Source organism: Vombatus ursinus, unplaced genomic scaffold, assembly GCF_900497805.2.
Source record: "Vombatus ursinus unplaced genomic scaffold, bare-nosed wombat genome assembly UNPS02014832.1, whole genome shotgun sequence".
Lineage (NCBI taxonomy): Eukaryota > Metazoa > Chordata > Mammalia > Diprotodontia > Vombatidae > Vombatus > Vombatus ursinus.
Window position 1 is genome coordinate 54,994,909 of NW_020954610.1, and position 72,089 is coordinate 55,066,997.

At 39.3% G+C, this 72,089-nt stretch overlaps 1 pseudogene; it reads right to left on the bottom strand.

Annotated features, from left to right (window-relative positions):
- Window positions 1-25,153: 25,153 nt before the first annotated feature.
- Window positions 25,154-48,693, bottom strand: LOC114025858 (annotated as a pseudogene).
- Window positions 48,694-72,089: the final 23,396 nt, after the last annotated feature.

Here is a 72,089-nt window from a genome sequence, read left to right on the forward strand (position 1 = left end):
TGGAAGTTTCCTCCTCCTCACTTTGAATTGTGGAACAATAAAAAAGAACAACTAGAAAGAATTCTCTCATTGGACTCATCAGATGGAATTGGTTGAAAGTGATGTTAATCTCTTGGCTAGGAAGGAGTGACTACAATGCCAAGTGGCATATATTGGCATGAGTTTTCATTTCCTCCTCCTCATCTTCTGCTACCTCCTTCTTCCACAAAGAAGCCAAAGAATCTCTATTTCTTCCTTGTTATCCAAGGTATAAGTAGTACCAGAATGACTATCCTAGTTCAAATGCCACCTCTTCCTTAAAGTCTTTTCTGATTAACCAACTCAGTCATCTCTATCTTCAATGAGTTTCTGCATATGTTATCTGGTAGTATGTATATCTAACAGTGTCTGTATCTACCTGGTACTCATAGGATATTCCCACAGTAGCTGCTTCAAACACTCTACTCTCTTCTCAAGCTTTTTATGCTATCACCCAAGTCCCTCTCTCTTAGCCTGAGATGTTTCCTACCTGATAAAACCGTCATTTTGTCTACTTCACTTCTCAAAACATCCCCACATCACTTCCTCCCGTTCTTTTTTCTTTTGTGTCTCTTTGACAATACCAACTTCTCCTCAAATCCATCTCCTTTCTTTTCCAGGAGATTGCCCCATCCATCCCTCCTTCCCTCCATCCCTCCATTCATCCAACCCTCTTATCTTCAACTTCTCCATAACTACTAAATCATTTTCTGTCATCTACAAAAATAGGCATGTCTCTCCAAACCTTAAAAAAGCCTTCATTTCAACCTGGCATTCCCTCAAAACTATCTTATATCTCTTGTGAAGGTCATATCAATCACTTGATTTTCTTGGAACACTTCAACCCAAAGGTTTTACAGATATTTACATTTAAACAAATTACTTTCTACACAAATTGTCATAACTTTTAAGCTACTCCCCTAAAATTTCCGTTAGGGTTCTTTATTTGTCTATTCATTCCATTCACTTTTCCTTTTATATGGGAATAGCATGTATTTTGTTCTTTGACTCTACTTGCTTTATATTTTGTAGTAAAGGTCTTTTCTATTTCTATTCCTCATATTTGTCAATTTTAATTGCATTTTAGTATTCCATTACATTAAAGGAGTTTTGCAGTTTCCTGAAGGTTATCCAGCCAATTTTTCCTTCAGTTTGATTCTGGACTGCACTTATGGTCCATTATCAGCATTTCCTCAAAATATACACACACACACACACACACACACACACACACACACACACACACAGATAATATCTGTATTGTATTATGGAAAACAGTCATTCTTTATCCACTTGCTTTTTTCCTGTTTTGCTAGTTAGATTAAATGCTTCTTTTTTGCCTGTCTGGAGTAATTTTCTTAAAGAGCATGTCTGATCATGTCACTGCCCTACTCAATAAACTCCAGGGGCTTCTTATTGCCTCCAAGGTCAAATACAAAATGCTTTGCTTGGCGTTCAAAGCTCTTCATAGCCTGGTCCCCTCCTAGTTTCCAGTCTGTTCCTTGAACAAGACACTCTCTCGACTTCTGACATTTTCTCTAGCTGTTCTCCCATGCCTGAATTGCTCTCCTTCCTCATCTCCATCTATTGCCCTCCTTTGTTTCCTTCAAGTCCAACTAAAATCCTATCTTCTACAGAAAGCCTTTCCCAGCTCTTCTTAATTTTAGTGTTTGGTGGCTCAGTGGCTAGAGCACACTGGTCCTGGAGTCAGGAAGACCTGAGTTATGTGTTCCTGTATAAGTCACTTAATCTGTGTTTGTTTTAATCCACTAGAGAAAGAAATGGCAAACCACTCTAGTATCTTTTCCAGGAAAATTCCATGGATAGCATAACCTATGGGGTCATAAAGAGTTGGACTGACTGACTGAATGACTCAACAACAACAACAATTATTTCCTACTTACCCTGTATTTAGCTTATTTGTATACAATTGTGGTTTGCTGTCTTCCTCCATTAGATTGTGAGCTTCTTCAGGGAAGGGCCTATTTTTTGCTTCTTTTTGTACCCCTCGCACTTAGCACAGTGTCTGGCAAATAGTAGGCACTTAATAAATGTTTATTGATTGATTAGTAGTTATAAATCTTGTCCAGGCAACTCTACAATGTTCAGGGTCTTTATGTAACCAGTATGATATTATCCAAAAATAGGTGCATCTTTAGGACCTCAGCATTAATACTGAATACCTCTTCAAATTAGAGTCTTTATCTGAACTCCTCCATCACAATTTCGAACACTTGGTGATCCTATGCCTTTTTGTTTTATGTTTTACTTGATACTAATATTGAAAGGGCAGTCAAACAATGTTATCGGTGTTGTTATATCTTTCATATCATCTTGGATAATTGTGATGTATTCCTGGAGAAACCTTATTGTAAGAGTGCCTCTAAGGCAGTATTTTGCTCTAGTGAATCTAATTTTAAATGTAACCCCAGTCCCAAAGCCTGTTTGATATGGTATTCTATTTTTATTGGTAGAAATGAATGCCCTGCTCTGCAAGAGGTGGGGCAGAATCGGTGAGAGACCAGGAGACAGAGGAGAGAAGAGAGAGGGGAGCTCTTCAGTTCTTTTTGAGGTGGTCTTTCAGTCCTCTTTAAGCTCAGGCCCTGGGTGCTTCTGGCTTCCAGCTTCCAGAGAGAAAATGGAAGAGGCCCACACCATTTCAGGTTGCTGAAGGAAAAGATTCTGGGAAGACGTCAGAGGAGCTGACAGTCAATCATGTCCCTTTCCTTAGCTTGCTACGTTAGGAATTTCAGAGAAGTTCCCCTTGGGTGAGATCTGGCATTTTCCCTTGGTTGAGCTGAATTACCTCACTCCCAATGGGAGAGCTCCTTTACTGTAGATTGTTTGGTATATATTCTCCTATACATAATTTATCTAAGTTATGTTTTGTTACTAATTTGAATAAAAGTTTCTTTGATAAATGATAAATATTATCTATATGTGTTCATTGTGGAATTTGTATTTGGTGAGAAGAGAGTCAAGCCTTGGATACAAAGCTTTGGGTCCTGTTTTCCCCAATAATAAACAATGATCAGAAGTTATATTTAACCTGAAAAACTTGGGGAGCAAATAGATATAATTCTAGCCTGGGACCTCTTCTCTCTCCAAGAAAAGCAGGGTGATGGCCTCTGGCTGCAATTTCCTACTTCCTTTCCTGAAAGAAATTAAAGACTTCCTTGGAGAAGGGTAAGGAAGAAGAAGAGGCTAGAAATGTCTCTTCTTCCTCCCTTCAAGCCATACAGCAACATCTTTGTGGTATATGTAGGGGAAAGGCCTCAATACATGTGGCGCCTCATTACCTAATAATAATAAGCAGACTGGAATCTTGCATTCTCTGTATCTTCCAATGAATTGAGTGATGATAAAACTAGGGTCTACTCTGGAATACCATTTATAAAAATCTACGTGATTCCTACTAATAGCATCAATGAGAATGCCATGTCGGTGATTCTCATAAAGCATTCATACAGATGGAGTAGATATATAGGTCATCTCTTTTTTTGTTTCATGAGTTGTCATGGTTAAGTGATCACCAAATGGCCACGTTAGTAATGAACCTTTTTTTAATTTTGTCTTTTTTTTTAATTAATTAAGTATAAGATTTTCCTCCTACCCCTTTGATAAATTCCCCTCTTTCAGATTCTTTGTGTATTTATTTCTTAATGACCTCGCTATTGTGCCAACACTGGCATAGATTTTCTTTATATAATTTCAGCCTAATCCAGGTCCTTTTCCTGTGTTTGGTCACTGGCAAGAGTAAGGAATAACTGGTCAACACTCCATGTGCATCACTACTGTCTTCAAAATATCAGGAGAAAGTGAGGCAGACCCTTGGTATATTGGGTGAACCCCTTTGATGGGGTTGGAATCTGGGCCCCAGAAAGGAAAAAACCTGGACTTTCCCACATGGCCAAATCTCTGGAATTCCCCTGAGGCTATAATTCCATCAATTGACCTTTCTTTGTGGACCTCCCTATGGCCCCAGGCCATTTCTTCATTCTCCCTTGGCCATGTGGTCCAGGTCCCTGGAATTCTATTACCTCATAGACTACTTGGCCACTCCTAGATCCCTCCCATAATCTTTCTGTATATAAGGTCCATCTTGTCTCCATTAAGATGTTAGATTCTTATAATCTAGCAACTGCTCAGATTCCTAAAATCTAGCCATGGTTTAGATTCTTATAATCTAGCCAATAGCCCATAGATGCTCAGATTCCTTAAGAGTCTAGTTAATATGGTGAATCTTCAATAAACCTTGTTTTTGGCTGAAAGAAGGCTTGGGTTGAATTCTTTCAGACAGGACCCATGTGTTATAATATTGAGGTCCCAGTACCCCTGAACCCCAAAACCGCATCATTTTGGTGGCCCCTATGGGGAAACTGCCTAACCCCAAATTCTTCTCCAGCCAAGACTGGAAGGTATGTATGCCTCCCCCATTCTCTCCTTTCTTGCTCTGCATTTGGGGTCACTCTCCAGGCACCAAGGCTTGGAGGTGCTTTTTGGGCAGACAGTTATGAGGCTGTCTTGCACTTGGCTTGATGTTTTCAGGCTCTTGGTCCACTGGGTTGGTTCAAGGCCATGGACCTGGGTACACCTTCTGCAGCAGAGAGGACAAGGATGGATGCCATATCTGGAAGTGTATCTGTGAATTCCCTAGGTGCTAGGGAACTGGGGAAAACTGCAGTTGCTTTTTGGTTCCCTAACGTTTACTTACTCCTTCCCTCTGCACCTCTGAATCCTCTTTCATGGAGGTTACAGGGAAAGTTAGAATAGCTAAAAATATCTTGGCAGATTCTGGAGGTTTTGTGATTGATCAGTTTTGAAACACCCTCCCCCACCTGGGAAAGGAAGGAGTGGGGAGGGGCAGCAGCTACAGCATGGGCCCCACTGGCAATGGCCTTGAACTCTGGGGCATCCTTTGCCTGGAAGCATCACCCAGGTTCAGCACATCCTGCTCAAGGTAAAGAAGCTGGTCTCTGAACTTGGGTAAGCACACTCTTTTAACTTTGTAGTTTTAACCGTTAATGATGAGATGTTGATTCTCTGTGTAAAGTAATTTGGAAGTGCATTTAACAAAACTGAAGTCATCTGATTGGTAATGGGTTTGTTTCAAGTTTCAAATTGGCGAACTTTCTGTATCAGTTATGTCAAGCAACTTTTCATAATTTGGTTACTGCTAAAATAATTTAGGCATTGTTGGTTATTCTTTTAATGTGTAAACTAGCCAAAAAGCTTGTTTGGGTTATGTATGGCTTGCTGAGAATTTGCAAGTGTATAAGAATCTCTAATGATTGACTTTTTACATTAGGATAAATTTAAGTTTGAGATGTAAATCCTAGAAAAGTTTTTCCTAAGCCATGATTAGTAAAACTTGCTGTTTGAGGTAAAAGCTCATAGGATTTTATTTTGAGTTGTCTGATGGGTCATAATCCATTGATAATCAATAATCCACCATCTGAGAGAAATGCCACAAGCTACTCAGAGAAGGTGATACTGGTAGGAAGTCAGCATCAGGAAAAGCTGAGAGGACAATTTTAACCTCAGTCTAAGATGGGATCCTCCTGGCTCAATTTCCCTATTATGTTCCTTTGAAAGGGAATATTACCCACCTGGCTATTCCTGAGTCTGGCTATGAAGTAGATTTGATACTGCATGGTTGAAAAACTGAATTATCTGGATCAAAGTTGGGCCCTAAATCTAGTCCCTGCTTTACATATGGGCCCTGCAGTTTTTTCTGTCAGATTTGTGTCTTCCAGACTATGGGTCATTCACCTACAGTTGGTAACAAGTATCAGCCAATGTCTCTCCATCGTTCTTTGGATGCAGCCTGTGCTTGGTTCCAGTCAATCTCCTCTTTGGGACCCCCTTGAGGCAGGGACAGCTCTATGTCCTTTGCCAGTAGGAAGCAGTTTAAGAACCCGAGACCTTCACCCCTTACCAAAAGAATTTGGGTCCCATTTGTTTGAGGGGGGAATGATGGGGTTGTGGGCCCCAGAGAGGAAAAACCTTGGACTTTCCCACATGGCCAAATCTCTGGTGTCCCCCTGAGGCTATAATCCCATCAACTGGCCTTTCATTGTGGGCCTCCCTATGGCCCCAGGTCATTTCTACATTCTCCCTTGGCCATGTGGTCCAGGTCCCTGGAATTCTATTACTTCATAGACTACTTGGCCACTCCTAGAGCCCTCCCATAGTCTTTCTGTATATAAGGTCCATGTTGTCTCCATTAAGATATTTAGATTCTTATAATCTAGCCACTGCTCAGATTCCTGAAATCTAGTCACTGCTTAGATTCTTAAAATGTATGCACTGCTTACCCATGTTCAGACTCCTTAAGAGTCTGCCCAATATGATGGATGTTCTAATAAACTTTGTCTTTGACTGAAAAAAGGCTTGGGTTGAATTCTTTCGGGCAGGACCTCTGTATTGTGATTTTGGGGTCCCAGCACCCCATAACCTCTAAACCACATCAGTTTTTTCTAACTGACTTCCATTCTCAGTCTTTTTTGGGGTGTAGTGGTGTTTGGGTCACTTTCCATATTTGGATTACAAAGGAAACCATTGATTCAATTTTTAAAAATGTTCACAGATATATCCCCCTCTCCCTCTCACCCCCACCCCACACATTTAAGAACCCCTGCTTTATTCTAAATTTCCTGGAATAATGGACAATATGGCACAGAATGGCCAGGTATGGGTGGATTTTTATCTTATTGTAGGAAAGAACATTCACATCAATGAAATCACAGATCCATCTGAGTATTTGAGTATCTACTACATGAATATCCAAAAAATATTAATCCAATGTCTCATCTTCCCAGGAAGATAATCCTGTGTTTTTGAAGGCCACACCAGTTGAACATAAACTCTGGCATGTTCTATCATTCCAGAGAAGCTGGTCCAAGCACCAGACTGTGTCTGCCATCCAATGACCTGCCTATCCAAGTATGGAAAGGATCCTCACCAGTGGTCTGGCCACTTGGTGATGAATTTTTTGACCACAGAAACCCATGAATCAGAGAAACAACCCATAACCCTGTGTGACTCCTCTTCTGCTTCTGCAGTGATGACCAGAGAGTGGCAGAAAAAGGATATTAAGAATCATCTAGTTTTTAAACCTTCTACAAACATTAACCAGTGTAGGTATTTTAAATTTGTGTTATTTGCCCAGGGACTGGGTGTACATACCACTGAAGCAAATAAATCATAGTGATCTGGATATTTTAAAAAATAAATGAAACCTGAAGACAAAAGGAAACTACAGTTAAACCCAATGGCTCAGTTATGAATTGGAAAGGCAAAGAAGAGGCAGTGGGATGGAGTCAAAAGGACCTGAGTTCAAATCTGGCCTCAGACTAGATACTTGAAACTTACTAGTTATGTGACCCTAGGCAAGTCATTTAACCCCCATTGCCCCAGTCAAAAATAAAAAAGAAAAAGAAGGAAATAAAGAAAAGAGAAGACACAATGGGAAAGCAGCTGCATTTGCATTTGGAAGACCTAGGTTTGAATCCTAGACTCATGGTTTACTGTCTAGTATAGCCTTTGTTGAGTTAATTAGCCTCTTTGGTCTTCAGTTTCTTCATCTAGAAAATGCGGCAGTTGGACCCAGGAGGTCCTTTACAATTCTAAACCAATATAATGCTGTCATTTTCTCTTTCTCTACCAACCTCTTAGAAACCAGTGTTTCCTTTCATTGCCTCTCTCCACTTCCCTAACACCCACTCACTCTTCAGTCTTTTGCAATCAGACTTTGACTAGACCTTTCTCCTGAAACTGGACCATTCCCTTCACAGTCAATTATGAACTTTTAGTTGATAAATCTAATGGCCTTTTCTCAGTCTCCATGCTTCTTGAACATTCTACAGCTTTTGAAACTGTTGACCACTTTTTCCTCCTGGATTATTATTTTTTCCTAGATTTCCATAACAGTGATTTCCATTGGTTTTCCAACTGACCACTCCTTAGTCTCTTTTTTCTGGATCACTTTCAATGCTCTGTCCTTTTTGTCTGAGTTTCACTCTATGGTCCAGCCCAACAATATTACTTGATTCTGGATAATTTCCTGAATTTCATCTGTACATTTTTACAGGCCTTTCCCCATGACTAGAATGTATTCCATCCTCTTATCCACTTCTCAGAAAGAGTATCTTTCTTCAAAATTCAGATTGGAGTTAGTGGGAGGGGTAGGGAGAGAAGGGCACCTCATTTATGAAACCTTCCCTGATGCCCTCATTTTTAAAGGGTTTCTCCCTCTTTAAATAAGCTTATATTCATGTACATACACTCACATTTTATCCCACTAAGTATCTGAGGGCAGGGACTATTTATTTTTGTTTGTTTTTGTATTCCTTCCCTCTCCCAGAATAGTGTCTCATGCACATAGTAGATGCTTAATGAATATTTGCTGTAATAAAAAAAAATGCTGGTTTGCATTGTTAGTTATATTTTCATGTGTTTCTAATCTGTCTCTTCAATTAGACTATAAATCCCTTAGGAAGAAGAGCCATATTTTACACATCCTTGATGCAAGAGTCTAGCATAATACATTTCACATTATAGGTATTCTGTCAGTGTTTGTTGTTGGTGATAATAGATTCAAAGGCTGTATTATCTTAAAACCAAGCCTAAAATTGTACTATTTGAAATTTAGACTTTTAGATTACATGAATGAATGAATGAAGGAAGGAATGAATGAAAGCATTAAGTGCTTACTATATGCAAAGCACTCAGTTAAGTGCTGGGGATACAAATAGAATGACCATCTCTGCATTCAAGGAACTAACATTCTAATGGGGGTGGCAATCTGGGATAGACAACACATATGGTAGATTTCAGCTACAGATCAGATGGAAAGGTTCTACAATCCTCTGCGCACAGCAACAGAACAGATGATAATGCCTCCTTAATGTCATTTCCAATGGAAAAAAAAATCTATCAGTTTTTGATATTGAACCAGTGCTTAGAACAGTGCCTGGCACAGAGTAGGCACTTAATAAATGTTTATCGATTGATAGATTTGACAGTGAATGCCAAAGACTTTGCCGACAAGAACTTTCTTTTCTGGGTCTTCAACAGATTTGGTTCTTGTACCCCTACTCTTCTCCAGGGGAAACTTTCATTACTGCTATGTCATTTTCAGTCATGTCTGCTTCTTCCTGACCCCTTTTGGGGTTGTCTTTGGCAAAAAACAGGTGTGGTCTGCCATCTCCTTCTCCACCTCATTTTTATAGAATCTGCAGAAGATGCTAGGCTTCATCTCTATAGAAATTGCTTCCCAGTATCATGACTTTGGACATTGGAATGGAAGTATCGCTTTTGATACTCCATGGAGGAAAGATAGTGGTCAAGGAGGTGGAGATAGCCTGAATTTTCTGGCACATGCTGCTTCCTATCTTTGCTCCAGATGACTTCTTTGGTCCCCATTTAAACGAAAATCCTCTTGGGAGAAGGCATACTTGAAACTTTTATAAATCATTTACTTATAGAAGCTGCTAAGGGTAACAAGCAGAGAACTGGGATGAGTTGAGGTTCTACCTTCAGACACATACTTCTATGAAATTGAGCAAGTGACCACCTATTAGTGCTTCTGGCAACTCTCTGAGACTATAAATTTTGGAGCAGATGCTGATCTGCTTTTGGCAGAGGGAGTATGCCTTCTAGGAATTTCATATAGTAATAAAATCACAGGTCTGTTAAAAAAAATGTAATTTACATTTTTGGGTAAATGAAGCAATAATAATATAGATGACAGTGGAAATAATTATATTAACTCAATTACACAGTGTCCCAGAAGTCACAGTGTACTTTTTTTTGGGTGGGGGGGGGAAGGAAAGCAATCAGGGTTAAGTGACTTGCTCAGAGTCACACAGCTAGTAAGTGTCTGAGGCTGGATTTGAACTCAGGTCCTCTTGACTCCAATGCTCTATCTATTGAGTCACCTAGCTGCCCTCTCATTTTAAGGTTTAATAGCTTAAATAAAAATTAATAGCTTAAATAATTAATAGCTTAAAATTACTGATTTCAAACTTTAATAGGTTAAAACTGCACTAAGACTATCAGGACACTGAGTATACCACTTTGCAATTTATAGGCATAAGGAGAGAGGTTAGAGTATAGAGAGAGACTGACCTATGGCAAGAGCTATAGCTGTGTAGCTCAAAGGGAGGCAGAATAAACATTTCTAGACTCTTCTACCCCTACCCTTCTCCAGGGGAGGCTTTCATTACTTTCCTGTCATTTTCAGTCATGCCTGACTCTGTGATCCCTTTGGGGTTTTTCTTGGGCAAAGATACTAGAGTAGTTCGCCATTTCCTTCTCCAGATCATTTTTACAGATAAGGAAAATAAGGTCAGCAAAGTTATGTAACATGCTCAGGATCACACAGCTTCTAAGTGTGTGAGGCTGGATTTGAACTCAGGAAAAGAGATCTTCTTGATTTGAGGCCTGCCACTCTCACCAGTGCACCACCTAGATGCAACCTAAATATGAGTAAAACCAGCCTCTTCTACCCCTATCTTTCTCCAGGGGAGACTTTCATTACTGTCAGGAGAGGGAAACAGGAAGTTGGGGGCAGAGGACACTCTGATTTCTTCAGAGAGAATGGAGTATTGGGCTAGAATTATATGTATCTGCTCCCTTAAACTGACTAGCGTAGGGGATGTGATCAGGTTCAATCTAACTTCTGATTGCTTTTTCATTACTGGGGAGAAGTGGAGCCCCAAATCTAAGGTTTGACTCCTTTCCCACCTAATATAAGTTTCACAAAGAACACATATAGCAAATATCAAAGAAAACCTAATTACCCAAATTGGTAGCAAAACAGAAATCATAGAAGGTATACAATGATTATTATCCCAACTTTACAGCTAAGGAAACTGAGGTCCTTGAAGCAAGGTGAGTGGCAGATAGTGAAGGGGCAAAGACAGAATTAGAATCCAAGTTTTCTGATCTCCAACACCTTGTTCTTTTCACTAACCACACAGTTTTGGGCTGGAGAAAACTTTGCTTTCTTCACAATTTTTCAGTTAGACCCCACCCAGGCCCCACTCTGAATTACTTTCTCTATTTCTCCTCAACCCCAGCCTAGTAGATTGAAGTGTCGGTGTGTTGTGGGGATGAGACTGGGAGGTGTTCTTTAGAGTTCCCTTTGATTCCTAACTCAAATTGTATTTTCCAGTTATTAAATCTCTCTCTGTCTCTCTGTCTCTCTCTCTCACTCTCTCTCTCACTCTCTCTCTCTTCTATATTTTGCTCTCTCTCAAGCTGTTTCTCCTCTTTCTTGCTGTCTGTCTGTCTCTGTCTGTCTGTCTGTCTCTGTCTCTCTTTCAAAGATCAGAACAGCCTTGAAGACAAATAAAATGAACCAGCCCATGCAATGGGCCTACGATTTCCCCTGCAGTAGTAGCTGGCCTCCCCAGACACCCCTACCCTGAGAGTCACATGAAGAAGAATCAACAGCCCTGCCAGAAATGGTTGCTGTTCCCCAGCAAGCTCAGAGCCAGGTTAATAGCCGAGTTTTGCTGCATCTCTTGGGATCTTTTGCTAGCTGACTGCAAGAAACCTTGTGTGCGTTGTGCAGTAGTTATAGGGAGACATTCAGGTCTGCTCATTTGTTTGGTTTTAATGGGAACCGGAGCCTAAATATCACATTTACCCTATTTTACCCTTTGCAAATAAGCCCAAGAGGACTCAGAGGACCAGATACTGTAGTTAAGAGCTGCCTGTTGCCTGAAGTAATGCCATCTCACTGAGCTGTGCCATTTAGCAAAGGGCAGATTGAGGAATAGGCCAAAAAAAAAAATCATGCTCCAGACAAGCTTACTTTATTCTGAACACAATAGGCTATTTTCTACCTGCTTTCACTGAATTTTTAGGAGCCTTCCAGCCATCACGAGGCTTCCCACGGCTTAGTTGTTCAACTCAATTTTTAAATCTCATGAATAAAATACAAATCTTGTTCAAGGAATATTTTATGAAATCAAAAAATAGATGTTATTAAATTTTCCTGCTCTTGCTCTTCCTCATCTCTCCTTTCCAAACGTAATTGCAGCTCAGGGCAGGAGAACATAATTTCTCTATGTCCTGGCACACTCAGGAGCAAAGAAGCCTGTAGCCAGGACATGGGGCAATGCCGAGAATGGATAGAGATGGAGTTAGGACTCCAAGGTCCCTGAGGCTAGATTTCTCTCTCTTCTATGCTGTGGCTAAAGGAAAAGAATTATAGGAACTACTGAATCATAGAATATGAGAGCTAGGAGGGACCTTAGAGATCACTGAATCCAATTCTCAGTGCCCTGTCCCCTAAACCATTTCATGGACGAGGAAACTGAGACCCAGCAAAGTTAACCAAGTGGTCCAAGGTCATAGAGTTAGAACTCCAGCCTTTCCCTCTTTCCATTACATCATACTGCAATGAAGATCTTTCTATCATACTTATCAGAAATGGAAAAATAATCACTATGTGGAAGGTTTCTGTCAAGTCCTGAAATAAATCAAAGCCATAAGTTGGGAAATACAGCATCTTTAATTGAGATAACAGGTTAGCAGACCTGGCACCCTGGGGAATGCCCAGTGGACTTCCCAACCAAAGACACCCATGAAAAAGTTTTTTTTTTTTTTATAGTCTTAGGAGAAGAGGGGGAAGAGATAGGTGAGGTAGTAAGGCCTGATCATGAGACTCCAGTGGCCCTTGGCAATCAGGGTAAGGAAAACCACTTCATTCTGGCTGGTTTGCCCTTCATTCCATGAATCCCAATGGAAGAGGGTAAAGATCAGGCACTCAGATCCAGCACAAACTAGGTTCCTTTACAAGGTATAATCCCAGAGTGGGGAAACTTAGGGTATGGTTCAGCTCAACCTAATCTAGAGCAAATACCTTAAGACTAGGAATGAAAGGACGTTACTGAAATTCTGACATTACTAGGCTCATTAAGGAATGGCAAGTGATATTGCATTTCATATTAACAATTTCTGTCCTTATATTAACAATCATATTAATAATTTTCTATCACTTCAAACTCAACTTCTTTATTCCCTACCTCTCTAGTATTCATCTTTTTTTTAAGGTCAGAATTTTCCATTATTTCCAAAATCAATTGCTACACCCATGACTAAAACTAAATGCCATGGCTCTCTCAGCCAGATTTTTCAGGCCATCCCTCTACTTCTAGGCAGGTTTTACTTAAACCATAACAGCCTAATGACTGTCTCTTCTGTTCCAGAACCTCCCTTGGTCACTTGATCCAGCTTTGAGTCCTCACATCTTGAGTAGCTCTTAAATTGAGCTTCTAAGTCTATTTCCTATGGCCTAGCCTTTTTTGATGTTTAACAAAAATCCCATCAGTAGTATATAAGCCCTTGGTGAATACAGCAGAAAGATTGACTGAGTGATAAATGGGCTACCTTTCCAATGGGTCAGCCTACCAATGGAATACTTTGAAATTGTTACATAAAGGAAAAGTCCCTAAACTAATAAATGAGGAGAAATGAAGTACAGTGGAAAATATATTCAATTTAGAGTAGAGAACTAGGGTTTAATCTTGGCTCTGCTACTTTCATATATGACCTTGGACAGGTCATCTAAGTTCTCTGGGGTTCAGTTTCCTCATCTGCAAAATGAAGTTGGACTACATGAAGTTTTAAGGTCCCTTCCAGCTCTTATTCAATAGTAGCAACAATCAAAATGTATAATCTTTATATCAGAAGATCCCTTATACTACAAAGTACATCAGGAGTATTTTTCGAGACTGCTTATGAAGGTTACTTCCTGTCCCACAAAGACTGGCCTCTGGACTCAAGTGGACATGGAGGCTTGGACACTGCCAGTTCCTTCCTGCTTTTGACTGACTTCCTCAGCCCTCGGGTCACTCTAGCTGCCTCCTGGCTTGAGTGACTGGAGGGGAGGTGGCTGGACTCTCCATTGCCACTATCTTCTATTGATAATTCCCTTGACTTCCACCAACTCCAGCAGAAACTTTTCTCCAATATTCACCTCTTGCTTCCTGACACAGTTCTTTGGCTCCAGGATTTTCCAGGTCATACATCTTCCTCCTGTCCTGCCGTGAGCCTGGCTGCCTGGGCAACCTCTCAGGATGTAGCAACTGTTGAAATGCTTCCCTTAGAGAGCTTTCCTTCTCCCCCAATCCCGTCCCTCACCTACCACCCAGTTGCTGAAGACTTCCCCTCAAAGGTTACCTTCCACCTACTCTGTTTGTAACTTGTAGGGTACTTAATTATTATATTTACAGATTGTTTACCCCTCCACACTTGAATGAATGCTCCTTGAAGGCAGCTATTGTTTTTACCTTTCTTTGAATCCCCGGCACTTAGTTTTTGGCACGATCTTTGTTGATGGATTCTCATTTTTTGGCTCATTGTCTTCAACTAGATGATCTGGGAACTTCAGTATCTGACATCATACCAGAAGCAATCACCACATCCTTTTATAAGTTTAAAGATTCATATGGCTGAACAGATTTAGTTACCAGGTAATAGAAACAGACAGAATGCTTATTAGAACTCTTAGGAATTAATGGTATCTCCCAATGATCCCTCTCCCCAGGGAACTGCACATCTCAGGGACTTACAGTACCATTAGCTACTATAAATAGTAGATGTTTAACAACCAGCTTTCCAAAATAAAAAAAGAGAGAGAGAAAGAAAACACACAAAGGACACACTTTAAGCACAATCTGCATTAACATTTTTACCATCATTTCCTTAAGTTTAGACAATTGATAAAATAATAAATCAAGCCCTGATTTGTAGCCTTTGCTGATTTTGGAGGTGGAAAAGTTCATACTGAAAATGTAATAATTGTCTCTTGGCACAATTTTTGTCTGGTTTGAGCTGGCTCCAGCACATGCCTGACATCCAGGATAGGTTCCAGTAGGATGTAGTTGGGGTTATCTCCTCAGTGTAGTTGTTCCTCTTCACAGACCTCTGTAACCTTGCTTTCTGCAGCTCTCCTCAGTTCTCAAAGGTGGTAGTAACTCATTGAACCTACCATTCCCCTTCACCCCTTTTATAGCTTTGTGGTTCTTCTTCCTGCCATTCTCCTGAATCTCCAGCAGATGGTGCACACTCCTTTTTCTAAGGATTCCTTTTTCCTAGGGGAATGAGCCTGCTTTAAAAAAAAAAATGGCGGATAAGGAAGACAATTCATAGGATCTGTCATGGCCTAGTATGTTTACAGCTTGAAAACAATTAGAATATCTCCATGTTTCTGAAGTCTTCTTTTGTACACACAGTCCCACAGACTCAGCTTCCACAAATGAGATCTCCCATTGAATTAGAAAAAAAAAAAAACTCCTATTGCCCCATATAAGCATCTTCCATTCCAAAAATCAAAACATAACTAAACAAAACAACAAAATAACCTTAATTCATAGTGGCTCATTAGCATTTACATGCTTGTGCCCTTTTTTCTAGCACCTGATCAGTATGCCTTTCACTTGTGGCAGCACCTCCAAGTGGGTCTACGGATTTTGTAGAGGAAGCACCCTATTCTGACTCTGCTTGCCCCTCCATTGATCTGCAAAGCTTCTCTAGGTTACTTAAATTACGTCGATTGGTTTCCAAAACTTCTACAAGAGAGAAAAGGAAAGAGATGAACCTTCCTTCTAGTACTTCCAGAGCTCTGGGGAAAAACATATTTGTAATCCACATTATACATATATGGTACCTGGCTAATGCTTAAATATGTTTTGCCTAACTTTGTATGTATAATAGGTACCGTATTTCTTGCCTTCTTAATGGATAGAGGAGGGGCTGGAGGAAGGGAAAGAATTTAGAACTTAAAATAAAAATAAAACTTAAAAAACTCATATATATGTACATATGTTCCTTTAATATTACAAAATGCTTTTTAAAATGAAGTACTTTCATTATTCCATTGAAGGCTTATTTATATGGGTCAGTTTATCTTTCCACTTAGACAGAGGGTATTATAGCCAGTCTTATATCCTCTGGCAATAATAATTGACTTTCCTTCTCCCTAAATACCCCAGTAAATGCCATCTTTACATATGAGAATAGCTGCAATTACTTAAAATTCAGTTCAATTAGTATTCAATTGTTGCCCAGTTACTTCTACCAAGTAAGTCTAGAAGACAGGTTCTTAACCTGGTGTTTGTAAATTAAAACAAAAAAAATTGATAATTGCATTTCAATATAATTGGTTTCTTCACAGTCCCCCAGTACACATCATAGGCATTTAATAAATCCTTGCTGACTTTGTAATTCTATGTATTTTATTTTATATATTTAAAAAATTATTCTGGGAAGGGTTCATAGGCTTCACCAAATGGTCAAGGGGAACTATGATCCTTTAATCTTAAAGGTTAAGATCCTCTGATCTAGAACTAAGTCATCTATCAGCTTAAAAAACCTGGAGAAAGGCAAACATGGCATAGGGGAGAAAGCACCAGAGTTGAGTCTGAAATTCTGGTTTAAATCTGTCTCAAACACTTACTGGCTATGTGACTCTCTCAAGTCATTTAACCCCTTTGGGACTCAGCTTGGAGGAGAAAGGGATACCTCTTTCTCAGCTGGTTTTCTTTCCTCCACTTCTACTTTGAGACGAGGAGGACCTTATGAGCTCTGAAGCATCTGGAGAATTTTGGACCTCCCAACTTCTCCTATGGCCTAGTAGTGGCATTAAAAGCTAGGGAAAGACTGGACAGAGATCCACAGCACTTCAAAGAGCCCAGTGAAGAAACCATATCAAGTCAAAGAAGAACTTCTTGAATAACCTACAAAGGGAAGGAAAGGACTTCTAGGAGCTATGAATTACCTCTTTGTCAAATATGCTTTCTAAGCTTGAGCCCACTTTCCTCTAGACTCTATGTTCTTGCTGAAGAATGTGTCACAGACTTTTGGAGGATATTTTATATCAACTACTGTATTATGTACCAATGTAGTAAAAAAAAAAATCAAAAAGCTACTGAAGGTTAACTGACCAAATTGATCCCAATTATTATATTGGATTCAAGATGATGATCACATTAGGGAAAGTCACTTTACCACCCCTACAAGCTACTCCCAGAATCCTGGGGGATGCAGCATCTACCTTCTGGGGACATAACCCATCAGCAAGTGTGAGAATTGAGGTTGCCACCTCAGAGCACATGTAATAAGGGAGTTGGATCTGATGATTTCCAATGTCTCTTCTAGTTCTAAATCTGTAATTTCATGATATCTCAGTTTCCACTACTTTAAAATACAGGGGTTGAACTCAATGGCCTCTAAGGTCCTTTCCAATTCCAGTCTAAAATTTTATTTTAGATGGATGATATAAGGATAATTTGTGAAGGGGACTGGATAAGACCCATATAGAAAGAATAAATAGGTTGAAATCTTCCCATATGTCAATTATGATCATAAACCATTGAAGTCTATGTTATCTGCAAATCTTAAACTGTACTCTATATTGGGCATATAGCAATTGATAATAAAGCCTTTTTGACTGTGAGTGAGGTACTAGAAAACCTCTGGGCTGAGACACAGAGAGTTTTTCCATGGCCGGAAGGCAGAAGAGAGAAGGAAGGGAGTCTCTCCCCACTATTTAGGGGAAATTTGGTTTTTTTTGTATACATTGGGTCCACATTTAGGGTCTCCTGCATATTCTCTATCCCCTTTATTGCTTTACCACCGTAACAAACTGCTTCCTTTGCAGTGTGCGTCCCATCTCTTAGACTGTCATCTCTGCCAAGCCAAGTGCTCAGAAACTATCACAGAGCAGTATCTTCTTTCCTCCATCAGCCCCTGGTGCTGCAGTTTTGAGAATTACCTGGGGGGCCCAGAGAACTCCCTGCTAGAATTTACTGTAGTGATCTTAATTAAATTAATATTCCTGAGTACAGGGCTGCTGGGAACTGGGGCTGGTGTGAGGTTCATCGACTTTCACTTAGAGGGGAAAGTTTCCCGTGTTCACTCTCTTGAGACAGCATGAAAAATTTATGACAGAAGCAGGATTACTAGTGCTAGAGGCAATGGTATCCCCGTGCAATTAAATCACTTTAAAGTTTCTCTTCCCCCCCCCCCCCCCCACTTCATTTAGGAAACAATACCCAAAGTAACTCCTTTCTGCTTTGCAACGGTAAGCTTGAATGCCCTGTAAACAGCTGATTACCCTTAACTAGGCAATGGTTGGTGTACAAGTTTTCTGCAAGATGGAATTTTAAAAGACAAAATCTTTCAGAAACTCTAATTACTGAGATAGTTGATCAGTAACAGTCAGTGAAGAAATGTTTGAATGGGAAATATACGTCCAAGGACAGTAGGAGGCAGCAGGGTGTAAGGGGAAGAAACACAAGACTAAGAAGCAGGAGCCTTTCTTTCTAAATCCAAGCTCTGCCACTACAAGCTTGCTGGGTGACCTGGGGAAATCAGTTCAGCTGCTCTGGTCTGCAGGTAGTTTCTCACAACATCAGTAACATTGATTGATTGCCTATGGTGTGAGGTCCACAGTCCTAGGTGTCATAAAGTAGGGACTTGCATGGATGGAAGAGGTGAAAGATCAGCAGCCTGCATTGTGAGATTCAAATGAGATGAGGGCTAGGAAATAGAAAATGGAAGATGCGAAATCTTTTACAGAAATTGCAAATGGACAGTGAGCTAGACTCCACATTGTACAGGTGAAATAAAGTGAGTTGGATTATCTTTGGAAAATTTCGAAGGTCTTTTTTTTTTTTAATGACCCCAGAGGATCATTTTGAAATACCAATATTTTTTCAGTGATATAACTGAAAGACTTAGCCTATAGCTAAAAGTCATATTGTGCTATTGTCTCTGAAGAACTGAAGTTGAGAGTCACCCAAATGGCAATGCAGAGGCTCATGGCAAGTAGGCTACAGCATCTGACAAAAAAAAAGTAATTAGTAAAGAAAAAAAAGAATTAGTAAAGGAAAGTTGTATGAGGAATGTTATCAGAGAAATGTGTGAAGGGAAAAGTAGATGGGTTAGCCACATCGAAAGAGCAAGGGATAATCAACAGACAGCTTGTGTGTACCATTGGTAACCTCAAAATGTGAAGAGAACTCTTATGAACAAGATATGTAAGGACTTCCACCACATTGGGTATCTCTCCCTCCAATGACAAACTTAGGTTATATGGACAAGGATCACACAGGATGGGGAAGCTGAAGGACGAGCTTCTGAATCATTGATATCATTTGCTCTGACACTATGCACTCAGATCCCTAGGGATTGCCATTTGACCTATCAATGCATCCAAAGGATCCCTTGGTCTTTCTATCTACCCAGCTCCCTTACTGTAAGGACTATCATAAAGCCAGACCTCTTGACGTGTTGTTTCACCCAATTAGAATGTTAGAACCTTCGAAGCAGGGGCTATCTCAATTTTCCTTTTTTTCTTTTAAGAAAATGTTTAGCTCTATTTTTTTTTTAGCACAGTGCTAGGCACATAGCACTGAGTAAACATATTTCATTTTTCTTGATTACTAACAACCCTCCTTAGATAAATGATTTAACCTCTCTGTACCTCAACGTTCTTACTTGTAAAATGAGAGGATTGGACTACATGGTTTGTAAGGCCCCATACACCTCTAAAACTATGATCTGAGAGAAAGATAGAGACAGATAGACAAAGAGACAGAGAGAGACACACAGAGAGAAAGACAGAAGAAAGAGACAGAGAAGAAGACAAAGATTTAATATATAGATAGACAAATGGTAATATGCATTCAGCTTGTGGTTCAATGGTGAGTTCTGCTGTGGCCAGTGTCTGGCACAAAGTAGGTATTTAATAAATACATGTTGACTGATAGACTAAAGTGAATATCCATACATAATTCACTTCTGCTTTTGGGGTTTTATCTATTAATTTCATCTCAATTCACAAATGTTACTGTTTCCCAGTTTCCCTTTTACAGGAGGGATTCTTTTTTTTTTCACTCCTTTTTCTTTTTTCTTTCCTTTTTTTTTAAATGAGAGACTATTATCTGCTGGTAGTTCATCTTAAACCAGTAAAGGTAAAGCTGTTTGGTTTCATTGAGTTTTATTCCAGGAGAACAAGAGAATAAAAGATGAAGGGTGCACAAGTTCATGGGATTTAAGTAAGAAGTAACTAGACCCTAAAATTTAGACCTCAGAGAAGTGAACCAAAGAATCTCAACTTCATGGATGTCATAGCTGCACTAAGACTTTCAGTCATATCTTGTTAGGCATAATCTCTCTTGCCCTGATCACATTGGAGTCTACATGAACTGACTTGAAAATGTGAGTGCTGCAAACAGAAGATTAGGAATCGTGTTGAATGGCATATTCACCTTTCACAAGCTTTGCTGCTCTGAGAGCTTATAAAATAATATTCTCCTTTATCTAAAGGCAGAAGGGCTTCCCATTTCTCCCCCCCCTCCACAACCCCCAAAAGTGTTCTTTATTTTTTTCCTTCCTTTCCACCATAGGATGGCATGTGCTTGTGTAATCAGAGAGCCAGCTTCCCAGACTGCACTGCGGGCAGAGCGAAGGAAGGGATAAGGCTCTGGGAAGTAATGATACCTCAAACACTAGTTATCTCCCAACGGTTAGACCCTGGTTGAGCTACCCCCGTCCTCTGCAAAACCCCAGAAAAGAAGAGTGGCTTATTGACCATTTTTAAAAGTTAGACCTTTTCAAAGAGATGCCCCAGGCAAAACATTCTTCCTTTCCCATTTCTCTAAAACTAATGACTCTTCCTCATAAAGTTTGACAATGAGAGTTGTTTCAAGAGCCTGGGGAGTTTGCTGGCAGCCACACTGGCATGTAGCCTCTGGTTGTATGTGGGCTGTATGCTATGGGTGCAAATTGCTTGATTCTAAACTCCACTAGGCCTGACATCCATCCCAGCATCCTGTAATCAAAAGTGAAATACAGATCAGCCTTCCTGAGCTAAGTACCTCAGATGCCTTGCCCCATATTCAAGGGATAGGGAAAACCTCTGTGTTTCTGGTGTCACCTATTCTTTTTTGGTTGGATGGTAGGACAAACTGCGGATTTTCCTTAAAGAACCTTGCCCTCCCATACCCAAATGAAGTTAGAAAATTGTTTTTTATCTCTTGCCTAGACCAGGGAGGAGATGGAGGGTGCAGGTCTTAAGGTCACCTAACTCTTGGAGATGAAAAGGCCTTCACCATTTTGTCTACCAAGGATGAAGTACTGCAAGGTGTGTGTGTGTGTGTGTGTGTGTGTGTGTGAGAGAGAGAGAGAGACAGAGAGAGAGAGAGAGAGAGTGTGAGAGAGAGCTATCTTTTCTCCTCACTCTCCCTTCCCCAACCCTTTTTCCTCTCTCAGGAGAGCTAGTGAATGACAGGAGAGGGGAGTGAGGAATGGGGAAAAAGGAAGAAGCTGACAAGGTCGGCATTACTTTCCATCCCCAACAGGTGATTTTGCCCTTGAGGGAACCCACAGGCTTTTGAAGACCAGGCATTTACAGGAAGAATGAACGCCAGGGTTTGTACAATTGTCTCTTCATGCATTATAAAGAATTTCATCCCATTATGAGGTTTTAGACACAAAACCAGAGAAACCTGAACTGGTCTGGAGGATCAAAGTTGTGGTCTAGCAGTCCTTTTCAGGCAAGTAATGATTATTGAGCAATATATACTTATAAGGTTGGGAGTCTCTGTCTTCATGTTAAGGACAATGTGGCAGTTACATCTGTGTTTTCATTAATTCAATTCAACAGTTGAATTCAGTACCTATATATTATGCACAAATCCCTATACTATGCCCTGTGGGTCATACAAAGATGAATAAAGCATGACCATTATCCTCAGGGAGTTTATACTGGCAGGGAGACTGAGACACTTATATAGTACTCATGCTATAAGGGAGAACATGATAAGTAACATAAGAGAAATAAAAAAAAAGTACTATGGGAGCTCTGGGAAGGAAGATATGTAATCTATTAAGGGGTAGAGGAGGGGATCTGCAAGGTCTTTATGGAGGAGTTGGCATTTAAGTTAAGCCTTGAAGGATATTTAAAGGTGAAATGTGGGGCAATCCTTTTTTTTTAACCCTGTTCTTTGCATGCCAAAATCTTCATGTTGATAATCATTAAGTATGCAATAAAACAAAAAAAAATTTTAAAAAAAAGAACTGTGGGAAGGGTGGCAGTAGGGAGGGCAGAAAGAATAGCATAAACAAAGGCATGGAGGTAGAGAAGACAGAAGTTTAGGGAGCAATAAGCAATATAGTTTGACTGGAGTATAGTGTATGTGTAGGAGAGTAAGTAGTTAGATATAAGGCTGGACAAAGGAGTCCTCATGTGAAGGACCTTGAATACCAGACTAAGACACTTAACCTTTATTCTGAATTGATCTTTTTCTATCATTAGTCTTCCTTTTGACATCTCACAGTACATCCCCACATCTCTTATATTGTTTATCAGTCTCTGACAACAAAGTGTGTGGTGAGAATACATCTTCTTTGTTCCTAAAGCTATCATTGTACCTACTGCAAGGTAATATATCCTGCAGTATTATTCTGCTCGTTTGTGGGACATATTTTACTCATGAGAATCCTAATGAAAGCATTACAGTCTCCGTTTCAATGGCATTCCTATCTTGTGCATAAGAAGCCCATAATCCCTTGGATGAGTGCTCAGAGGGCCATGTCAGAAATTTTCAAAGCAAGGTACTCCCAGCAACACAGAGGGTACTGACCCAACTTCAAGGAGTTACATAAAATCATAAAGAATCTGAAATCTAAAAGGGACCATTCTATAGTTCCCCCCTCCCAACACATACACACACAAACACACACACACACACACACACACACACACACACACACACTGAAAAAAACAACAAACTAATCAAATCAGAGAAGAAAGTGATTTGAGTAAGTCATGCAAAGAGTTAGAGACAGAGAACACAAGATTCCTGACTCCCAATTTCACATTTACAGTACTAGCCAGTACAACAGTCACTCTTGGCACAGCATTTTATACCCATTGTAGGTGGCGTGGTGGGGATGGTGGTGTAAAATAGTAACTTCAGTGATGATGGTTATGCTAACCTGAAGGCAGGGCTAGCTCTACACACAGATGTACTTTGAGGCAAGCCAAAGTGTACCTCTGTTTCCAAACATCTCCCCTTCCAGTCTTCCACAGTGCCTGAAGTCCTCACTAGAGACACTACTTATATAAAGGAACCATCTTCAGAAGAACAATTTAAAAGCAAATAAATTATTTGGGAGGAGGCAATAGATCAACCCTTTCATACCCAGTAGTTCAGGACCTGTCTGATTGGAAATTCCTTGTGGGCAGGGATTTGATTTTATATTTCTGTGCTTTCAGCACCTAGCACAGTGATAGGAACATAGGGGGCCTTTAATACTTAATAATAATAATTATTTTATATAACATTCCATCTCCAATCTCTGTGCCTTTCTTAAGACTCTCACATACTTATGTACACCCTGCTCCCTTCCATCTCTTAGAATCTAAAGCTTCCTTTAAGATTCACTTCAAGTGCACCTCCTACCAGAGGCCTGCAGAATCTCTCTTCTTTGTAGTACCATAAATCTGAAGCAGGAAGAGGCCTTGTAGTTCACCTCCTTCCTTTGCATGTGAATAAACTAATGCCCAGTGAAACTCTGACTTGCCCAAGGTCACATGCTAGAAAGCATCAGTTACAGGATTTGAACCTAGGTTCTCTGACTCTTGAGTCAGCACTCTTGCCCTTTGCTGAGGGCATTTTGCATTTATTTTGTATATATATTTTATGAAGAGATAGAAAGGTGTGGTGGATAGAGTCTGGGAGTTGGGAAGACAAACACTGCCTCTAATTCATGGTGGCTGTGTAATTCTGGGCAAGACACAACTTCTTAATGCCCCAGGGAATTTAGAGACTACAAAAGCATGGAACAAGTATTGATATGCATAGGTAGAGGGAGTTACCTTATTAGGAATTCCCTATACCAATGAAAAGGCAACTAGGAGGTGCAATGGATAGAGTGCCAGACCGGAGGTAGGCCTGAGGTCTCAGACACTTACTAGCTGTGTGATCCTAGGCAAGTCACTTAACCCTGTCAGCCTCAGTTTTTCATCTATAAGCAGAAAAAAAAAAAAGAGCTGGAGAAGGAAATGGCAAACAACTCCAGTATCTTTACCAAGAAAGCCCCAAATGGGGTTACAAAGACTAAGACGTTACTGAAAACCACAGAATGAAATACTAGTGAAATCACAATGTGTATATATATATATATATGTAAATATATGTGTATATATATATGTAAATATATATGTATATGTGTGTATATATATATATATATATAATATTTACTTACATTTGTGCAAATTGTTTTACCAATAAGATTTTTCTCTTGACGGTTGGAACTGTTTCATTTTTGTATTCTCTTAGATCTCCAGTACATAACACAGTAATTGACACATAGTAGGTACTCAATAAATGCTTCTTGGACTAGATTGAATTGAATCAAATTGACTCCTGGGTCAGTATTTTTCATTATCTCAAAGATGTGTTGGATAAATAGATTTGGGGTCTATGCAACTCAGGGTGTCCCCACCACAACCAGCCATTTGATAATTCATATATCCCCTCCCTAGGGGACCACTTGGACAAATATAGCTTCTCTTTCAATCCCCACCCTCCCTTCTCTCTCTCTCCCTTCTCTGTCTTTTCCCACTACTGTTTCTCACCTTTCTTTCTTTCTTTCTTTCTTTCTGTATCTCTTCATGTCTCTCTTTTTCTGTCTTTTTTTGCCTGTATTTCTCTGTCTTTCTCTTTCTCCCCCCCACCTGACCTTCAAACATACACAAACCCACGCAGAACAATCACTGTACAAAGAAACCTGAATCTCCATCTTCTCCTCTTGAGATGAATAACATCACTGGGAATGAAGAATAGGTCTCCTATCCTACTAGAATCTGGTCTGAGTGCTTAATTTAAAGGAGTCCCAATATCTTAACGAATGATTTAGTTCTCTAAAAAGACTGCCTTAAAGAAGGTTTTCCCCTTATCTCTGGAACTGCCACGACTACATGTGCGACAATAAATTCTTCTCTCTGTTTGTAAATCGTGCATATTGTTCGGTAAAGCAGCCCCCTCAGGCCCACTGAAGCTAGCCTCTTAAAGCCTCCTGTTCTCCCCTCTCTGATGAGTATATCTTACCCAGGTAGTGAGCCATTCACACTGTATACTGTTGCAGCTTGTCGGCAGTGGAGGTGGTAGGTGGCTAAGGCTGGATCCTGCGTTTTTGCTTTTTTATTTTCACAGAGGAAATATGTACCTGCTGCCTGCTCTGTTTGCTAAAAACAGGGAACAGAAAAGAAAGACAACCTGTTTAGCAAGGACTGTAACAGTGAGATCGAGAGACGAATTCAGGGGCGCTGATGTGGCTTGCTCAAAGTCAGCAGCATATCTGGCCAAAGCCAGCCGACCTAATATTGGGGCTTGACTCAGAGAGTTATCTCCCAGCCCGAGCAAAGGGGGCTGCAGTAGTAGAGACTGTTCAGTAATTGGCATCAGGGAAGTAGGCGCCTATTAAGGCAGAAGGAAAAGACAGAACCGCCCGAACGATAGAGGTCAAAAAGAGTCAGCTTTACACCATCACTGACCTTGAAGCCCTTCTCTCTCTGTCTGATTAAGGCAAAAAATATTTAGTTAGATAGTCTCTTTGTCCTCCACATGGATAAGCATGTGAAACATGAAAAAATCGATACAAGCTGTCTCCGGTTTAACCAGAATGTTACAGTGGATAGGTTTATGAAATCTCTAGGAGGGGAGCACACCGGCTGGCTCGCTCCAGCAGATGCTGCGAAGTTTGACTGAAATGGATCGTATGATTATTGGAATGTTACTTTCTCCTGTACCGTGCAACCGAGAGAAAATGGGGAGGGGGATGTTTTGTTCTTCCCTCCATCATCACTTCTTCCGGGCCTTCTCTTTTCTTCCCTTTCTCATTTTGATCCTTTCCCCTAACCCCCTCCCTAAGCCGCCCCCCCCCAGCTTTTTTTTTTTTTCCCTTTTCTAACCTGCTGAAAGGGCTGCACGGTTTTCTTAAGCGAACAGACCCTTGGAATAGAATGGAATAAAATAGAATAGAGTAAAAATCGTCCACTGCGAATTGGGGGAGGGATGCGGGGGAGGGGAAGGGGACTGGTGAAGGAGGCAGATGGTCTCGCTTTACTATGCAGGTGCTGTTCAGCAATTTTTTCCCACCAGTGAAGCTGCTGCACTCCGCACAATGTTTTCCCAATTCACTAGACAATCAGGCAGAGCACAACACGGGCGCGGCGCGCAGCTACAGTGTGCTGAGACAGCAGGTTATCGCCGGTGACTCTGAAGCCAGCTGACATCTGACATGAACTCCTGGCATGCTGACTTTTTAAAAAATCGATGGGGACAGACCTCAGAGTAACCGAAAGCGCTGTGAAGTTTAACACTGGCGAGGCGAGTGCGGGCCTTGATTGGCTGGCTGGACCCAGAAGGTCAGGGGAGAGAGGCAGTCGCTCCTCATCAGTAGGAACAGAGGCAGATTATTATTTTTTAAAAAAGACCGCTCTGAAGTTTCATAGCCCACTGTTCAGGGAGGGAGTTGAGCTGCTGCGCTGTCTAATGGGCACTAGACCTCCTCTTTATTAATACAACCTTAAACAAAGGATGAAGGATGTATACGAGGCGCTGAGGAGGGCCCAGCGGAGAACCATAAAGCAGCCACTTGACCTCGATTCTGATAATTTTGTTGAACTTCCTTGAAACGTCCACACCGCCCCCCCCCAGCCCTCCGCTACAGCCAGCACGCAGCAGTGATGCTCTTTTGTACCAGCATTCTGGGAAGGTCAAAAAGGAAAGGAGAGGCTCTCAAGGTGTGGAATTTTGTCAATGAAGTCACTACTCACAACTTACATACTGAATCGTCAGCAAGGCCAGGGCTAACTATTGGGTCCAAATTATACTTCCCCTTTTATTGAATATCTCTGTGTCCTTTTCCTGCAAGTCATAACCATATTGAGCTTTTTTTGAAGTAAAGTTTGGTCAACAGAGAAATGTTAAAGCACTGCATCTGGTTATAGGTTTTCCTTGGCCTTAGGCACTGGCAGTGAACAAGAGGCAAGTGACTTCATCTCCCTGAGCCTTAGTTTCCTCACCTGTAAAATAAAGGATTAGACTAGGCAACTAGGTGGTTTTGGAGAAGAGGAAACCCAAATTCAAAATATGCCTCAAATACATGCTAGCTTGTGTGATCCTGGGCAAGTCATTTAACCTCTCTTAGCCTCAGTTCCTTCATCTGTAAAATGGGAATAATAATACCAATAATAGTACCTACCTCACAGGGTGGTTGTGAGGATGAAATGAGATAACATATGCAAAGCATTTTGCACACCTTGGAGCCACCTAGCTATTGTGTTCCAAGAGATGCCTTATACCTTTGAATGCTATAATCCCATGGTGTGGACCCCAAAGTTAGTTTTCCCCAGGTTATACAAACACAAATGATAATATTTAATTAAAGGATACTGTATTAGGAGCAGAATGAGAAAACATGCCTCCATTTGACCTTGTCTCTTTTAGAACAAAATGGTAGAACCATTGTTACCTTTCCATGAGTTTTTAAACCCGGGTTCTCATGCTCCCAAGAGTTCCATGGATAGATTTCAAGGGGTTTATGAACCTGAACCAGAAAAAATTTTCTTTCACTAACCTCCAACTGAAATTTAGCATTTGCTTCAATTATTAAAAACACTATACTGAGAAAGGATTCATAGGTTTTACTAGACTATGAAAGGGGGTCTGCGACACAAAAAAGGTTAAGAAACCCTAATGTAGCTCCAAACTCCCTTGTTTTAAAGATGAAGAATTGGAGACCTGAAGAGCCTCAGTTTGTGTAGATAATTATGCTATTTTAGCAAAACAAGCAAAAAAATTATAGGAACATATTATACACATTTTTTTAACATTCTACAATTCTAAAAAATATTTTTTAAAAGAAAGGAAGGGTACTTGCTTTGTGTAGATAATTGTACTCTTTAGCAAAAGAAACGAAACTATGCAGGAACAAATCATGTACTTTTTTTTTTTACATTCTATAATTCTAAGATTTTTTTGGGGGGGGAAGTGGTTGCTTCGTGTTTTTTAGTACAAATGATACTTTCTCTTTACTTTGGCATCTTAGTGCACAGGTCATAACCACACTGAGCCAGTTGGGGGCACTGAGCCATTTATGGATGCTAAGGCTCCAGCTGTGAGTTCCCTGCCCTACACCAACTCCCTCTCCTATTCAGTTACTCACAAGGGCACCAAGCAGCAGTCTAAGGATAGGATTGTGTCCAGGCATCTTTTGATTCCTCACATTGTTGCTACAAACTTTCTTTTTACATTGGGTCAGTGGAAAAAAGGCAGAAAAGGGGGACAGATGCAGCCTTTTTCCAGTATTCCTATATCCCCTGACACTGACTGGGTAAGCTGTCAATCAGCTCAAAGCTAGCGATTATATATCAGCCATCTTGCAAATTACAGGACATTTCAAATCAGCATTTTTATGTACTTGATGACTATGCCAGGGACCCCAATAGTGCAAAAATTCCTTCATTCAGCCCTGCCTGCATATATTTAAATTTGCCTAGTGCACAGCTTGGTCCTCTTTGCTCTCTGAAGGTCAAGGAGGAGCTCAAGAGGTTTAATCTACAAGCCCAGCAGATGGATTTCATAGCTTATAGTTTCTCTGCCATGTCTGGACCACAAGAAAATGAATCTGCTGAAAACAGTTGATAGGACCGGTAGTTCAGGTAGATGTACACATCCTTCTAGAGGAGACTAGCTTCTTTCCTCCATATATTTAAGTTGGGCAGGAATAAATTACCCTTAATGAACCAAGCAATCAACAAGTCTTTACTGAATGCCTCTTATGTGTCTAACATGGAAAGATATACTGAAAACAATACTAACTGACAAGTATTTGAAGGGCTCTCTGGTAGAAGAGGGATGAAAATCTTTCTATTTGGTCCCAGAGGGAAGAGCTGGGAAGGAGTAATGGATGAAAATCTCAAAGATGCAAATTTAAGCTTAAAGTCATGGAGGATGGAGAGGAAGACAAGAAACTTTGAACAATCAGAGCTATCCGAAAGGGGAATGGGCTGCCTTTAGGGGTATTGGTATCTCCTTCATTGGAGGTCCACAAGTAGAGTCTGGATGACCATTTGTCAGCAATAATATAATTAGAATTCCTTTTGGGGTATGGATTGGAAAAATTGGCTGCTGAGGTCTCTTCCAATTCTAAAATTTATTCTATGATTTGTCTAGTGCCTTAAAATGTCAAAGCTTTAGATAGATGTTACTACATATAACTCTCTCAACAACCCTATGGGAGTATTAATGGTATTATTACCGCCCCCTTTTTGCACACAAGTAATAAGTATCAAGGGTGGGATTTGAATTCAGGTCTTCTTGACTCCAAGTCCAGCACTCTGTCCATTATGCTGTGTTGTTTGCCCAGCAGGAAAAAAAAAAGTGATATCTCCCTTATCTGAACTTTTATAACACTTATTAGCATAGAACAGTAGAATGAGCACTGAATTTGGAGTCAGAAAACCTGGGTTCAAATCCTGCCTTTGACATTTACTGTTCACATGACCAATCCAATACAATCTAATAAACATTTATTAAGCACATACTATTAATCAGGCATTTAAGCTCTGAAGATACAACTGACAAAAAGAAAGTCTCTGCCCTGTAAGAGCTTACAATCTAATGCTGGGGTGGGTGGGGGAAACAACATGCAAAAGGACCTTGGTCAAGTCAATTAATTTTTCTGAGTTTTAGTTTTCTCACTTGTAAAATGAAGCAGGTTGAACTGAATGGTCTCTAAGGTGTTATTCAGTCCTAAATCTATTATTCTCTTTGATTTTCTGACTTGTACTTCTCACCTGATACTGAGAGCCTATATTGCTTCAAATGGTTAATTATATTACCATGTTTTTATGCTATGTGTCCCATAAAGTCCATAATAAGCTCCTTATGGTCAGGGCCCATACCTTATATATCTTTGTCTTCTCCAGAGTGCCTAAGTTGGTGCTACGCACATAGCAAGCATTTAATAGATACTTGATGGCGATGATAAAAATGCTTCCTAGAAGTGAAGCATTTTAAAATATTTAAAATTTTAAATTTATTTTAAAATAAAGTCAGACTTATATGGAAGGGTCCCACACTATCTTTTTCCTATGGCTTGCCCGAGTAAAAGCAAAGTCTTGCCTTCTCTGCTGCCATCTGTGATAGAAACAGGAACCACAAAGGATTTTCTGACTCTAAGTCATAAAATATATTTCAAATTTGGTACAGTGTGAGGAGAACATTGGTGGAGGGTGACACAAATGATTTGTGGAGAATGTAGTAGAGGCAAAAAATGACATGGAGGTGATGGTAATTCTTCCAAATTGGGTTCTGAATAAATTAGAGAGAAAAAAAAAAGACTAAAAGGTAAGAAGAGTGGCCAGTTGGTGGAGAGGGAGGCACTTAGGAAGAGTCAGAGTAAACCACAATGGTGTCGGGGAAAATACTGAAGAAGAGCTAATGGCCTAGCTTTGGATTCCTTTGATTTATTCCTTTTAAAATCAATATTAAAGGAAATAATAATAATAATAATGATATTGACTTTTTGAGGGCAATGGGGTCCAGAGCTGTGATTTCAATAGTGTATTGGACTTTCCAGTACGGCAACACTTTCCTCCGATGGGGATTGGATCGGTAATTCATCCTTAAACTGGCCATAAATCTAGAGCTGGAGGGGGCATCAGAGACTATTTAGTTCAACCTTCCTTTTTTATGGATAAGGAAACTGAGGTCCAGGGATGTTCAGTAATTTGCCCAAAGTCAAATGTGTGTGTGTGTGTGTGTGTGTATGTGTGTGTAAGATATAATATATGTGTGTGTATGTGTATGTGTGTATATATATAATAGTATTTGAACCCAAATCTTTTGACTCTACTGCCTGTGCTTTTTGCAACATTCCCATACGCTGCTTCCTGTCATTCAAAGTTATGGTTCTAGAGATTCACCCAGAGGTACTATGAGGTTAAATGATTGGTGTATATCAGAGGCAGATCTTAACTTCATGGACAGGAATCCTTTACTCTGCTTCCTCTTAATTAACGTTAACATTCCATGTCATAGTGGTCTTAGAGTCAGGAAGACCTGAGTATGAGTCTGACATAGTGGCTTTGTAACTAGAAAAGTTCCTTAACTTCTCAGTGCTCTTTTGTTGTTGGTCAGTTGCTTCAGTTGTGTCTGACTCTTTGTGACTCCATTTGGGGTTTTCTTGGCAAAGATCCTGGAGCGGTTTGTCATTTTCTTCTCCAGCACATTTCACAGATGAGGAAACTGAGGCAAACCAGGTTAAGTGACTTGGCCAGGGTCACACTGCTAGGAAGTATCTGAGGCTAGGTTTGAATTCAGGAAGATGGCCCAGCATTCTATCTGCTGTACCACCTAGTTACCCTCAGTGTTTTGGGCAGCTCTTTAAGACTCTTAACTGCAGGACGCCACTGAGCTGTATTGGTAAGGGGGTCAGAAGGTCTTTTCATATAGAAATTCCTCATATCAATGAAATCCCAGATCTAGTTCCTATACCTATACCACATTGTATGTATTCAAAACATTTTTAAAAAATCTGTTATCTCATTATCTTCCCAACAGTCTTATGAGGTTGGCAGGGTAAGGTCTATTAATCCCTACTTTGACAGATGAGGAAATTGAGTACCTCTCCTAAACTTGCTTAGCTAATCCAGTGCTTTTAGTATAGAGAGGCTCAGAGAGAGCACACTCAAGCCAATCAGAGGGCTTGGGCAAGGGGATATAATGCCATACTTAAGGCTTCTCCATGTTTATCAGCTCAGCTCCTTTCACTAGCCTCCAATAGCTGGAATATAAAAACACAGACTCCTAACCAGTGACCTTAGAAAGTCAGCAGCACTCCTAACTCCTGGCTCCCAGCCTTTGCCTTAAGCAAAAAAACCTTCTAAAGGAAAAGAAGCCTCCTTTCCCCTGCCCCAGTTGGCTTTAACACCTGTCAAAACTCCAAGCAGCCTTTTGAAATTGTGAATTTGATATGGCTGAACTGAATCATATTCGCTCCTTTGTGTTTGGAGAGAGAAAAATAACTCGATGTTCTGCTCAAGGTATAAAACATCTAAAGTTGAGACACAATCATTTGTGCCAAACTGCTCCTATCATCATCGGGTTCAAGTGGAATTAATTTTCCTCCTCATCATTTCCTGGGCCTGGAGAAAGGGATTTTCTTCTTAGTCACCTCTGGGGCAGATACTATAAGGAAGATTCAGGGAAATTTCACTTTTTGCAGTTTGGGAACTCTACTCCAGACCCCTAAAGGTGGAATTCAGTTCATCAGGAAGGCAGGAGCTGAAATTTCTGAGCTGAGCCTCTGCCATTGGCTCACTCTTTGACCCTAAAAAGATTGGAATATTCTCTTGCTTCCTTGAGAGAGAACTAATGTGATACTTATTCTCATTCCAGGACTCTGATAATAATAACATCACATTGTATCTCATACTTGTACAGTGCCTCCTACTGTTCTTTTACTGAACACATTTTCTGTGTGGCAAAAATGCTACACAGCTATACAACTAATTAGTAATATTAGGCAGTATATAATAAATGTCTGGCAGCTAGGTGGCATAGTAAATAGAGCACTGGGTTTGGAATCAGGACGACTCCTCTTCATGAGTTCAAATCTGGGCTCAGACACTTACTAGCTGTGTGATCCTAGGCAAGTCACTTAACTCTGTTTGCTTCAATTTCCTCACCTGTAAAATGAACTGGAGAAGGAAATGGCAAACCACTCTAGTATCTTTTCCAAGAAAACTTCAAATGGAGCAAGAAGAGTTGGACATGACTGAGATAACTGCACAACAACAAAGTATGTGGCATGAATGATTCGAGGATCCTTGCTAGCTAGGTAGAGTCTTTAGACAGAATATTAGACTTAAAGTCAGGGAGACCTGAGTTTAAATCTAGTTGCCCTACTTATCTTTATATACATATTTGGGATTGCTTGGAGTACATCCCTTAGAATATGTGCTGAGCTCCCCTAGCAACTCTGGGGACACTTATGGCTCTATGCTATAGGGTTTGGCTCTGGTTGACTAGATGTGATTTCGTTGAATAGGAAGCTTGTAATGAAGAACTACTCCTACCAATGCAGGTCTGTTCTCTTTTTGTACCTTATAGTCTTAGAGTGTTGTCTAGAACACCTTAAGTGACTTGCCTGGGGTCATACAGTTGGTTTGTGTTACAGCAAGGAGTTGAATCACTTCTTGACTCCAAGGTAATTACTACTAATGCTATCATCACCAGTGCCACCACCACTACTCTTCCTCCTCCTTCTTCTCCTCCTCCTTACCACCACCACCACTGCCACTATTACTACTCACTACTACTACTACTAGTACTACTACTACTACCACTACTACAATTATTACCACCACTACTACTACCACCACTACTAATAATAATACCACTCTTCTGCCTCCTACTACTACAGTATTAATGATGATAAATTAATAATAAACATTAATGCTATTTGACATTTATATAGCACTTTATAGCAACTAATATCCTTCACATATATTATCTCATTTATCATTATAAAATCCAAAAGAGGTTGTATGCTTTTAGGAAAAAGAGTTGGCCTTGGAGTTAGGCTCAAGTTCAAGTTTCTCTGTCTCTGTCTCTCTCTCTCTCACAGACACACACACACACACACACAGACACACAGACACACAGACACACAGACACACACACACACACACACACACACACACACACACACACACACATCCCAGCTGCTGACTCTGGGTAACAATCTAACAATCCTCTAAGACAATGGTTCTTAACTTGGAGTCCATGAATTTTTTTTTAATTGCTAACTGAATTTTCATAATATTGTTTTCCTTTATAATCCAATGTATTTTATTTTATGCATTGAAAAACACTATACTGAGAAAGAGGTCCTTAGGTTTCATCACGTTGCCAAAAGAGGCCATGAAACAGAAATGCTTAAGAGCCCTTTCCCTAAAAGCCAGTATTCATCAGTGTAAGGTATTTCCTTACTGGGAGTTACCTACATCCTGATGCAAAGAGAAGTTTAGATCAAAAAGCAATTCAAAATGCTAAATAGCACAAATATTCCATTCTACAATTATTTTTGTTCCCCTTTTACAAATGAGGACACCAAGGCCTAAATAGATTAAGTGGCCAGCTCAAGGTCACATAGCCAATGAGTATCTTAATTAGAATTTAAACACAGGTCTTTAGACTCAGAATGCAGGGTTCTTTCTACCATACCAAACTGCCTTCTTGTATGCCTACTCAACCACCAGGACAAGGCTTAGCACATACAATTCCTGATTTGTTAGCAGTCTTCTGATTGTTTCCATAAGGTTTTTCCAACTCTTCAGCAGAAGACAAAATTAGTATCATTGAGAACCCACTTGAGTGCATGCTCCATACTAGATGAAATTCAAAACATAGTCATTGACCATGGGGAGTATACAATTTATTTGGGGATATAGACTCCAAGTTCAGGTATAGTAGGTTGTCAAGTTCAATTTAATTGTCAGCTATATAAGAGCCTGGTTTGGGAGGCACAGGTGCTAAACTTGAATCCTGTGTCTTCTTATCACCAGAGTCTTGAGCAAGTCACTTAGCTCTCTGAGTCTCCACTGGCTCATTTAAGAAATAATGACAATAATAATACAAAGTAGCATTTCTATAGCACCTTAAGGTTTGTAAAGTGCTTTACATACATTATCTCCTTCGATGGGATTGAGGGTAGACTAAATGATTTCCAAGGCCTGTTCTAGCTCTAAATTCCATGATTTTAGGAAGAGGCCAAAGTACAGAGTGCAGAGTAAACCCAATAAGGATTTCTAGAGAAGGTGATCTGGGCAAAGTTTTGAAGAATAGAGCCTTGGCTTGGTGGTGAATTTGGAGGGAGTTCCTAGGGCTTTTTGGTATTCCCCATTTCAAGGAGTAAATGAGTTGATAGAGAAGAGATTGGTCCATTCAGTCCTTTGTGAGTCTGCTGGGTTTTCTGTCTGGCCATTTAGATTTACATATAGAGAGGGCCTTAGAGATCATCAGATCTAATCTTCTTCTTTTACTGATGATGAAACTGAGGTTCAGAGAGGTAAATGACCTCCCCTAGGTAACATCAGTAGTAGGTGCCCCAAAATAGGATTTCACTACAGATCTTCCGGACTCCAATACTTTATTCACTACACTATGCTATCTCTTCAATAATGCAGGATGCTTCAGTCTTAATGTAGTTTTAAGCATTTAAAAAACAAAAACAAAAACTCTGCACTAAGATATTTGGAATACCCTGTATAATAAAGAAGTGTTTTGTATTCTCTATTTTACATTCACGTTCCTTCCAGGAAGGAAGGATTGCACCCTTGCAGTCTCAGATATGTGTTGTTCAGTTATGTCCAACTCTTCATTAGCCCATTTGGGGTTCTCCTGGAAAAGATACTGGAGTGGTTTGCCATTTCCTTCTCCAGCTCATTTTTTACAGATGAGGAACTGAAGCAAACAGGGTTAAATTACTTGCCCAAGGTCACATAGCTAGTAAATAAATGTCTGAAGCTAGATTTGAAGTCAGGAAGATGAGTCTTCCTGACCCTAGGTCCAGCACTTTATCTACTGCACCACTTAGCTGGTACATAAACCTACAAATCTAGCTACTCAGTACTCTGTTAGAATGGGAAAATGTTAATTGGCTACCATCTTTGTTGTCAATTCATCAGTAAAGGTACTTACCTTCCAGGTTAGCTGTGAAGAAGAAAACACTTTGTAAATCTTAAAGTCCTCTAAAGAGGTGAGTTATTGTGGTCGTCTTTGTTGTTTTGCAGTCAAGAAATCAACAAGCACTTATTAAGTACCTACTATGCACCCAGCACTATACTAAGAGCCTGGAATACTCATTAAAAACAACAACAACAACAAATAGTCCCTGCTCTCAAGAAGGTAACACCCTAAGGGCAGAGAAAACATGCAAACTACATACAAACATGTTTTAGATAAGCACATATTGGAGACCTGAAGAGGTATAGACATATTTCCCACCTCTGATGAGAAAAGTAGTAGACTATAGGTTCAGATTAAGGCATGCATTTTCAGATGTGGCCAATGTATAGATCTTTTTTGCTTGACTGTATTTCTTTGTTACAATGGAGGGTTTGGTTTGGAGTGGGGTCAGGATAGGAATCTTTGGGATGTAACAGAGACATTAAAAAATGGAAATGACCATCAATGCTATATGACCTACTAAATGGAATTGACAAAATGGGAAGCAAATGACTCATAAAATGGGAGAGAAGAAATGGACCCTAAGCATTACTAAGCTCATCCCACTCATTTTGCAGATGTAGAGATAGACCTAGAGAGAAAAAGTGACTTGCCAAAGAGTAGGAAGTGAGTTAGTAGCAAAGACCATAGATGACCACCACCTTCTTCTTCTGTATCCTCTCTCCTCTCTGGGTATTCCTAATTGCTCTCTCTTGGTTACCCTTGAACCTGTGTAACCAGTCTTCAGTCTCCTTTCCTGTACCATCATTTATGGCATGCCTATGTTTCTGTCCAAGGTTTTATTCTGGGCAGCCTTCTCTCCAGACTCTCTCATTTGATGATTTCATCAACTCTTCTAAATTCAATTATCATCCTTTGCAGATTATTTCCACATGTATTTATCCACCTCCAGACTATCTCCTGAGCTCCAGTCCTGCATTGCAACCTGCCTTGTTGGACATTCCATATCCTTTAGGCATCTCAAACTCTATATGTCTAAATAGAATTCATTATCTTTTCCCCCAAACCCTTTCCTTATCTGAACTTCCCTATCGCTGCCAAGGTCACCACCATCTTTCTAGTTATCCAACTTTGTGTCACCCTCAAGAGTTCTACCTTTCACCAACCCCTCACATCCAATCAACTGACAAATTTTGTCATTTTTATCACCACATGCCATATACTTCTTGCAATTCAGATAGCCACAACCCTGTTCATGCCCTCATTATTTCTTGCTGTCATTAGTCGATTAACCTTCAAATTGTTTTTCCTGCTTCATATCTTTCCCCACTACATTCAACTGCCAAAGTAGGATAGGTCTGACGATGTTCCCCTCTTGCTCATTAAGTGCCAGTTGTTCGATATTACTTCCAGAATCAAATATAAAGTCCTCTACCTTGAATATAAGCCTCTTCACAACTTTGCCCTTCTTACTTTTCCAAATTTCTTATATTCTACGATCCTTCACTCTCTCCACAATTTAGTCATATCTGCCTACTTGTTGTTCCTTGCACACAATCCTCCATCTCTCATCTCTGTATATTTGCATTGACTGTTCCTTATACCAGGAATTCAGTCCCATCCAGCATCAACTCTTAGAATAGATAGGCTTTTTTAAAAACTCAGTTCAAGGGCCACCTTCTCCAAGAGGCCTTTCCTGCCCCTTCTGACTCCCAGCTACTAGTATTATCCTTTCAAAGGTTACTTTATATCTACTACGTAAGTATCTAGAATATACCTAGTTATTTATATGTCATCTTACCCATTAGAATGTAAGCTCTGTGAGGGCAGGGGCTATTTTTATTTGTTTCTTTGTATCACCAGTCCTTATTTAGCATAGTGCCAGGTACAAAGTAAATTCTTAATAAGTTCCTGTTGACTGATTGATTGATGAGAGCTCAGGACTTGGTACTATCGATTTAGTACTCTTTCCAGTAAATGACATTGCCTCCCATCAACAAGGCCTGGGTCTGGACTCCTTTGTGTTGGGCCTTAAAAACACAATACCATTACAATGGAAGCACACTAGAGTTTTGGGAACCCACATCAGTCTTTTAATGTGCTCAGGCAGTTCAATTGTATTAATACCCATTTCCTCTTAATGGCATGGTGCTTAACTAGTTTCCATTAGCTCTTCTGGAGTTAATCAGGCATATATAGCTGTCTATTAGGTAAAGGGTGTGAGAGACAGTGAGGAATCAGGTCAGCAAAAGAGTGCGTGTAGACTTTCCATTACAAGGAAGCTAGGAAGTCAGGGATTTCTTAAAGAAAATCAGACATAAGAAAGAACTAGGAAGATAAAACCAGTGGAGGAGGGCTTACATTACAAAAGAATGATTCAATTTAAGAGTATCTGGTCCCTTTGATTAAACTGTGAACTCCTCGATTTCATTTAAATGTTTGCTTACAACACATCAGCTCTTTCTTCTGAGTCAGGGTGGGAGTGGTCCTGGGTAGGTTTAGTTTGGGAACCACTGCTGGTGGGGTTTCCAAAATGATAACATCTCAGAAATAATGCTATATAAGTCAGGTGGAAGAAATAATTTTATTTATGCTCAGATCCTCAGTAACATGTTTCTTCTACAGAGTGAAGTTCACTCATACTAAAACAATTCCCATTCCTAGTTCTATTCCCAACGTACTGGATGAAGGTAAAAGGTATCTTTTTTTTCCTTCTGTTCTGCAATTGGCTGTGGATATCTTAAGTTCAGATGACATGTTCAGTGTTTTGGGGCTGCTATTTCTGGGGAGAACCAAACCCCATGAAACTCAGAAAGGGCAGGATTCTGACTACCCAAGAATAGAACAAGAAAATGTTACTTCCCTGCACAAAAAGCTCCAGTGGTACCTTATTGCCTTTAAGATAAAGTAAAATCTGCCCTGTTTGGCATTTAAAACCCTTCCTAATTTGGTCTCAATCTATCATTCAAGATTGATTTCACATTACTGCCCCCTCACACATTCTACTTTTTGACCCAAGGCTGCTTAACTGGTTTTTTTTTTCCTTTTTGCTTCATAGACTTTTTTTTTTGGCAGTCTGGTGAAACCTATGGACCTCTTCTCAGAAAAATGTTTCTAACTGTATAAAATAAAATACATAGGATTACAAAGGAAACAATTTTAATGAAAGATAGTTGTCAAAATATATGTATTTTCATTATGATTACAATATGAATACTAAAGTTATAAAATTATAGTAAATACTATTATGTAGTTATAATAATTATATAATATAATCATGTTGTATAATAATGTAATATATAATTTTTACGTATACACACACAAATTCCTAGATATTCCTCCTTGTTTTGTATGAACTGTCTTAGATGCTTGGAATATACTCCTTCCCCATTTGTGCCTCTCGGACTTCCTAGCTTCCTTCAAGTTTCTGCTCAGATGCTACCTGAAACCTTCCTGATACCTCCTTCTCTCCCCCATTTCCTTTACTATTAATGCTCTCCTCCATACCATAATTATTTTGTTTTTACTTTGTCTACATTTTATTTTTACTTCTCTGTGTGTATCCCTTCAGTAGAATGTAAGCTCTGGAATGGCGGGGCCTGTTTCATTTTTTTGTCTTTATGTGGCCACTACCTTACAGGTAGCTTACTGAATGAAACATCAGAAAATCAAAGTTGCCTTTCTGCTTCACTACAGTCTCTCATTTTCTCCTAAGAATGAATCCCAGACAGGAAGGTCAAGGAGGATGAATACTAGGGCAGGTCTCCTTTCTAATTCTCTTGGTGGATCAGAGCACAAGGGGAGATATTTGTGATTTGGGCTCCCTATTGGATGATTTTTAAAAAATGAGACCCTGTCATAAGGTCATCTTGGCATTAGACTTATTACTCATTAAATCACTGATATGCATCCAGGCTGAGTCCTCTGTACAAGATGTAGAGAAAGAGGAGGAAGAATCTTTGTTGAGACAAAGTGCCTATCAACCGCCCACTATGCATAACCTTGATTGAGATGATATTAAGCAAATGGGTTGGAGGTATGGTCAGGTGTAACTAATTTCTCACTAGCTAATTCCTTTGCAGCTTGGATGACTCATTGGGCCAGAAGCTGTAATTTTAGGGAGTGGGCAGTGATAATCTTCTGGCCCAGTATTTTAGGGTTCTCTTTTCTCTACTCCTGCATTCACTTTAGAACAACCCCAATGTCCCATCATAGCAGTCATTATTTGGGAACCCTCCATAGGGGAAGAATAGATGTTTTGCTTCTAAGTCTGCTTGGTAACTGATGGGCCTTCACCATTCTGCCTAGAGATTGGATAGGAAGAGGGGAGAAAAGAAAGATACTACTGTATTGAATGAACTAACAGACAGATTGGAATGGTCATCAAAGGTGGTGGAAGCTGGAATATGAGAGTGTTGATTCCCCTCCCGCCCTCCTCTGATTCCTATAATGAGACACCCTGTACCTGCTTGGGGGCCTCTCTCTCCGGAATTACAGGTAATAAGGTAAAGCTGATGTTAATGGTTTATGACATGAATTCATTTTGAGAACTGTATGCTTCACCTATCGCTTTTATTTTTCAATTTGGGTCTGTTAGGTATTAATAGCTTTTGGGCTGTGTTTTCCATTTTAATCTTGCATTTTCTCATTTCCAAGTAGATTTCTTCTTTCAATTTACACAAACATTAAACCTCCATTTCCTGCAGGACCCACCTCTTAACTCATTTCACTCTCTTTTTTTCCATTCTTTTTCTTTCTTTTCATTCTTTCTTTTTCCCCTTGTTGCTCTGTTTTTTCTTGCCCATTGGCTTTTTCTTTTTTTTCCTTCTTTCTTTTATCTCTATTTTTCTTTCTCTCTTTGTCTCTCATTGTCTTCCTTCCTTCCTTCTTTCCTCCCTTCTTCCTTTTCTTTTTCTTGTCCTTTCACTCTCTTCCTTTTTTCCCTTTCCCTTTCTTTCTTCCTTTTTTCTCTCTTCATGATAAAACTTCTAGGACCATATACTAAGTCATACATTTTTCGTTCCATTATTTAAATTACAGAAGAGTAGGAGAGTGAAGGCCCACTCCACTGCCTGCTTGGAAGGATATAAAGGATAAGTATTTGGAAGATGGTGATTTTCCATCTCATTAAGAGAGAACAAAAGGATGTCACATAATTGGTGGCAAAAGCCATAAAGAAGAAGTTTATAACAATAACCAATAAATGTATAAATAAATGTATGTCTTGACATAGGGATATTCAGAGCTCTATGTGAGTCCAAACTACCTTTCCAGTTTTATTTGTCATTGCACCCCATCACATTTTTTTGTGTTCCAACCAAATTGGGCTCTTAGTTGTTCCCCAATCTGGTCTGAAATTCTCTTTCATCATTGTAATTACACAGGCAATGATGCACCCATCATTACTATAATAAACCTTTTCTCATGTCTGCCTATTGAAATATATCTCTTGCATTAAGACTTAAGTTAAATAACTTCTTCATGAAGTTTTCCCTGATCTAAAAGTGATTTCTCCTTCCCCAACTTTTCCAAGATACTTTGCCTGGATCTTATATTTGCCAGTATCACAGGCTGCCTGGCATCATTCTTATCTAAATACATGCTATACCCAAATTCCATCCCTGGTAAGAAAAGCAGAGTGATGCAGAGAAAAGATGACTGGATTTGGGGTTGGATTTAAATCTCACCTCTCACTTCCTACCTTAGTGACACTGAGCAAGTCACCTCACTTATCTGGGTCTCAGTTTTCTCCTCTGAAAAATTTGAGGTTAAATTAGTTGACCTTTAGCATCCATTCCAACTCTAAAGCTAGGATTTGCCTTCTCTAACTTTCTGTACCTATACAATGGACAAAGCTATACATCACAGGGTTATTGTATGTCAAATTCTTTGCAAACCCGTTAGTGTTGTTATGTTAGTGGTGGTGGTAGACTAATATCTCCTTAAGGATATTATATATAGAGTGCTTGTCTTAAGTCTTTGCATCCCTAGCTTAGCACAGGGCCTTGTACATAGAGCTAGACTAGACCTGTGATTTCATTCACATTGGAAATTCTGGATAAGGAAATTCCCTCTAATAATGCATGTTGACACCTGTTCTATAACTTACAGTCTTAGTGAGTTGTATTGGTCACCAAGAGGTTAAGTGACTGTGGTTGTCTATATGTCAGAGATAGAACTTGAACCCAGATCTACCTGACTCAGGGCCAGATCACCATGCTCCCCTTCTTCCTTCTATGTGGTAGGTATTTAATGAATGTTTTAATGAATGAGACACTGTTCTTGCTCTTAGGGGATATACTCTAGCTGGTGAGATGAGGTTTATACCCATGAAAAAATAACAAACAGTCCAGAGCAGTAACAAATGCTAAATGAGTGATGCGTATAACAGTTCAAAGGGAGATGTCACTGCTGGTTGACCTGGTCAGGAGAGACTTTACATGGATGAGATAGGAGGTGAGCTGAGCCTGAAAAAATGGGTAGACTTCAGCCCACAATGGACATTGCAGTAGGTAGGGGCAGCAGAATAAGAGAGGCACAGGACAAGATAGTTTAAGATATGTTCAGAGTATAGCAAGTAGACCAATATTTTTGTTTTTGTTTTTTGGGAGCTCAGGGTTTTGTATAAGGGAATAGGGAATTAGTAACAAAGAGCTGAGGACCCAGTTGCAGAGAGCCTTGAATGCTAAATTAAAGAGTCTGGATGATATGGCTAAAAGACAGGATCGGATGACAAAAAGTTGTTCTAGAATTTATTTCAAAAGAATCCTTTAAGAACCATCATGATTCTTATATACTCAGAATGGTTGAGCTGGATACCTTGCTGGAGGCAAGGAGAATGAGCTCCATGTGGCCTCTGCAGGTCCCTTTCCAGCTCTATAATTATCCAGAACTCCCTATTCCCCCCAATGTCAGGCTAGCAGTTGAGTCACAGCTCTCATGATCCTAGATGGCAAATTTGAGACACCCTTAATTGGATGCTGAAAAAACTAAGCCTGCCTCCCAATGGCTCCAATACAAGAGTTATGGTTGTTTACTGTAACACTAAGACAGTCCCATTAACAAGAATGATGGGAAACTGCATCACAGCATTATTCTTAGCAAAAGACTTGACAAATATGTTTTGTAAATGAAGGAGCTACAATAGAGAAAACATATAACACTCTTTCTCCCCACCCCCACCCCTTCCTTTTTTTTTCCCAGTGAAATGGTTGGATGTTTAATGCTTTATACATTATTCAAGGCTCCGTTTTCTACTGTTCATCAATACCCTAGTCCACAGCAGCTAGAAGCTTGTAACAACTCACAAATGTAGACAAAGCATGCTGCTTAACCCAGGAACAGTGGGTCAGAGAACAAACAGGAAAATTTATCGTCTTCACTATATTACTGTTGGAATGGAGAAGTAAATGAATACCATACGTTATAGCTTATCACTTAAGTATGAGTGTATCTCGAATGGCACAGCATGTCCTACTTAAATAATACTGATGGATAACACACAGCCAGCTTTTGTTCATTGCTGGGTTTTGTCTTGTCTGTGGGTTGTTTAGAGTTACTTGGGGTGACAGAAATAGAGGAAAACATACATACAACCTTGGCATCAGGAGGGGGCCAGGGAAGCCTGCATTTCTTCATGCCTAGGATACCTTCTATAAGGGTGTGAGTTGGGAAGATGTGAGTTGCTAGGCAGGAGAGAGAGAGAGACAGAGACAGAGACAGAGAGAGACAGAGAGAGACAGAGAGACAGAGAGAGAATCCTTTTGACCTTTTTTTGACATTTATTTCATATAGGTCCAAGAGCAAATCTAGCCATGAAGACTTGAACAGAGAAAGGGGTCTAAGATGACTGATAGAATGTAAGCTCTTTGAGGGCAAAGACTGAATCATTTTTGTCTTTGTATTTTTTTTTTGTGCTAGCACAGTTCCGGGAAAACAGTAGGCACTTAATAAATGCATGTTGATTGATCCCCAACTCTTCTCTCAAATTACAAGATCAAGAGAGAATGGACAATATAGCTGAAAGAGTTGGACAAATGACCAAGGGAAGTTCTGGAATTTATTTCCATGAAATCCTTTAAGAAACAGCACGATTTTTCACATTCTCAGAGTGGGTAAATGAGAATTCTGGCTAGATGGGAGTATAATCACACCATTCTATTTCCTTATTTTTGGATATTTACACACTAGTGGATTGTCCCTAGCTCTAGCTATTACTAAGAAGTGAAGGAGACATAGTCTGAGAATTTAGTAATATGTACTATTGTTTTGATGTTTGCAAAGAAGCAGCATATTTTGTTGTTGTTGTTCAAGAGAGCAGAGAATTTGGAGCTAGAAGTGACCTGTAGAGCTTCTAAATCACATTGTCCAATCTCCTCACTTTACAGATGGGTTGGAGGATGAATTGCTCAAGATCACAAAGCTATCCTCAGAAAGCTAACTGGGACCTCCTTGTATTGAATCACTGAAGAAGAAAAGGAGGATGTATCTAGCACCTGTCACTGTTTCAGCATATCCTACAACTGGCCGTTTGAGTTCTCAATCAGTATCTGTCCTGCCAACACAATTATCTTGATGTTGAGTGGCATCTTATCCAGCCATTAACATTAGTGGCAAGAAGAAAGGGGAGTTATTCTTCCATAACATTTTTTTTTGTGCTCCACAATTATTTTTGAGGCTCAATTAGTACAAAATTATTGGATATAGCTCTTTAGTGAAACAGACTCTTCAGTGAGGAGGCCCAAGGAATATTCTTCTGTCGGCACTCAACTTCCATATGCCTGATGGAATTACATCAGAGTTCTAAAAAAAAGGGACTTTTTCCTACTGAGAACCATGGATTAATCTTTGTCAGTACCTATTGTGAAGAACAGCATGAAGTTGCCCTAATGAGTGACTAAAATCTATAGATTATCCTCCACACTCATTTTCACCATCAAACTACTTCAGCAGTCCTTCAAATAGATGCAACTGAGAATGACCAAAAATGGATTTCTTTGAGTTTTTCATTTATATCATCTCCTGACCCATAAGCTAAGACATAGATTCTTAACTTTTTTGACCATGGACCACTTAAACTGGGCAAACGATTCTGAAGAAGACCTAGGTCTTAATTGCCAACACAAAGAAAATCTCACCAAAATCAATGGGCAGCAGGACAGAGTGCAGCTTTTGATGAGACACCCCATAAAGTGAAGCATTTGCAAAAGTGATTAGATATCTTAATAAACTATCAGTTGATGCAGAAGCAAGTATGACACTGTTCAATGACAGATATTCAAACTACAAGGAACTCAGCCACTGGACTACCTAGGGATAAGTAATGAGCCTAAAAGAAACTCTGGACTAGAAGGAATGATTATGACTAGGGAATTGTGTGGAGGGCAGTGTGAAAAAGAATGGAATATAAGATTCTTGTAGTCAGGTGGGGATTTTTCACTTTCATTTTTATATTCCCAGCAGCACAACACAATGCCTGGAACAGAGCAGGTGCTTAATAAATGCTTATTGCCTGATTGATTGATAGGAAGGATATTAAAGACAGGAGTGTGCTTGTAATACTTAACAATTGGTTCTCTGGAAAATAAAAAAAATTTTCTGAGACATGTTTAAGTTTAATCTGCATTATTATTATTTTCCCCATCACTTCTTAAAAGTGATTCTTAGACAATTAACAAAACAATAAATCAAGTCCTGATTTGTGGCATTTGTTGATGTCTGAGTTGTGAACATTCACAATAAAAATTTAACAATGGACTCTCCAGAGCCAGTCAGGGCCAGCTCCAGCCTGATTATAATCACATATATAGAAATAGAGGGGATCATCTAATCCAACTCTGTCATTTTACAGAAGAAGAACTGAGGTCTTAAAGGATTAAATGACCCATGGTCACATGGGTAATGAGCAAAAAAGCCAAGAATTCTACTCTGTCTCCAATTTGAACATGTGTTGAATGTGAATAAAAACAATCAATGAATAGATTCATCCACAAATGTATTAATGAAAAAGCATTTATTAAAAGCTTACTCTGTGCCAGGCACTGTGCTAAGCTCTGGGGCACAAATACAAAAAGAAAAGACAATCTCTGCCTGTAAGGAGCCTACATTCCCAGCACCATACCATACATAGCCTTCTTTGTCTTTCTGTTACTCTTTTTCCAATCCTCTGCCCTATTCCTTCAGAAAAGACTGAGGCCCATTATTAAACTCATTACCACAAAGGTCTCCATAGGTGATCAAATTAATTATTTTACTCTTCCCTGATACATATGTATACATAGATTATAGATAGATACATATGTGTGTTTGTATTTAAAAGAGCCCTATAATCCATTGCAAGAATTGTGGGTACTAGAGAGTAGGAATGTGGGGAGATATTTATGGGGGTATTTTTCAGCACACATAAAGTCGAATTATAAGGTGGCTCCTTCTTCTGCATGAAGCAAATCATAGGGATTATCTTAAATATTTTAAAAATTCAGGGTCCCTCTCCTGCACTCCCAAGACAATATGCCCAAACTCCCTCCACTGGTTTTTCCTTTCTCCATATTCCAGGTGCTAAACCTTTGTATTAACTTCCTCAGAAGCTTTTAGTTAACTGGAGAGAAAGAGCTGGATTTGTGAGTCTATGCTGATTGGACCATTCTTATGTAATTTGTAAGATGGCAAAGGGATGACACACTATTCCAGTCTGGGAAGCTGGTACTGTTTATCAGCAGCTGCAGAAGCTAGTGAATAATTCTGGGCTGCCGGTAAACTGCAATCTACCAGATTAATTAAATCTGACTTTTACAGCCATTTTACTATACAGATGAAGCCCTGCCAACAAATACAGTACATGTGCATGTACTCAGTGCCTATATCAGGACTCTTCGTTTTTCACTTATTTCCCTTCAGTCCATGGTTGGGGGATGGGTGGGAAGATGAGCAAATACTTTCCCTTTAGGTAAGATCAGTCTAAAGGAGTGACATTATTATAAATGGTTAACATAGCACAACCAACCAATTAATCAACCAACATTTATTATGCAGCCACAATATGTTCACGTGCTGGGCAGTGTTCTGGATGCTTGGGAAGCAAAAATGAAAATGAAAGAATTCCTATCCCCAAGGCTCTTACATTCTAATGGTCAAGACAACAAGGACATAGATAAGTATATGTAGAATAAGCATAAAGATAATAAAGTAATGAAGTACAGTTCTAGCAGGGACCACTAGCATTTGGGGGATTACTTCAGCTGTTTTTCTTTTTTTTTTAATCCTTTGGCTTTTTATTTGGCAAATGCAGGGAAAAAAATTAACTGCAACCACAGACAGGCTTAAGGGACTGGGGGCTTGGGGCTGGGGGTGGTGGTGGTGTTGGTGTCCTCTTCTGACATCATCCAGGCCCATAGCTATTGCTCTCTGAAGCTGGTGAGGAACAGCCTGTGGGATCCCTGAGGGGTGGAGTAACCGGGGCTGGATGCCTGGATCCTAGACCATATGGCCTTGGGAGTGTAGCCTAGCCTAGGGGCCCAGGGACCCAGGCATCCCAGACCACCTTCCTGGAGAACTATATTGCACTTGGAATCTTTGGCTGAAGTGTGAATTGTAAAGAGAACAATATGAACAGGAGAGGCAGAGAAGCGGGAGGGGCAAAGGATTAATAAGTGCTATTAGATCTGGAGGGGGGAAGGGCAGTACAGAGGGTAGGCTGGGCCTGATCTGGCCTCCAGGTCACCCAGGGAGCATCCAGTCCTGGGAGCTCTATCTCCGTGCTGGATGTCAAACAATTCCTTCTGGAATCAGTGAATGAGGTCAGGCTTATTCTCCATGGTGGGAATATGAAGGTGTTCACCCTGGTACAGGATGCAGTGCACAGGGCACACTTGGGAGGCTGTGCCCGAACCAAAGTTGTCACGCACCAGGCCCTCCTGAAGGGCCAGCAGCAGCTCACGCATGCATACCTCTCACTTCCGACACTCGGAACTCCCCCCACGTCCCGGGCCGAGTCCAGCAGGCTCTGCTGAGTCACCCCCGGGAGAATGAGTCCATTCAGTGTCCACCACGCCATCTTTGTGGGTCCAGAAGATGAAGACGTTCAGTGAGCTGGTGGTGCGGGCCGTAAAGCCACAAGACTTGCTCACAATCGTCTCGGTGAGAGGCCTGCTGCACGAGCACCGTTAGCCCCTGATTCACTCTCCGTTTGCAGTCGCCACAACCACCGGCCCAAGGTCGTACAAAGCGGGGGTCGGTCAGTAGCGAGACGGGCGTTAAGGAATCCCCAGAGAAATAAGCGGCCACAGGACACAGGATGACGGGCAGCCGGACTCTCGGGGTGGGGGTGGGGGGCGGTGGACGCCCAGACATGGCTCGTGGCCCGTGAAAGTGGGCGGGATATAGAGGCTAGCCTTCCTTTCGTCCCCACTGGGCACTCACTCCTCACCGACCTCCACCCCCGGGGCGGATACATTCCAAAAGTTGGAGCTTGGCAAAGGTCATGAGGCTGAAGGCTGAGCAGAACATGCAGTCCATGTTGAGCCAGGGGCAGAAGAGGCTCACTCGCTGGTGCTTTCCTCGAAAAGCCTTCATGCCTTCAAAGAGTTCTGTGCCTTAGTGAAGGAACGAGCAGGCTGGTGCAGCATGAGGTTTTGGAAAGGATGGATGCATGGGTCACACCCCAGCCCTCGTCTCTGCCCCATTCCACGGTCAACATGTGGTCTGTTAGCTGCTTCCCAAACGTCAGGGGGTCCCCGAGGTCCAGCTTGCTCTGCGGTGTTTGGCACAGCACTACCTGCAATTCGGAGACCTTGAAGATAACTGGCCAAGCATGGGAGGCCCACAGCAGGCGAGGGGCAGGATGCAGGTTTCTAGCCAAGATCTGCCCCAGGCCCACAGCTGCCATGGTTGGTTTTGAGCTGTGTTTTAAAGGAGGGGAAGGATTCTTTAAGGTACAGGTGAGGAGGGGCTGCGTTCCAAGCATGGGTCAATGGTCAGTACGAAGGATTGGAGTCACAAGGTGATGTATTGTGTATTAGGAACAGCATGTAGACCAGTTTGGCTGGGTCATAGAGTGAGAGATTGTTTTCCTTGTTTAGTCATTTTCAGTCGCGTCCAATTCTTCCTGACCCCATTTGGAGTTTTCTTGGCAAAGCTACTGGAGTGGTTTGTCATTTCCTTCTCCAGCTCATTTTTTACAGATGAAAAACTGAGGCAAACAGAGTTAAGTGACTTCCCCAGGGTCACACAGCTATAGTGTCTGAGGCCAATTTGAACTCACAATGATGAGTCCCCCTGACTGCAGACCTGAAATGCTATCCACTACACCGTCTAGCTGCCCTAGAGTGAGAAAGAGGAGAGGTATATACCATAACGCCTGAAAAATAGCTTGGGGCAAGATTGTAAATGGATTTAAAAGATGAATAGAGGGTACAATATTTGATTTTAGAGTCACTATGAACTGGACATAAATAAGGGAGCGACACAGATCTGTGCTTAAGCATAGTCACAGGTACCTTTATGGAGGATGGATTGGAATGAGGAGAGACTTGAGGAAGACCAATTAGGAGCCTAACCTAGTCAGGAAGTGATGAAAACCTAAACTAAATTGGTAGTTGTGTGAAGAGAGAAAAAAGAGGTAGGATTCATGACATATTGTGGAGATAGAAATGGCAAGATTTAGCAACTGAATAAGTAGTGAGGAGATGAGTATAAAGCCAAAGTTAAAAACCTGGAAGACTAGAAGAATGGTGGTGCCTTTGACAGAAACAGGGAAAATTGAGAGAGAGGTGAGGTTTGGGGAAAAGCTAGCGAGTTCTGTTTTGGTTCAACAAATTTGCAAAATGAATTAGTTGAGTATACAGCATAGCTGAAAGTCACTTTCCAACACTTTTGTCCTTGTACCTTGCTTAAAGCCTACCCTTTTGTTGTTGAGTTGGTTCAGTGGGTTTCTGGACTCTCCCTGACCCTATTTGGGTTTTTGGGTAATTGGCCTTTTTCCCCAGGGTGCCAAGACATAGAGGGTATTTGACAACATTCACTTTCCTTCATTAGTTAAAAACAACTGAGTTTAGCACCTAGTTAGCAAGAATGATACTTTGAAATGGGAATCTACCTCCTATGCTCTAGAGCAGAGGTCTAACAAGCCTTCTGACAACACTCCATGAGCTCCCATGGATTTAATTACCATCTCTATGCAGATAATTTTCAAACCTACCTATCCTACCCCATGCTCTCTACTGATCTCCCATCTCACATCTCCATCTGCCCATTGAGACATCTCAAACTGGATATTCAGCATCCTAAACTAAGCATGTTCAAAACAGAACTCATTATCTTTTCCACTAAATCCTCCCACCTCCTACCTTTCCTATTACTGTAGATGGCAGTACTTCCTGTCCTTCAGGCTTACAACCTAGTTTTGTTGGACTCCTCACTATCTCTCAACACCTATGTCCAAGATGTTGCCAAGACCTGCTGATTTCACCTTTGCAATATCTCTTGAACATGCCCCCTTCTCTCCTCTGATATTGTCACCACTTCCTGGCAATCTCCTCGCCATGCTGTCTACACTCCCACCATCATTACTAACCCAATTCCCCCCCCACCCCATACACATACACCGTTACCACCACAACCCTGAGTCTAACAGGCAGGCTTTCATCTATCTTCCCAGATAGTGCAAGTGGCCTATAGTACCTCATATTCTACCCACCTTACCAAATTCACTTGGTAGTATGTAAGCTCCTTGAAGGCAAGGACTGTCTTCCCTGTGTTTCTATCCCCTACACTTAGCACAGCACCAGAAAGGCAGGAAGGAAGGCAGAGAGGGAGGGAGGGATGCAGGAAGGCAGGAAGGAAGGAAGAAAGGAAAGAAGGAATGGAGGAAGGAGGGAGGGAGGGAGGAAAAGAATAAGCATTGTTTGAGCACCTAGTATATGCTAGGCACTGTGCTAAGCACTTTACAAATATTATTTCATTTGATCTTCACAACAACCCTAGGAAGTAAGCACTATTATTATTCCCATTTTATAGCTTAGGAAATTGAGACAGGGCTTAAGTGACTTACCAAGGGTCTCAAAGCTGATAAGTATCTGAGGCTGGATTTGAACTCAGGTCTTCCTAACTTCTCGCACCTCCTGAAGTAGTATATTTATCTATCTGTCAGTTGAAAGCTCCAGTTGTGCAATTTGGACATGATTACATTTTCTGGAGAGTTCCAGAATATTTCCACGAAAGTTGATACAGATTTTACCTCTGAAGGCTCCTCACAGGGGCATTTTTATTTCCCTTCAGTTAAGTATTCAGATCTTCTGCAGTGCTTCAGCACCTCCTCCTGCCTCTGAGATAGCCTCAGTGGTGAGAGAGAAAGTAGTCTCTTCCTTCCCCAGGCACACTGGAGCACGAATTGCATGGAAGAAGGCCAGTTCATTCATTAGCTTTTAGGAGTCGTGTTCTTCAGCATGGCCCTTGTTTAGACTAGGGACTCATGTCCTGGTTCTTGGCAGCATTGTACCTCCACATCATCCAAGTTTTAATTGCTTAATATTTTCAAGATCTGCCGCTGTTGTCATAGCATCACAGTAGGCATTCTTGGCTACTTCCCACTGCTATCAAAGACCCATACATAGATGGCGGCCTTCTCTCACCTGGGGCCTATTGACTTGTTGGCTGCATCCTGAGCTCCCTATGCTTTCTTCATCCTTGCTACCATATGCTAATGCAATAACTATCTATTACTGGAATGTAAAGGTTAATGCTATACAAGACAATAAACTATTTAAAGCACCATAGGTATGAGCCATCCCCAGGTCTGGGACAAACAACAATTTACCCTGACAGCCGTTATGATGCTGGGGGACATAAAAACAACTTTTAATTTGCTTTAAATTATTGGATTGAGTGAATGGCATACCCCCTGCCTAGACTAAGTCAGAGGAAAAAAAAATGACTGTCCAGTTGTATCTTGAGAAATACCAGAAATGTAAATCTATAGGTTTAAAAACCTTCTGAAATTTAGTCATTAAAAAAAAAAGTGATGTCTACCCAGTGGTGACTCCTTCCCATTGGTCAGAGCTCACCAAGACTATGTGTGCCTCTTTTCCAGAATTGGCAGAAATGCCATCCAAGGAGACAGTGAATGACATATGCCAACCACAAACCCAACAGCCCAGGAAGCACCACACCTGTCCACATTCTCCCTCCTCCTCCACTCCCATTAACACTAGCCTCGTTATAGCTTGGTCCTCCTGCAGTAGTCATTGAGGAGAGCAACACTTGTGCAGAATGGGCCTGTTAACCTCACCATCACCACCACCAACACTGACCATCTGCTGCTTACTGCCTACCCAAGAGCTCCAGAAATAGGGATACCCTCCAGATCCCAGTCTTGCTTCCAGGGTGCCTCTCTAGCCATCACCCAGGGAAATAACCCTTGTGGAATTTTGACCTGGCAACTGCCTCTGAATACACTGAAACCTCTGGTTTTTAGTAGTCACAAGTCCTGAAGACCCAGAAAAGAAAGTTCTCATCACCGGAGTCCCTGGCACAGTCAAATGGCTCATCAGGAATGGATAGAGTTTTTATCAATTGAAATGACAATAAAGAAGATGTGTTACCATTTACTTTGTTGCTGTATCCTAAGCACCACTAGGCCTTTCCATCCGAGCTGCAACTGAATTCTTCTACATGTTCTTGACAACAGGGATTGTCACACTTCTCTATTTATATGTATACCAATTAGCATAATGTATTGCACAAAGTATTTAATAATTTTCATATTCACTAATACACATCAGTTACACACATATACATACATACATACATACATATATGTACATACATATGTATGTGAGTGTAACTGGAGTTTGCGTTCACTTTCCCCATTTTTTCTCTTTTTGACTCTCATTTCCTCCCATCTGACTGGTGGAGAATCCCCAGAGGGAGTGGCTTTTACTACCACTCTCTAGGGATAATTCTTGTACCTATTTCAGTAGCTTGTGAGCCCCTGTAAGTTTGTTTTCTACAAATAAATCAGCCAGTTGATTCAATCAACTCTTTGTCAAAATATCTACTCAAAAACAAAACAAAAATAATCATTGTGCAGCATTCTACACATAAATCTGAGTTATAGTTTCCCACCAAATATAAAGTAGCATGATATCAAGTGAATGATATACGCATGTAGGAAACGTGACAAGACTAACTCTCAGCTCTGGAGCTGTAGGCTTTGGTGCTTGCCTTTCTCTTTCTTGGGGGCTCTCCTTAGAAAGTTGACTGATGACCTTGCTATTTTCCCTAGCTATGCTGGATTGCCCCACTGCAGGGTTGCTTTTCTGCCGTTCAACTGCAGTGCTGGACCCCCCTCTTGCTAGGCCAAGCCATTCTTCTGGGCCAGATCAATTTGTCTTTGGACTAGGTTGCTATTTTGACTGGCCTCACTTCTGAGCTTCTGGGAAAGTGACCTGCTCTTTCAGAAATGGCAGATTTGGAAAATTCTAGGAAGTTGGTGGTAGAGACAAAAAGGTATTATTGCCTGTTTTCCACACAGCTCTTGAGGTTCTTTATTAGCCCCACCCTTCCTGGTTGGGGCTAGCCTCTCAATGGGATAGCTTACTCTAACTCAGATGTGGGGAACCTGTGGCCTCAAGGTCACATGTGGCCTTCTAGGTCTTCAAGTTGTGGCCCTTTGACCAAATCCAAACTTGACTGAACAAATCTCTTTAATAAAAGGATTTGTTCTATGAAACTTGGACTCTCTCAAAAGGCCACACCCAAGGACCTGGAGGCTGTAGGTTCTGAACTCCTGGGTCAGACTTAAATAGATTAAGTGACTTGCTCAGTGTCCTTTCTTATCTGTAAAATGAGGAGGTTAGACTTAATGACCTGCGAAAAAAAAAGGATGGAAGTCTTTTTAGCCCTACATCTATGATCTTATAATTATAAGGAGGGTTGACTTTGACTGGAGTAGGAAAGCATTGTGGTCAAGAGATAGGACAGAGATTGACACCTTGCTTCAACTGTTTTTGCCCACATCCCAATTCTACTAGCCCAATTTCAATAAATAAGAAATAGGCTTAAGTTTTTTTCTTTTTCTTTTCTTTTTTTAGTGCTCTTTTCATTAAAATTCCTTTCAGAATTTCTCAAACTAAAGGTTTTTAAAAAAACCCTAAAAAAAAAACCAAAAAAAAAGTGTTCAAAATTTCTAGCCAAAGGATTGGTATGAGAAGGAATGAACTGATGAATTTTTTATTAGGAGAAATCGGAAATAAAGGAAGAGTGGATCCTGAACCTTCAAATAAAATTGCCAGATAAACTCTTTGTACCCAAAGTTGCAGTTCTCCTGTTGGTCTTTGAATGCTGTTTTTATTATTAAGGTTTGTACTGAAAGTTGGCATTTTGACGTTAACATACAGTATTTGTCACTATCTTGGAAAAAAGATACATGTCGAATGACATTTCCAAGCAAATGCATAAATTCCAGTTCTAAGTGCCTTTGAAAATAGGCTGTCTTTCCTGCAAATTTTCTACCAACAAATAACCAATTCGTTATCGCAGACCATTCCAACTCCACAGCCCCCCTTTAAGCAACAGAAGAGACTTATCTAAGCCTTTTATTTTCCTTTCTTTTTTTTGCCATTTGGAAATTTTGAAAATACCTTTCTCATTGGCTCTTAGGTAGTGCTTTGCTCTCCCTGGGTGGAGATGCTATTATTGCTGCCTGAACTACAGTACCATGGTTCTCATGCACTGGGTATTCTCTATACTGGGAGAACCTGAAATCAGCAAGGGGCAAAGGGACCATTAAAAGATTAGGTCAAATGTGACACTGTAGAGTATGTATCCTTTGCTAAGTCCACCATTTCCTGGCAGCACAGATCCAGGAAATGTTGAAGTTCATGCACATAATAATGTCTTCACATCTGATGGAAGGAAAAGGGGAATTATCTACCACTGTTCCTCTGCTTCAGCTCTGGGCACCATCCAGACTTGACTATTCAAACACAACTTGTACTTTCCTACCTCTGAACCATTCTTCAGGGTGATCCCTTTATAAAGAACACTCTCTTCTTTCTTTTCTCTCTCTAAATTCAGTTCCTGCCCTTCAAGGCTTGGATCAAATGCTACCTCCTTCCTTCAGGAAGTATTGCTCTTTTTCACTTCTATTGATAACTTCCTTCTATGAATTTCCAAGTATTTTGCTGATCTCTTATGGAGACAGCTTTATGACCCAATGTATACAGAATTGAACCTTGCGTCAGGCAGGTCTGAATTCAAAGTTGGCCCTAGGCATTTATTAGCTTTGTAATGTAAGTCAAGTCACTTAATATCTGTGAGAAATAATTGTTTCTCTCTTGTATTAATAACTAATTATTGTATTAGGACCAAGGTTTTCCCCCTTTTCTACTTCCTCATCCAGAAATCAACCAGTGTGAGAAATCTTTCTAAAACACTTACTCAGCTGAGTAATCTCAGTGACTGAGATCTAATCAAAGATAGTAAAAGAAATTCTAAGTTTAAGCTAAAGGGTGCATTCATGATCATTGTGTTTACTCCAGACAGGTCTGGGAAAATGTGGATTCTCCCTTTTGTCAGACAGGTGATAGGGAAATTGATAAGTCTCTTTGACCAAGATTTGGGTGATCTGAGTCACATACTCCAAGACCCTCATTGTAATATATCCTAGCTCTTTTACTAATTAGCTCTGTGACCTTAGCAAAGGCACAATATCTCTATGCCTCATTTTCCTCATTTGCAAAATGGAAGGAGTAGTACCTGCCCACCTACCTTACAGGGTTGTGAAATCAAATGACATGATGCATGTAATAGTACTTTAAGCATGTAAAGCACCACACAAATGTAAATAACTATTATTAATATTGTTACTTATAGTTTAATAAAGCACAAAGATTATTAAACTTTTTAAAATGTAATTTTAAACTGTATTAAAAACTTTTTAGGAATGCAAGTAGATCTTAGTTTTTATCTAATAGCTATATTAAGGGCTGATGAGTTTGATCCTTTACATTTTGGTGAACCAATGCAGATTCCAATTCAACTACATTGTTTAGTCTTAGAGGGTATCTGGAGTTCTGAGCAGTTAAGTGACTTGCTTAGAGTCACCTGGCTAGTAAATCTCGGAAGCAGGATTTGAATCAAGGTCTTTCTGATTCCAAGTCCAGTACTATTGAACATACCAAGCTGTCACTTTATGTAATAGATACATTCCAGAAAATTTGTGGACAGATCAACTTTGGGTATACCTTCCCTCAATGCCTCATTGTGGCATGGAGGTAGGTGATTCTGGTTCTTCAACAGAAATGCCAGTAAACCACCCGACTCTGGTAAGTCCTGTCAAACTGGAAAGGATTCAAGTACAGGCTTGATAAAGGACTGTAAGCCTGTTCTCAGAGGACTGGCCTAAATAGGTTAGGAGCAGATTATTACTAGAATGTTGGCCACCAAGTGATACATTTTTCAGTCATAGTAAATCATTAATATCCTCTACTAAAGCACAGAGTGGTTATGATTTTGCATTGGAAGAGAGTGAACCCACATCATTGTGATCATGCACTCTTGAAATATTGAACTATAAATCAGTTCCTATCTGAAATGCACCAAGAGCACTTGCTATTTAAAGAAACCCTATGGGAAGCTTTTTGTAGAGCCAAGAATCCCTTTGAAATTTGAAGAAATATCCCCTACAGACCTACCTGATTCCTACTTATCTCTCAAGATCTCACCCCCTGAACTCTTCTCTGATTACCCCCTAGCCAGTAGCTGTCAGAAAGAGCCCTGGATTTTGAGTCAGAAGATTTGAAGGAAGAATACTAGCTCTTCTTACTGCCTATGTGACTGGGAAAATGGTCCAACCTCTTTGAGTCTTATTTTCTTTATTTGTATAATGAAAGGGTCAAAAATTCTAGAAGAATTGATACTGAAGATCATTTAAAAAGGACCGTAGATTGCTGATCCACATTAAAAGCAAAGAATATATGCAAAAAAAGCAGTTTAAAGACATTTTTTCTTGAAAAGCAAAAACCAAACCAAACCAACCAAACAAACAAACAATAACAACAACAAAAAACACGAGCCACTCAGAGTGATTGTTAAAATAGCTTATTTACTCCATTGGTATCTGTGCAAAGTCATGAGAGCTCCCCTGCCTATTCAATGTTCCCTCCTGTGTTAGATTTATGAAAGAATATGGGCAAGAGCCTCAAAGGATAGGCAGGCAGGCTTCAGTGAATTTTGATCTTACTGCTCCAGGCGGAACTCACATCATTGAGATCATGGATCGATTGGTGTGTGAGAGAGCATTAGAAATGATCTCTAAGGTGCTTTCTAGGTAGAAACTGTGTGATCCTGATAACTTCTCCCTCCTATGAATTCAAATATCATGCTTTTTTTTTAAATCACTCCTTATACCAAAGTTTTTTGAACTTTTCTGCATGTGTGTCAAGGACCCCATTGACACTCTGGCAAAGCCTATGGACTTCTTTTCAGAATAATGTTTTTAAATAGTTGAAAGAAATACTAAATTTCATTTAGAGGTTAGCAAATATAAAGAGGTAAATTTTTTTTTCATTCAATTTCACAGACCCTACCATGAATCCACTCCCAGGTTAAGAATCCCTGCTTTATGCCAATTATATACTGCTCTGTATTGTAGGAATTTGTACCCATCTGCCCTATTATGCTGCATGTTAAAGTCATGAAGAATAGGGCTCCAGTTTTTATATCTATTTGTATTCCTATCATAGGGCCTAACATAGTGTCCTTTCAATAACAGATTCTCAATAGCATTTTCATCTGTTAAGTTTGTGAAAGACAGTGTGCATAGTGGATTGAAGGTTGGCCTCAGAATAAGGAAGACCAGAGTTCAAGTATTGCCTCTGTGACCCTGGATAAGTTATTTAATTTCTCAGTGCCCTACACAACTCTCTAAAAATATAAATTGTTAAGTAGGTGTAGTGTCAATCTGTATTAGTAAAGGGAGTTTCCTCAGAAGTTCTCTATACTAATGGAATCGCAGGTCTGGATGCTCTCTCCTCTCCCCTCCCCCAGTTAAAAAAATGGTTCTCTTTGAAGTAGTGTTTATCCATAAAAATTTGTGTCCTGCTTAGTTGTATATTACTGTACCACAACCTTCAAAATGTGGGAAGTAGGCGGCCAGGGCAGACCAACTTCAATTTTGTTTGTTCTCATTGACTCTAGTTATTCTGGAATCCAATCCTACAATTTCAGAGGACTCTAGAAAACAACCTTCAATTTTCTAAGGCGCATTGTTTATGAAGTACATCTGCAGCGCGTGTTTCATTTTGGCCTTTCCCATGTAATCTAAATGCCACGTTATAATGACAAGTATCTTTACGATGTCAGGAGAAAACAAAAGGTGGTGCTTAGAACCATTCTCATGGCCATTTATTATCTGCGTCTTCCAGCTGCCCATCTAGGGATCCTGGTCACTGGGGAGCCGTGCAAAGTGGCGTGACAGAGACTAGAAGAGATATTATGGCTGCCAACTTGCGGTAATGACTGTGTTGTTCCAGCTGCTAGAAGGAAGGGGAATTTTCAGTTTCTATTTGTTGGTAACCCTGCCATGCATCAAGTGCTGGGACTGAGTCTTCTGTACATGTTTTTATTTATAGCTGCTACTGATAAGGGGTGCAGAGAAGGTTTTGTTTGGAGCCTGGACGTAGCAGATCTGATTGCATTAGGGAGATAATAATCCCACCCAAGGTAGGCAAACATTGTTTGTGAGGAGCCCTGATGAGAAGCAGCAAGGGAATATATAATCTCCCCTTATACTTACCTAGAAGGATGAGGATTAAAAAAAAATCTTTTCAAAAGAAGAGAAGCAGAAGCCACTCTTTATATAGCATCTGAGAGGACAACTAGGACTTGGAGTCAGGAAAACCTGAGTTCAAATTCTGTCTCAGATACTTACTAGCTGTGTGAGTCTGGACACAGCAATGAACCTCTGTCAAATTTAGTTTCCTCATTGGTAAAATAGAGATTCCTCTTATACCTACCTCATACGTTATTATGAGGGTTAAATGCAATAGTACATATAAAATACTTTGTAAACTTTAAAGCATATATGTCCACACATATGAGCTATTGTAATCATTTGTTTAGGGCATAAATTCATTTGTAGACTTACTGAGCTAAAATATGGAAGATTACAAGACACCTCATCCATAAAAGAGTTAAGGATGGTTGAGGGGAAAATGAGTTTGAAAGAAGGTGAGGCATGAAATCCAGCTTAGATCCAAGGATATTTATAGATGAAACTGGAAACATGGCCATAAGTTGGAGAGATAGAACATCTGCCAGTATTTCTATAGTGATCAATTTTCATCATTTGTAACTGTGGGACTGCCATATTTAGAATATAATATGTGCTAGATGAGGAAGTGTAAACGTCACTTAAGGAAATCAAGTCATGAAGAGGAATGAGACCAAGTACATTTAGAAGAAATTTGTCTTAGAAGCAACATAATTTTGGAAGCAGTGAGGGACCAGTATTTAAAATACCAAAGACACCAAATGATTGAACAGTAAGCACAAGTGTTATCATCATCAAAAATGATTGAGATGACAGACTAACCTGTCTACTTGCTTATCTCTATAAAATATTTGGAAAATATTATCCTTGATCAAAATATATGAAGGAAATTATCAACTATTTGCATATACATTTTTTTATCGCAGACCACATCTACACAGTTACACCATTGATTAAAAGATAGATAGATACATATATTAGATAGATATGGTTTTGTTAGATAGGAAATGTGGGAAGTGGTTACTATGTTTCCTGTATTGTTAAAGGTATAGAGAACACAGTATTATGCTATATTTATTGCTTATTGCTTGTAAAAAGCATTTGACTTGGTAGAGGAAAACAGTATTAAAGATTCTCCTAACAAGATGTTTTCAATGCATGCATATGTTAAGATCATTCCACAGAGATGACCTCATTCAATGATCCTTGGATAATCCATGCCATGAAAGGATTATAGAATCATAGATTTAGAACTAAAAGTAAACTTAGAGGCCACCAAGTTCAACCCACTCATTTTATAGATGAGAAACTGAGGCTCTCAAAGGTTAAGTGACTTGCCCAGTGTTACATAAGCAGTAAGTGGCAAAGCCAGGATTTGAGCCAACATCTTTTGATTCCAAATCCAGAACTTTTCCACTATGCAATGTTTCTCCCATAAAATGGAGAATTATATTCACCAAAGGAAGTTACTACATTTGTGACAGATGACCTACACAGAGTCCAAATGTTAGAAATATACTCTATAGATAATGAGGTCTTTCTAGTGTTACATATGATCTAGTTTGTACGTTTGTATTAAGCCCCAGAATAATATAAGACATTCCTAGTGAAAGCAACAACTACTCAAACAAGACCTGTATAATAGTCCATGGTGGGTGGGGAGGGTGGGAAATCAAATGGACAAAGAATGCCTATTATTTAGAATATGGCATGCTTTTGAATAGGTAGTACACTCAGCATGTATATAAGTCCATAGATCTTGGATCATGGGCCAACTAGATGGCACAGTGGATAGTGTGCTGGGCCTGGAGTCAGGAAGACTGAGTTCAAATCTGGCCTCAGAAACTTACTAGCTGTGTTACCCTGGACAAGTCTTTTTGCCCTGTTTGCCTCAGTTTCATCATCTGTAAAATGAACTGGAAAAAGAAATGGCAAACCACTTCAGTATCTTTGCCAAGAAAGCCCCAGATAGGGGTCAAGAAGAGTTGGACACGACTGAAATGACTGAACAACAACAAAGCCATAGATCTTGGTGAGCATTAAAGGTCGATAATGAAAATGATCTGGATCCAGAATTGAGTAGGCAGAAGAGAGTGGAATGAATTAAATTTGGGAAATTGCATAAAATTTTCAAGAGCCCCAACATGCTTCCTGACAGAAGAACCCTCCATTTTTAAAATCAATATCATTCTGATTCTCTAACTTCAAATTATGAAGTATTACATTTTTAAGAGAATCAAAATGTCAGGTGATACAAAGGGCAATGGGTGCTACTAAGAAGGATATAGAAAGTAACAAATGAAACTTGGGCACAAGTCATACAAAAATATCATCCTTGTTTGGAAAAGAAAATGGACTGTTCATGAATAAAGAACAAGAATAACAGAATCCGACTGGAGCATTTGTGTATATAAGATATTAACATGTCTTCCATGATTCCTATACTGGGTAAGTACTCTGTGGAGGATTTTGGTAGATAAGATTTTGGTGGATAAGAATAGCACAGAATGAGACAGAGTAGATGAATTACAGTCTGTATCATCAGAATGATCACCTATGTAGATGAGATCACAGATCCATTACTTGTTCAGCCATTTCCCAATTTATGGACATCCCCTCAGTTTCTAATTCTTTGCTACCACAAAAACAAAGACAAAAACAAAACAAAACAAAACAAAACAAAAACAAAAACAAAAACAAAAAACAACCAACCAAAAAAAAAAAACCCTGCTATAAATATTTTTGTACATATGGGTCCTTTTTCTTTTTTTGATGTCTTTGGAGTACAGGCCTAGCAGTTATATTGCTCTTTAGAGGATATGTACAGTTTAAAAGCTTTTTGGATATAATTTCAAATTGCTTTCCAGAATGAATTAGTTCACAGCTCCACCAATGGTGTGTTAGTGTACCCATGTTTCTACATCCCCTCCAACATATGTCATTTTCCTTCTTTATCATTCCTTCTTTAGTAAATCTGATGAGAGTGAGGTGGCACCTTAATTAATCACTTAATTTTCATTTCTCTAATTATTAGTGATTTTGAGCATTCTAAAAATATGTCTATTAATGGCTTTGATTTCTCCCTCTGAAAACTATTCATTCATATCTTTTGAACATTTATCAGTGGGGTGTATGGCTCTTATCCTATTTAACTTTGTCTCAGTATCATATATAGTTTAGAAATGAGACCTTTATCAGAGAAATACACTGCAAATTTTATCTCCCCAGGTTTCTGCTTTTATTCTAATTTTAGCTGTATTGTTTTTATTTGTGAAAAAAATACTTTTTGATTTTATGTAATCAAAATTATCCATTTTAATTCTTGTGAACCTCTCTGTCTTTTGATTGGCCAGAACTTTCCCCCTATCTGAGATCAGACAGGTAATTTCTTCCGTATTCTATTAATTAGCTTGTTGTATCTTTATATTTTGCTTGTATCTTTGTAATTTGCTTATTTTATCTTTATATCCAGATCATGTACCCATTCTGAGCTTATCTTGATACATGGTGTGAAATGTTGGTGCATCCCTAGTTTCTGCCAGACTGCTTTCCAGTTTTCCCAGCAATCTTTGTCAACTAGTGAATTCTTACTCCAGTAGCTGGAATCTTTGGGTTTATCAAACACTAGGCTACCATGCTCATTTACTTCTTTAGATTATGAATTTATTCTATTCCACTGATCTATCCCTCTATTTCTTATCTATTACCAAATTGTTTTGATGGTTATAGCTATCTGGTATTGCTATCCCTTCCTTCCTACTTTTTCATTATTTCCAATGTTATTTTTGGCCTTGTTCCTCCAGACAAATTTTCTTATTTTTTTTCTGGCTCCATAAAGTAATTTTTTTCATACTTTGATTAGCATGACACTGAATAAATAAATTAATTTAGGTAGTTTTGTCATTTATAAAGGCATGGTCTATCTATGAGCAATTAATATTTGTTGGTTTTTTAAAAGTCTGTCTATTTGTGTGAAGAGTATTTTGTAATTGTGTTCATATACTTCTGGTGTGTATCTTGGCAGGTAGACTCCCAAGTATTTTATATAGCCTGTAATTACTTTATTTAGTATTAGAATTAATTGTTCTTTAAATGTTTGATAGAATTCACTTGTAAATCCACCCAGTCTTGGAGGATTTTTCTTGTTATTGCTGTTGAGTTGTATTTGACTCTTCATGACCCCATTGACTGTAGCATGCCAGGCTTTTCTATCTTCTGCTTTCTCCTGAAATCTGTCCAAACTCATGTTCATTGCTTCCATGACAGTATTTACAATCTCATCCTCTGCCATCCCCTTTTCCTTTTGCTTTCAATCTTTCTCAAAATCAGGGTCTTTTTAATTTGTGCTGTTTCTCATTATATGGCCAAAGTATTTAAGGTTCAGTTTCAATATTTTTCCTTTCAATGAATAGTCTGAATTAATTTCTTTAAGTATTGATTGATTTGATCTTCTTGCTGTCCAAGGGACTCTCAAAAGTATTCTCCAGCACCACAATACAGAAGCATCGTTTCTTCAGTGCTCAACTTTCCTTATAATCCAGTTCTTATAGTCACACATTGCTACTGGAACAACCATAGCTTTGACTATACGGACCTTCGTCAGCAAGGTGATGTCTGTGCTTTTTAATACGCTGTCCAGATTTGCCATAGCTTTCCTTCCAAGGAGCAAAACATATTTTAATTTCATGTTTGCAGTCTCCAGCTGCAATGATCTTTAAGCCCAAGAATATAAAATTTGACACTGCTTCCATTTCTTCTCCCTCTATTTGCCAGGCAGTGATGGGACCATTTGCCAGTATCTTAGTTTGTTTGTTTGTTTGTTTGTTTTTGATGTTAAGCTTCAAGTCAGCTTTTACACCCTCTCCTTTCAACCTCATCAAGAGGCTTTTTAATTCTTCTTCACTTTCAGAGTCAGAGTGGTATTATTTGCATATCTGAGATTATTGATATTTCTTCTGACAACCTTAATTCCAGCTTTTGATTCATCCAGCCTGTCATTTTGCATGATGCATTCTGCATATAAATTAAATAAATAAGGTGACAATATACACCTTTGTCATACTCCCTGTCCAATTTTACACCAATCAGTTGTTTGATGTTAGGTTCTAACTATGGCTTCTTGGCCCACATACAGGTTCCTCAGGAGACAAGGAAGATATGATCTGGTACTCCCATATTTTTGAGGACTTGCCACATTTTGTTGTGATCCACACAGTCAAAGGCTTTAGTGCAGTCAGTGAAACAGAAGTAGATGTTTTCTTGCATTCTCCATAATCCAGCTAATGCTGGCAATTTGGTCTCTAGTTACTCTGCCTCTTCAAAAACCAACTTGTTCTCCTGGTATTTCTTAATTCACATATTGCTGAAACCTAGCTTGCAGAATCTTAAGCATAGCCTTGTTGGCATGTGAAATGAGAGCAATTGTTTGGTAATTTGAATATTCTTTGGCATTGCTCTTCTTTAGGACTGGGACAGAAACTAATCTTTTCCAATCCAGTGGCCACCATTGAGTTTTCCAAATTTGCTAGCATATTAAGTACAGCATTTTAACAGCATGATCTTATTGTTAAAACTTAATAGTATTTTATTTTTTTCAATTACAAATAAAGATAGTTTTCAACATTCATTTTTGTAAGATTTTGAGTTCCAATTTTTTCTCCCTATCTCCCTTCCCTCCTTCCTCACCAAGATAGCAAGCAATCTGATATAGGCTATACACGTGCAATCATATTAAACCTATTTCCACATTAGTCATGTTGTGAAAGAAACATCAGAACAAAAAGGAAAGACCACAGGAAAGAAAAAACAAAAAAAAGTGAAAACAGCATGCTTCAATCTGTATTCAGACTCCATAGTTCTTTCTCTGGATGTGGTTAGCATTTTCCATCATGAGTCTATTGGAATTGTTTTGGATCATTGTATTGCTGAGAAGAGCTAAGTCTATCATAGCTGATCATCATACAATGTTGCTGTTACTGTGTACAATGTTCTCCTGCTTCTGCTCACTTTACTCAGCAGCAGTTCATGTAAATCTTTCCAAGTTTTTGTGAAATCTGCCTGCTCATCATTTCTCATGGAACAATTGAATTCCACTGCATTCATATACCACAACTTGTTCAGCCATTCCCCAATTGATGGGCATCCTTTCAATTTCCAATTCTTTGCTATCACAAAAAGAGCTGCTACAAATATTTTTGTACATGTGGGGCCTTTTCCTTTTTTTATGATCTCTTTGGGATATAGACCTAGTAATGGTATTGCTGGATCAAAAGGTATATACAGTTTGATTAACCTTTGGGCATAGTTCCAAATTGTTCTTCAGAGTGCTTGGATCAGTTCACAACTCCACCAATAATACATTGGTGTTCCAATTTTCCCATATCTTCTCCAACATTTATAATTTTCCTGTTTTGTCATATTAGCCAATCAGATAGATGTAAAGTGGTACCTCAGAGTTGTTTTGATTTGCATTTCTCCAATCAATAGTGATTTAGAGAATTTTTTCATATGATTATAGCTAGCTTTAATTTCTTCCTCTGAAAACTGCCTGTTCACATCCTTTGACCATTTATCAGTTAGGGAATGACTTGTATTCTTATAAATTTAACTCAATTCTCTATATGGTTGAGAAATGTGGCCTTTATTAGAAACACTCGATGTAAAAACTGTTTCCCAGCTTTCTTTCTAATCTTGGTTGCATTGGTTTTGTTTGTGCAAAACCTTTAACTTAATATAATCAAAATTATCCTTTTTTCATTTCATAATGTTCTCTATCTCTTGTTTGGTCATAAATTCTTCCCTTCTCCATAGTTCTGACAGATAAACTATTCCTTGCTCTTTTAATTTACATATAGCATCACCCTTTATTTCTAAATCATGTACCCATTTCAATCTTATCTTGGCATAGTGTGTGTGGTGTTGGTTTATGCCTAGCTTCTGCCACACTGTTTTCCAGTTTTTCCAGCAGTTTTTGTCAAATAGTGAGTTCCTATCCCAGAAGCTGGAGTCTTTGGGTTTCTCAAACAGTAGATTACTATAGTCTTTTACTACTGTGTCTTGTGTACCTAACCTATTTCACTGATCCACCATTCTATTTCTTAGCCAGTACCAAAGAGTTTTCATGATTACTGATTTAAAATATAGTTTTAGATCTCATACAGCTAGCTCACCTTCCTTTGCATTTTTTTATTAATTCCCTTGATATTCTTGGCCTTTTGTTCTTCCAAATGAATTTTGTCATTATTTTTTCTAGCTCTATAAAATCTTTTTGGTAGATTGATTGGTATGGTGCTGAATAAGTAAATTAATTTATGGAAAATTGTCATTTTTATTATATTTGCTCAGACCACCCATGATCAATTGATATTTTTCCATTTGTTTAGGTCTGACTTTATTTGTGTAAAAATATAATTTTTATAATTGTGTTCATATACTTCTTGAGTATGTCATGGCAGGTAGACTCCCAAATATTGCATATTGTTTACAATTATTTTAAATGAAATTTCTCTATCTCTTACTGCTGTGCTTCGCTGGTAATATATAGAAATGTTGATGATATGTGTGAGTTTATTTTATATGTTGCAACTTTGCTAAAGTTGTTAATTGTTTCAAGTAGTTTTTTAATTGATTCTCTCAGGTTCTATAAATCTTCCATCATATCATCAGCAAAGAGTGATAGTTTTGTTTCCTCATCACCTATTCTTTTTAAAAATTAATTAATTAAATTTTACTTTTCAATTCACTTCCATAAGATTTTGAGCTTTAAATTTTCTCCTCCTCTCTCCCCTCCCCCCTTCCCAAGATGGCACATAATCTGATATAGGCTCTACATATACATTCATATTATATTCATATAATTCATATTTTCACATTAGTCATGTTACAAAGAAGAATTAGAAGAAATGGGAGGAAGCACAAGAAAGAAGAAACAAAACAAAACAACAACAACAAAAAAAGAGCAAATAGTATGCTTCCGTCTGCATTCAGACTCCAAAGTTTTTTCTGGATGTGAATAACTTTTTTCATCATGAGTCTTTCGGAATTTTCTTAGATCCTTGCATTGCTGAGAAGAGCTAAGTCTATCAAAGTTTGTCATTGCACAATGTGGCTATTACTGTGTACAATGTTCTGGTTTTGCTCACTTCATTCAGCATCTGTTCATGTAAGTCTTTCCAGGTTTTTCTGAAGTCTGCCTGCTCATTATTTCTTATAGCACAATAGTATTCCATTACATTCATATATCACAACTTGTTCAACCATTCCCCAATTGATGGGCATCCCCTCAATTTCTAGTTATTGGCCACCACAAAAAGAGCTGCTATAAATATTTTGTACAGTTATGATCTCTTTGGTATTTTACTGGGGATTTAAAATTCTTCTTTCTTCTTTCTTGTTTATTTTGTGGTTATATTTATCTAGTTCTGAGAGAGGGAGGTTGAGGTCCCCCACTAATTTTGCTGTCAATTTCTTCCTGTACCTCACTTAACTTCTCCTCTAAGAATTTGGATGTTATACCACTTGGTGCATATATGTGTAGCATTGATATTACTTCATTGTTTATGGTACCTTTTCAGTGGGATGTAGTTTCCTTCCTTATTTCTTTTAATTAGGTCTATTTTTGCTCTTGCTTTGTCTAAGATCAGGATTGCTATACCTGCTTTTTTTACTTCAGCTGAAGCATAATATATTCTGCTCCAGCCTTTTACCTTTACATTGTGTGTATCTCTTTGCTTCAAATGGGTTTCTTGTGAACAACATATTGCAAGATTCTGGCTTTTTTTTAAAGGCAATTGGGGTTAAGTGACTTGCCCAGGGTCACACAACTAGTAAGTGTCAAATGTTTGGTCTGAGGCCAGATTTGAACTCAGGTCCTCCTGACTTCAGGGCCTGTGCTCTATCCACTGTACCACCTAGATGCCCCAAGATTCTGGCTTTTAATCCACTCTGTTATCCACTTCTTGGGAGTGTTCATCTCATTCACATTCATAGTTATGATTACTGTGTAATATTTCCCTCCATCCTATTTTTTCCCCCTGTTTATACTTTTCTCTCTCCTTTTATCCTGTCCTTCCTCACCAGTGTTTTGCTTCTGATCGCCACCTCACTCAATCTTCCCTCCCTTCTATCAGCTCCCAATCTTTTCTTTCTCCTTTCCCCTCTTAGTTCCCTATATGGTAGGATAAATTTCTCTACTCAACTGAGTGTGTATGTTATTCCCTCTTTGTGCCAAATCTGATGAGAGTAAGGTTCAAACAATGCTCAGCCCCTCCCTTCTTTCCTTCTACAGTACTAGGCCTTTTGTACCTCATCATGTGATATAATTTACCAACTCTTTTGCCTCCCCTTTTCCTCTTCTCCCATTACAATTTTTTTCATCCCTTAATTTTCTTATATCATCATATCAAAGTCAACTTATGCCAATACCCTCTGCCCATGTATACTGCTCCTAACTGCCTTAATAGAGATACAGTTCTCAAGAGTTACAAGTATCATCTTCCCTTGTAGGGATGTAAACATTTTAATCTTATTACATAGCATGTTTTTTTTTCTTTCCTGTTTACCTTTTTATGCTTTTCTTGAGTCTTGAATTTGAAAGATTTGAAAATTTGAAGATCAAATATTCTGTTCAGCTGTGGAATTTTCATCAGGAAAGTTTCAAAGTCCCCTGTTTCATGGTATATCCATCTTTTCCCCTGAAAGATTATACTAAATTTTGCTGGGTAGTTGATTCTTGGTTGTAATCCAAGCTCCTTTGCCTTCTGGAATATCATATTACAAGCCATCAGATTCTTTAATATAGAAGTTTCTATGTCCTGTGTAATCCTGACTGTGGCTCCTTGATATTTGAATTGTTGCTTTCTGGCTGCTTGCAGTATTTTCTCTTTGAAATAACTAACTCTGGAATTTGGCTACAATATTCTTTGGAGTTTTCATTTTGGGATCTCTTTCAGGAGGTGAACAGTGGATTACTTCAATGATTATTTTTACCCTCTGGTTCTAGAATATCAGGGCAGTTTTCTTTGATAATTTCTTGAAGGATGCTGTTCAGGGTCCTTTTTTGATTGTGGTCTTTAGATAGTCCTGTAATTCTTAAATTATCTCTACTGGATCTATTTTCTAGGTCAGTTGTTTTTCCTATGAGCTATTTTACATTTTCTTTTATTTTTTCATTATTTTGATTTTGTTGGACTGATTCTTGATGTTTCATAGAGTCATTAGCTTCCACTTACCCAATTCTAATTTTTAAGGAATTGTTTTCTTCAGTTAGCTTTTGTACTTCCTTTTCAATTTGGCCAATTCTATTTTTAAAGGAATTGTTTTCTTCAGTGGATTTTTTTCTCTATTTGACCAGTTTTATTTTTTAAGAAGTTGTTTTCTTTAGTCAATTTTTGTGCTTCCTTTTCCAAGCTGTTGACTCTTTTTTCATAATTCTTTTGCATAACTCTCACTTCTTTTCCCAGTTTTTCTTCTACCTTTCTTATGTGATTTTTAAAATCCTTTTTGAGCACTTCCAATAGGACTTTTTGGGCTTGACACCGATTCATATTTTTTTTTTGAGGCTTCCCCATATAGAAATTTTGACATTCTTGTCCTCTTCTGAGTTTGTGTTTTGATCTTCCCTGTTGCCATAGTAGCTTTCTATAGTCAGGGCTCTTTTCTTTTTCTTACTCATTTCCCATCCTATTTTGTGACTTTTAAAGTTGAGCTCTGATCCTTGGGCACAGGGTGCACTGTCCCAAGTTTCTTATGTTGGGGGGTAGAGTCCTGGTCACTGGCTTTCCATGCTAGGGCCTCAGGTATTTGGGGCTTGCCCTCTGTACTGGGGTGGCCCAGCCTAGTCGCACCTATTGTTCTGAGGCTTGCAATTTGCCCTCTGCAATGGGGCTGGATACCTGCTGGCCTGCTAAGCCAGGGCCTCAGTTGCTGACTTATGCTGAGGCTAAGAGCCTCCCATTGGCTTTCCCAGATACTGTCTGCTTTGGATTGTGTTCCCCTTTTACTCAATTGAGACAGACCTTTCCTGAAGTCCTTCTAAGTTATCTTAAGCTAGAAAATTGTTTACTTTGTCTTTTTGTGGGTTCTGTTGCTCCAGAATCCATTTAGAGTCTTGATTTAAGGTTTTTTCTGAGGGAAACTAAGGATGGCTCAGGTTACTTCCTGGTTTCTCTCTACCATGTTGACTGTGCTCAACAATATCACCTTTTTGAATTTTAAAATGTTTGGCTGGAATTCCATTACCTCCCCTAGCCCAGAGGTGGGGAACCTGAAACCTTAATCTTTCCCATTTTATTGTTTTCTTCCATTTCTTTGCATTACTCATTTAAGAAAACCTTATCTCTCTTTGCAATTCTCTGGAATTCTGCATTCAGTTGGGTATGTCTTTCCCTTTCACTTTTCTTTTCTCCTCAGCTATTTATAAAGCCTCATCAGACATTCATTTTACTGTCTTGCTCTTCTTTCTCTTTGGGATGTTTTTTGTTGTTGTATCTTGTACAATATCATGAAGTTCTGTCCATAGTTCTTCAGGCACTCTATCTATCAGATCTAATCCCTTAAATCTATTCATCACTTCCACTTCATATTCATAAAAAAGTTATTTCAGTCATACCTATATAGTCTGATGGTCTTCCCTATTTTCTTCACTTTGAGTCTATATTGTCCAACAATTGGGAAAAATAACCTTAATAATTGTTTTTATTTTATCTTTATTAGTTGTAGTTTCACCTTTTTAATTTTTGATACTGATAATTTGATTTTATTGTTTCTTTTGTTAAACCAAATCAGCTAATGGCTTATCTGTTCTATTGTTTTTTTTCAAAAACAAAAACAAAAACAAAACAAAACCTGACTCCTACTTTTATTTATTGGTTCAGTGTGTGCATGTGTGTGCGTGCATGTGTGCAAGCATGTATGTGTGTGTTTTAACTTTCAATTTTGCTAATGTTTCCTTTGATTTTCAGGATTTATATTTTGATCTTTAATGGAGAATTTTCAATTTGTTAGTCTTCTAATTTTTTAGTTGTATACCCAGTTCATTGATATGCTCTATCTTTAATTGATGTAAGCATTTAGAGACATAGTCCTAAATCCTACTTTGTCGGCATCCCACAAATTTTGGTATGTTATCTGATTGTTGTCATTATATTTAATGAAATTATTGATTGTTTCTATGATTTGTTCTTTTGCTCACCAATTCTTTAAGATTAAGTTATTCGTTTCTAGTTAATTTTTAATGTATATTTAAAAGGCCCTTCATGGAATGTAATTTTTATTTCATTGTAATCATGAAAAGATGCCCTTAATATTTCTGCTTTTCTGCATTTGTTTGTGATACTTTTACATCCCAATGCACGATCAAATTTTGGGAAGGTTGGATCAATGCTTCTTGATAGGGATATGATTGGGGGATAGCTAGATCAATGCTTTTTGATAGGGAAGTTTGAAACAGTGGTAGAGTGAAGAAGGGGCAATGGTTGGGACTGGTAGGCAGAGGGCAAAAGCACCTTAGTAAAGTGAGTAAGAAGTAAATTTTTACGTAAGAACCAAGGATAAATAAGAGGAAGAATGAGCAAAAGCACAGCCAATGAGTGGAATGAGTAATGAAGAAGATGAGGGGATGTACAGATAAGATCTGGGTTAAAGCTGGAAGCAATAAATGGAACCTCTCCTTACATGCTGAGTTGTGTTTTTGAAGTGTTGTCTTTGAATGGATGACTTAATACCTTCTGGGGGCCCTTCCTAAGACAAGTAAGGTTCAGTCAGGGGCCTACTTTAAGGGACCTCCTGAAGTTTAGAGACCTAGTTCTATTATAGCAATGCCTCTAACTCCTTCATGTCAGCAATTTTTGGCAACAGACTCAGATTGCAAGATGACCCTAGGGTGGAAATAGGACTCCATTAGGACAAAAAGGAGGCACTAACAGCCTAAATTCTCATGACACCTATTCTATAATTTGAGTTCATACCTGGAATTCTCTCTCTTCTCATCTCTGCCTCTTGGATTCTCTTCAAACCCCATACAAAATCTCACCTCATACAGGAAGTCTTTGCTGATCCCCCTTAATTTTATTGCTTTTCCTTTGATGATTATTTCTAATTTATCTCATCTATATAATTTTTACACATAGTTGTTTGCATATTGTCTCCCCCATTAGACTATGAGCTCCTTGAGAGCTGGACTGTTTTTTTTTCTTTTTGTTTTGTCTTTGTGTCCACAGTGCTTAGCAGAGCACCTGGCATATAGCAGGTGCTTAATAAATGCCTATTGACTGACTGACATAAGTCAAACCAAAAGATTTGTAATAGGTACTTAACAGACACCAATTGAAGTATAATAATCAAGTTTATCTTTTTAGGTATATTTTCATGCTATCTTATATCAGATATTTTTATAATGTATTTTTCTTAATAAATATAGTATTTTTATAATATTGAAATGAAATGTCAAGAATTAGTCCTTTCATATATCTCCTTTTTTATTTCATCACAGTTACAGAGGGTTAACCTTTATT